Below are 60,948 nucleotides of genomic sequence, written 5' to 3'. Positions count from 1 at the left end.
GAGTGAGTTCTAGTTAATCATACAATATCATGCAATACCTTCTTACATACATACGTACTTAACCTCATAACTTTCTTTCATACACACATAAGTACTCATACCATCATTCTTACTTACATACTTTCTTTCTTACTTACATACTTTCTTTACATTCATAATCATACGTTTTAAAGAGCCTTTCGCCCTATAACCTCACAGATATTATAAGGGTCTGGTCCCTAGTTTTCGAATATTAGAAGGGTTCGATTCCCTAACATCACAGATATTATAAGGGTCTGGTCCCTATCATCACAGATATTATAAGGGTCTGGTCCCTAACATCACAGATATTATAAGGGTCAGGTCCCTATCATCACAGATATTATAAGGGTCTGGTCCCTAACATCACAGATATTATAAGGGTCTGGTCCCTAACATCACAGATATTATAAGGGTCTGGTCCCTAACATCACAGATATTATAAGGGTCTGGTCCCTAACATCACAGATATTATAAGGGTCTGGTCCTTAACATCACAGATATTATAAGGGTCTGGTCCCTTGGTTTTCGAATATTAGTAGGGTTCGATTCCCTCTTCATTACCATACAACCATACATCCTACCTCGAGTATTATTAGGGCTCGGTACCCTTTTCGTAACCATACAACCATACAACCGTCATTTCCTTCTTTTATTAACTTTATTACGTTCATATACATAAACATACATATCATACTTACCATATTTATAACGTTACAACCTGACAGTACGTACAATATCCGAAGATCGTTCACGTACCATCAAGCAATCATTCATACATATCACACATATCACATACCATTCATGTACCTATACACACATACTTACATTATAACATAAGAACACTCTAGGCATTCTTTACCTCATTCATTAACAACCATACCCCTTGTCGTTACGTGCAATATCCGAAGATCGTTCACGCCCCGACAAGTATTCATTTGAACATTCATACATCTACGATATATAATATTCGTACCTTTATTTTTAACCTGACAGTACGCGCATTATCCGAAGATCGTTCGCGTACCGACAAACAATCATTCATATCTATCACACATTTCACATATGACATACACTTATCACTTAGGATAAATGTATTAACAACACATCGAGTATGCACACAGCCCCGAAAACATAACAAGGAATGGGGCTAGAAACTCACCTGAATTCTGCTTCTTTCTCTGGTAGCTGTAAATCCCTTCTTTAACTGAGCTCGGCTAACTGTACAAGTTACACGTATCAATACTCGCCTGACCTAATCTGGTGGCCTAGTATTAGCTTACTTTAACTTATCGCTTTATAATTTATTTTCTAATCAAACTTGGCTTTAGGCGAAGTTAACCCTTCGGGCGAACTTAGCTTCAGGCGAAGTTAAACCTTAGGCGAACTTGGCTTCAGGCGAAGTTAAACCTTAGGCGAACTTGGCTTCAGGCGAAGTTAAACCTCAGGCGAACTTGGCTTTTAGGCGAAGTTAAACCTCAGGCGAACTTGGCTTCAGGCGAAGTTAAACCTTAGGCGAACTTGGCTTCAGGCGAAGTTAAACCTTAGGCGAACTTGGCTTTTAGGCGAAGTTACCATTTAGGCGAAGTTGCCATCAGGCGAACTTGGCTTCAGGCGAACTTATCAGGCGAACTTGGCTTGCAGGCGAAGTTCATCAGGCGAACTTAGCTTGCAGGCGAAGTTCATCGCTTGAAGGCGAAGTTGCCCAGATGAAGGCGAAGTTGTCGCGCTGCAGATCTGTTTGCCCATAACTCCTTCGTTTCTTAGCCAAATAACTCGATTTTGGTACCCACGGAATCGTATGGTCGGCGCCTACAAATCCCAACCATCAAATCGGCCTAAAATCGACGTTTTAGGGGTCCGATTTGGGCAGTTTGGGTTTCGGGTCCGGTTAACCCATCCAATCCTAACCATTTTCAGTAATATTAGCTTTGGAGGATATGTTCTTACCTTACCAACGCAGATCTATCAACAAAACCTCGGGTCTCGGCTCCGAATCTTGATCGGTTAGAATGTGTGTGTTTTGAGGGTGTAAGGAGTGTGTGTTAGGGAGTTTGGTGAGAAAATGAGATATTTTGGGATTTTGGGGGTATTTATATCCCTGAAATCCCATTCTCATTTAACCTATCTTAATTAACCCAAGTCCATAACCCACTTCCATTACCCGACATTAGCCCGACCCATACCAACTCCTATTCTTTTATTTATTCCCTGATAACCCGAGTAAACTTCCCATCTATTAATAAGTAATGTAATTAATATTACCTTTGAAATTTCGGGATGTTACATTTCCTTCTTTGGATTCCTTGCTTTATAAACTCATGACTTGCATACTTAGTTTAACTTAGCAATTTTCCAAGTGTTCTAGAATAAGTTAACCTCTTGAACGTGGTTGATGATGGGTTAAAGTTTCGCTTCCTCTTTCGTGATTGTGCGGGTAGAACCGTCACTTGCACTTGGTAGGATGGCTAAACTTTAACCTTTATCTGACCTGCGTGCAGGTTTTCCTCATTTCTAAGTATTTAGGATAAGTTAACCTTTGAACGTGGTTGATAGTGGGTTAAAGTTTCGCTTCCTCCTTCGTGATTGTGCGGATAGAACCGTCACTTGCACTTGGTAGGATGGCTAAACTTTACCCATACCTGACCTGCGTGTAGGGTTTCCTTTTTTCCTTGTAATTTTTTTTTTTTTTTTTTTTTTTTTTTTTTTTAGGATAACCTTTGAACGTGGTAAATGATAGTTTAAAGTTTTGCTTCCTTATTTGTGATTGTGCGGATAAGACCGTCACTTGCACTTACAAGGGTGGCTAAACTTTACTTACATCATACCTGCGTTTAGGTTTCCCTTATTTTTAACGTTGTGTTTATACGGGTTTTGCCGCCTTCCACACGTAACGACTTACTTCTCCCCCTTTATGTGGTAAACACCGGCACCAGTGGGGAGTTCATAAGAATAAAGGTAAACACATTATGAAAGGAGAATCATTTCCATTAGAAGTGGCTCTTGGCCTTTTCTTTACAAGTTTTGGAATTGATCTACATATAACATTTGCGTAATTGAGCTCCATTCCATGTTCTTGGGATGGGAGTGCCATCGAGCCTTTCGAGCCGGTATGCGCCCTTTCCCAGAACTTGTTTGATAACATATGGCCCTTCCCAGACTGGGGCCAACTTTCCTGGGCGTTCTTGGTTCGAAGCCTCGTTGTTACGCAGTATGTAGTCTCCTTCCTTGAAGTTGCAGAGTTTTACCCGCGTGTTGTAGTACTTTTGCATTTGTCGTTTGTAATTCTCTTCACGCACTGCGGCTAAGTCTCTGCGTTCCTCGGTTAGCATAAGATTCAACCGTCTTTCCGCATCATTGTCTTCTGGCTGACTCAAGACCCTTGGTGAGGGTAGACCAATTTCGACCGGAACCATGGCTTCCGTGCCATAAGTGAGGCTGAACGGGGTTTCCCCCGTACTGGCCTTCTTCAGCGTTCTGTTTGCCCAAAGGACGTGCGGAAGCTCGTCCACCCAGCCGGATCTGTGTTTCAAAAGTCTTTTCTTGATGCCTTCGACGATGCTCTTGTTTGCTCTTTCCACCTCACCATTACCTTGCGGGTGTGCCACTGAGGTAAAGGTGTGGGTGATTTGAAGTTCTTTCAGCCACTGTTGTAGCTTCTTGTCAGCAAAGTTGGTGCCGTTATCGCTCACCAAATTCTGTGGTAGTCCAAAACGACAAATTATAAATTCCCAAATAAATTTTTTGATATGCTTTGCGGTTGTTTGGGCTAAAGGTTTTGCTTCTATCCACTTGGTGAAGTAGTCGATGGCTACCACTAGGAACTGAACATTTCCTGCTGCTGTAGGAAATGGGCCTGTCACATCGATGGCCCACTTCTGAAATGGCCACGAAGAAGTGACTGGAACCAGTTCGTTTTTTGGGCGATGCGTGTTAGGTGCGTAAAGCTGGCAAGACCTGCATTTTCTGATGTATGCCAGTGCATCCGTATGCATCCCCGGCCAAAAGTATCCCGCGTTGTTTAGCTTGGCTACAACAGCGCGGGGGCCTGCGTGTACCCCACAGATGCCTTCGTGTACTTCCCTTAGGAGGTAGCCGGCATCTTGGTTGTCCACGCATCTCAAGAGTGGGCCAAGAAAGTTACGTCTGTAAAGGATGTCATTGACGAGTTGATAATTCAGTGCTTTACAGCGTAGTTTTCTTGCCTGTGTTTTTGACTCTGGTAGTATTCCTGCTGCAAGGTAATTTATTATTGGTGTCATCCATGTTTCTGTATTCTGGATGACACAAATTTCCTTGTGCGGGACTGATGGTGCTTCGAGGAGTTCAATGCGGATGTCCTTTCCCAAGTGGGTGAAGGCTAGTGATGCAAGCTTGCTTAACGCATCCGCAGATTTGTTTTCGCTGCGCTTGACGTGTATGACTTTACAATCACTAAAATCACGCATAAGGGTTTTTGCCTGGGCGAGGTACAGGGCCATGGTGTCATTCACAGCCGTGTATGTTCCATTTATTTGGTTGGCCACCAGCATGGAATCCACGTGGGCTTCTAAGTTTTTCACTCCCATCTTACGCGCAATTCTCAAACCGGCCAAGAATGCTTCATATTCGGCTTCGTTATTCGTACTTGGAAAGTCCAGCCGAATAGCGTAAGTATATTCTTGGCCTGCTGGGTTGGTTAATTTTAACCCTGCGCCTGAACCCTCGTTACTGGCTGCTCCATCAGTGTAGAGTCGCCAGACATCATTGATGTCCTGTGCTGGGGAGGGTTGAGCCTCCTCCTGGCACTCTTTTTCCCGCGAAACGGGGACTTCTGCAATAAAATCGGCCAAGACCTGGCCTTTTATGGCTGGTCTTGGCTTGTACTTAATTGCATATTCTCCCAATTCAATTGCCCATTTGGCTAGACGTCCCGATAATTCGGGTTTGCCTAGAACATTTGAGAGTTTGAAGTTGGTGAGAATGGTGATTGGGTGGCCCTGGAAATATCGTCTTAACCTGCGTGAAGCGTGTATAAGTGCTAAGACCAATTTTTCGAGGGTAGAGTACCGGGTTTCTACGTCTGTTAGTACACGGCTAACATAATATATTGGCATCTGGATGCCCTTTCGTTCTACTAGCAAGACTGCCCCGGTTGCTCTATCTGTTGCGGAAAGGTATAGGATTAACTCCTCTCCCGCTTGTGGTGCTGTAAGCGTTGGAAGTTCGATCAGGCGTGACCGAATCTCCTGAAAAGCTGCTTCCGCTTCTGGTGTCCAGCGGAAGTGCGTTTTCTTCAGGCAGTTTCTCAGTGTTGACACGAAAGGAAACGACTTATCCGCATGGTTTGCCAAGAAGCGATTAAGTGCGACTAGTCGCCCATTCAGTGTCTGAGCCTGTTTGATGGTGGTAGGTGATTCCATTTTAACAATGGCTTCGACCTTTTCAGGGTTCGCTCTAAAGCCATCTTTAGTAACAATGACTCCCAAGAACTTCCCTTCTTCCATCCCAAATGAACACTTGCTCGGGTTGAGCTTCATGTTTATCTTTCGGAGCGTGTTGAAAGTTTCTTCAATGTCTTTCAACATCGCCTCAGGCTCGAGGCTTTTGATGACCAAATCATCCATATAGACTTCCAAGTTTCTCCCGATTTGGGCATGAAACTCTTTGTCCATTAGTCGTTGGTACGTGGACCCTGCATTCTTAAGTCCGAATGGCATCATTTTATAACAAAATGTACCATCGGGCGTCCGAAATGCGGTTTTGTCCTGGTCATCAATGGCCATGTGGATTTGGTGGTACCCCTTATACGCATCCAAGAAGCATTTAAGGCGAAATGGCGCCAACGAATCCACTTTGAGATCAATTTCTGGTAACGGATAACAATCTTTGGGGCATGCTTTGTTCAAATCTTTGAAATCTATGCACATGCGCCATTGTTTGTCATTCTTCGGTACCATTACGGGATTTGCAACCCATGTTTGATATCTACTAACGCGTACGATGCCTGCGTCAAGGAGTTCCTTGACTTGGGTTCTACACGCGTTAGTTTGTTCAGGCCCCATTACCCTGCGCTTTTGTACGATTGGCGTAACAGCCGGATCGCATTTGAGCTTATGCTCCGCCTTACTTCGGGGTACACCAGTCATGTCAGCTGGTGTCCACGCAAAGATGTCAGCGTTTTTCTGCAGTAAGCGCTTGAGTAAGGTGCGGGTGGGATCAACAATTGTTGGTCCAATGGTAACGGCCTGGTCGGGGTATTTGCCATTGAAGGCCCATTTTTCTGGTTCAGTGACGGTTGGTTTAGCCTTCTTCGGTTTGGGTTTAGATGAGACAGATGCAATGCATACCTGGGGAATGCCAGAGATCATTGCTACACCCTCAGCTGTTGGCCATCCCATCATGCCGTGGACTGAAGATACCACGGCGTTGAATCTTGCCATCCCATCTCTTCCGAATAGGATGTCGTATGTGTGGTGTGGCTTTTTCATCACGACAAAATCCACGTCTTCTGTGCGTGAATGATTCCCATCAGTAAGAGTAACGGGGAAAGATAGGATACCCAGGGGTGTTTCTGTACTGCCATCAAACCCTTCCATTGAAGCGTAGACCGTTTCCAAGCGTTCCTTGTCTTCATCATCCAGCTTATCAAAGAACTGCCTGTACATCACTGTCGACGAAGCGCCGTTGTCAGCAAGAGTGCGGGAGGTGATGTAGTGCCCCAGCTGGCTTCTGATGACGATGGGGCCTTCTTTGCTGGGGCCTCCTGGCACTCGCGGGAAGTGCACCTCAGCTTCCTTCCACGCGCATGGTTCTATCACCCGTCTTTTTCTTCCTCTGACCTTGCCATGAACCATGTTGATGCTGATGTCGACGGGCTTTCGTCCGTTACCTCTGTACCGGTTGTCATTCCTTCCTCCCTTCCTGATCGATGCCACGAGATGTGCAAGCCTTCCATCCTTAACAAATGTTTCAATAATATCCTTCAAGGATGTGCACTCTTCAGTACCATGACCCTTTGTCCCGTGGAAATCACAGGATTTGCTTTGATCCGCATTAGGTTTCTGCCGGATCGATGGGGCTTTGGGCCATGGCAATTTTTCCGTGGCAAATATCTCCGTGACGCTCTTTGTGAGTGGCGTCCACCGGTGTTTTCGATTTGAAGGGTGTGTGTTGTCCCTTCCGCCAACAAGAGGGCGAGAGCTGGATGAGGTGTCAAAGTTTACCCTTGACTGCCAAATACCTAGCCTCCTCTTTTTGTTCTGCCGGGCGATCCGGACATTGTTCTCTCTTGTCCTCTGCGTGTAGAGGTGCGTACTCTGGGGAAGGTCCCTTCCCAGTTGCTTTTCCGTCTCGGCAAAGCGCTTTGCCGCCGTCATGATGGCATCCCATGTGGATGGCATGCCATCCTTACCCGTCAACGTGCGGATAAGTTCTGGGTATTCGGCGCCTTGGATGAAGGCGGCGCGAACCAGATCCTCACTTATGTTGCCGAGACTAAGCTTTTTAGAGTTGAAGCGAGTGATGAAGTCTAGTAAAGATTCATCCTCCTCTCTTACGCAGTTGAGGATCGTCCACTGCTCCTCAGTGTACTTCCTCTGTTGGCTGAAGTGCTGGCTGAACTTGTTCTGAAAGTCCGCCCAGTCATATATGTGGTGGATCGGTAAACGATCGAACCATGCCCTGGCTGCTCCGACCAGAGTCATCTGGAACATGTAGCACCACGTGGGTTCCGTCCAGTTGCTGACGGTAGCCCCCGCAATGAACCTGTTCAGATGGTCGTCTGGGTCGGATAGACCATCATAAGTGCCAATGTTTGACATTTGTTTGGCACTTCTCGGGGCGATTGCCTCCGCAATGTCTCTTGCGAATTTTGACATTCCTGCATTTGTGGCAGTTGGTCTAAAGGTTTTGGAGAAGTCACGCGGGTTTCTCTCCGCGATTGGTTTAAAAGCTTCCCCAAAATTCCTTTTTGGTTGGATGTCCGTGTCCTTACGCTTCCCTTTCGCCTTATGGCGAGGGTTCGCGTCGGTATCAGACTCCAACTCGTCTTCTGAGTACTCGCAGTCACTGCTCATATTGAGGTGTTGGCGAGTACTGGTGAATTCGTCAGCCTGTTGAGCTGAACGCAAGCGTTCATCCAATTCGGCTTGGAATTCTCTTTGCCGTGCTTCGGCCCACGCCTTCACTTGATCTAGTGTTTGGCGAGGGACCTTCGTTCGTTTTTCCAGTTGGGTATCGGTGAACCCCAATGGAATATTTACTCCACTTGCCCCGGCTTGGGTAGTCGGGGTAGTGTTCGTAAGGATTGTATAACCGCCGGTGTTCCCCCCAGTTGCTGGGGTGGTTACCGGGGTTTCTTGGTCAGTTACAGGCCTTTGGACCGGAGTAACGTTAACCATTTCTTCAGAAATTGTGAAAACTAAAATAGTTCTAGCTTTTATGCACGGATGGCGCCAATGAAGAAACACTAAGTGACCCGGTACAGATTATAGATAATCTGGGGGTTAAGTAATGTTTCCCACGAATGAGGTCTAGCTGAGAAGGCTGTTCTTCAGGAGACCTGCAAAACAAACACCGTAAGCTCGTCACTGAGAAGGGGGGGGTTCCTCCTTGTGACCACCCTCCGGCGTGAGAATCAGACTAGGTTGCTCTGAATATAAGTGTATATTAAGAGATTGCTAGATAACTGGATAGCAGATGATCTTACCATTCCAAGATGTTGGAGTATTTATAGCCGAAGGTAGGTTTTCTAGAAGGTACAGCCGGCTGAATAGTATTCCTGTTCAACCAACAGTGGACTATGCACAGGCCATACTGGTTGGTGGGTAGGTTACGGCCAACAGTAACAAAGTCGGCTGCACTATTCCACTAACTGTAGATTATGCACGTCCTACTTACTGTGGATTGTACGCAGGCCATGCTGGTTGGTGAATAGGTTACGGCCAACAGTAACACTATTCCACCAACTGTAGGCCGCGCATGCTCCTCAGTAAGGGTTGGTGAGTAGGCAGCGGCTAATAGTGAAACAGTACTAGAGGGTGCTCCTCCTCGTCCTGTTGTCGATGAGCTGTCACCCTGTGATTGGCTCATGGGCTGTTCTGGTCGGATCGTCTGTCCTATCCATACTTTGGTGGGTATGGTACAAGAGATCTTTCAGAATCAGACTGGCTCATTTAGGCGGGATTGTTCCCGCCTTGCTCATCCCTTCATGTGACTACTGAAGTAGCAAATGTCTTGTGCGTGTAGCCCTGCTGTCTGCGGGTAGCCTTTCCTGATGGCTTGTATCCGCAACTGCGGGAACAGGCGGGGTACTTCACCATTGGGAGGCTTTCCCTGCGTGTTCAGCTTGTGTACTGCGCGTAAGATCCTATGAGCATGGTGGGTCCTGCGGGAGCAGATGGCCTTTGCGCAGACGTCCCTGTTCAAGGTGAGTCTTGCGGGACCAACTGGTCTCTGCTGGGACCTACCTCTTCAATGAGTGAATAAACAAATAATGGAAATATTATATTGTTAAAAAATTTATAAGTTATCTAAATTCTTTCATTAATTTAGAACTTAAACATCACTAGCTATTGCATATATATGGAAGGTAAACGGGGAACTAGCCAGTTGTGCCGTCAGCCCCTTTTAAACTGTAAAACCAAGTATTTTAAAAACTATATCGATGGATCTTTGAGTCACAATATTACTATGCATAACTCGTTAGACTTGAATAAGTAGCTCCAGTATTTCAGATATACAATGCTAATGTTACCCTACACAAGGCCTATAAACAACCCACAATTTGTGGGAGTAAAGTGTTACAGGTAGGGAGAAGGGTCGCCTCTATGGTTTTGGAAACAATTAAGATCCCCATTAAAACGTGACCCATGATCCCAAACATTTTTAACTCAAGGTCATTTACACTCTTGATCCTTCTACGCAAGCATGTTATCATATAAAATTTTCATAATGAAACAAACTACTATTCTCTCTTTTTATATTTGATGTTTGTAGATTGTCATCTTATAAGAAAAACAACATATATGTAGACAATATGATCCACAACCCTTCCCAATCCCTAGTTAGCTTGTTGCTTTGTTATCTGTTGAACATATCATTTATAATATAAGAGAAATTGATTAAATTTTGAAAATATGATTTAAGGTATTAATTATTTATCTGGAACGTAATAACATAACTATGAAAAATCATCATAATTTTATTTATTTATTTGAAATAATTATTACAGACGATCAAAACTTGTAGAGATCTATTATTGAAAGGCATATCAATGAAATTGTCATTCGTAATCTACGGATACTATTCGTTGGTAGAAAATTCGTAGTTAATTTTTCAATGATATTGCCATATGCATGATGGCTCGACAAAATTATCCGTTGGGAAACTTTTTTCGGTTATCCTTTGATAATCATAAATGTTACTGATGTGCCAATGTTTCTTTATCTACACTCGGTTTCGTGGGGAATTTGACTAACCAGTTACCAACATCTAATTCATTAGTGAAAGTCGTTTGACTTATATATAGCGAGTTTAGTAAGCAATTTTAACACATTTGGATTTTATCAATCCAAACTATGATGTATTGACATATTATAAGCCATACTGACAAATTAACTAACACTATTAACTTTCATTTATGTTGTTAAAGGCAATCCCACATCATATATCGACACTTGATTTCTTGACTTCGCTCATAATAATGTTCATTTCGCTCATAATCAATCATGTGAGAGAAATCAAGTGAGAATCGGTATAATCAACCCAATATACAAGTATACAACAAAAATAAAAGTTAATGATGTGACTGGTTACTCTTATGGTATAAACTTTTTTGTGGCCATTAGCCATAATTTGGTTTATTTTTTTTTAACGACCAACTAAGTAACGCCGGGTACTCCGTACGCAGCCCTCATTGGCTAAAGGTAGCCCGAGCCGGCCACTAGTCCGGGCGGACGGAGCCCCTAGCGGTCCACCTATTGAGGAATTTACCGGATAAAACCCGATCCCCACGCCCGCCAAACGACACGACAGCAAAGAGCCGGTAAAACCGGGTGAGATCAGAACTCGAAACCGAAACCGGGCAAGCCAGGGTCATCCCTCATATCTCTCATATAAATTGGTGATAATGAGGTTTGAACCCCTTACCTCTCACTAGTAAAGTGGATACTCTACCATAAAACCACATCCAATTTATCATAATTTGGTTTATTAAAAAACCACTTTTGTGAATAGACGAATTTATCATTTACAAACATTAAAATGATATAAAGAAGTAAAAGAACTATTCAAAAGCCAATTAGTGCTATGATATTATTTTATAACATAACCTTCTTTTGGGTTGTGACCTGCCAACATTCCCTATACAAACACTACACCACTCCTTTCTTCCACTCAAAGCTTCTATCTTTCTCCAAGATAACAACTTATATATACCGGAATGGCCTATCCCACGGTAGCTCCGGCTAACTTTACCACCGTGGAATGCCATAAACAAGTCCGTTCATGGCGGCTTCTCCGGTCCATCTTGGAACTACTCATCCAAGCTTGCACCTGCACCCTTGTTGAAAAAACATATTATAACCAAAACCACCATCCAAAATCATCATCTATTATCTATCCCACCACCGCCACCAATATCACCGGCACCATCTTCGGCTCACGCACCGGCAAAGTCAACTTATGTATCCAAACAAACCCTAAATCACAAACACCAATACTCCTCCTTGAACTCACCATCTCCACCTCATTTTTAGCCCGTGAAATGAAAAATGGCAACCTAAGAATCGCCCTCGAGTGCTCAAACGAACTCGAATCCTCTAGTGAAAAATCTTTATTATCCATGCCTTTATGGACCATGCATTGTAACGGAAGAAAAGTAGGGTATGCATTCAAGAGACAGCCAACATCAACCGATATCAACGTTTTAAAACATATGGAAACAGTGCATGCTGGTGCGGGTATTGTGGAAGCGAAAGATGTTAAACGAGGGGATGATATTATGTACCTAAGGGGAAACTTCAATCGGGTTACTTGTAAATCCATGAATCGATCAGAAACGTTCCATTTGATCGACCCAGATGGTAATATCGGTCAAGAACTTAGTATATTCTTTTTCAGACCAAATTAATTTGGTTTTTTTGTTGTTTTTGTTGATCATATTTCCCCTTTGAGTGATACCTAGGGTTGGTTTCTTTTTGAGTTGTGCTAGATTTTAGTAGCATGACTTTATTTGTATAACATTCACCTTTTGAATATTGTTTGAAACCTTGTTTCCCAAACAATCTAAGTTTTTATCTAAGACCATGCATAATGGGGGCATTATAAGGGCAGATAGACGCTACACCACCCCTCGAGGAAATTGTGGACGTGTGAGATGGCATTGCCATCTCTACAATAACGTTCATATATTCCTGAAGTCGTAATGATTAAAAAGGCATTATTTATTACACATCTTTTTTTGTTAAAAAAAAGTGATGATGATGTGACAGGAAACGCCCTTTAATGGACATTAACCATTATGCATGACCTTATTGATATCGTGATGATAACGTGTTTGTGATTTCTTGATGTGGAAGTAATTTAAGTATGATGTTGAAATTCATAAGGATTTGATTTAGCATGAGACAAATTATGTAATATATAAAGTATGAATGTGATATAAAATTGATGTGGTGGGTGCATGCATGAGTTGTTGTGGATTCGCCATGTCGTGTCTCTACAAGACCAAATAACTTTATGTTTTATGTTGTGTAGTGAAACGCATAAAAATTTATGCACCCCACGTATCTTTATTTGGTTGTAAGTTGGTTTAGTGTTTCCTTTTGCTTTACACTTTGTTTTCGTCTTTTTCGTTTCTTAAAATGATCTTTTTGTTAATTATATGGTTATGTGCTAGGCTGGAAAGTTAAGGTTATGTCTAAAGGTGTCTAATTATGTTGATTAGGGTATAATTAATACAAGGTTAATTATGCTACATATATCTAAAGGCTTTGAATGGCTTCCAAGTTCGCTCTTGTAAAAGATGATCCTTTGTAGGGCTGTTTTCGAGAATTTAAATACCTCGGCCGAACCAAAATAAAAAGGCCCGTAGGCCTTAACGAATAATTTTTATTCGCTAATGTATATTGATAAAACTGTTATCGACCGATTTATTATAAGCAGAAACCACTCTGAACACGTAATTATCTTATAAAATATTGCAAATAACCTTATTTTTAACACAAAAAACATATATATGTAATATGTATAAAAAAATTTGTGCCCCAAACTTATGTGCCCCGACTGAAAGTGCGGCTCGCGCACCCTTCGGGGCTTCCTTGACTTTCCTTTAGATGACTAAATTATGTTAAAAGTAATCTGAAGAGATATCTAGAAACACAAGTGGCTAGCGACTTAAAAGGGTATACCACCAAAAACTAAAAAACAAATATTAAATTTTTATATATATGGAAATGCTTACATACAAAATGTTAAAATAGGTTGTATGATTAATTGTATATGGGTTGTGTGTTTAATAACATATAGGTTGTCTAGCTATTTTTATAGTTGTGAAATTGTTTATTTATATTGTGTAATTATTATCCCTAGTTAGCTGTGTATGTTACGTAATTATTTGAATTTGTGTGTAAGTATTTGTTCTCTTACGTGATTAAACTACTTCATTCGTAATTACAATTGAAGGACTTTTCTATGCTTCGCACATTGAACTCCTTGGTACTACTACAAAGTCTAGATTGTAAAGAGCATAAGAAACAATCTTGCGATGGCATGTGCCGCTAATAGAAGGGCATTTAAGTGCTTTTTCTTATCCTTTTCAAATTACCTTACTTTTATTAATTAAATAGCATTTTCATATGATATTATTTTTTTAAACAGTTACGGAGTACATCATAAAATTGAACATTTTTAATCAATAATTTGGTTTTTGTTTAAAAGTTTTCTTTTTTTCAAATTTTGTGTTGTTTTTCTTATACTTGGGCTAAATTATCCATTTCAATCTTATGGGCTTAACAATTCTGTGGGCTTTAGTTATATTACATCAGCTACATCAACACAAAACTAGAGGTGGCAAATGGGTTGGCTAATATTGGGGTTACATCAACCATGTGAGCTCGAAGGTTTCAAGGTGGATGCTCCGCCCACACTTAATTATACCCGTAGCCGATATCCTTGACTAAGAGGTAGACCCTAGAATCTTAAAAATATATGTATGTAACATTCATAAAAAATTATAACACAGATTTGTTGTTCTAGTGTTAAGTGTAGGTTCACAAAATGTTTTTTTTACCCTGGGAGTGGGGTGGGGAGTGATGGTGTCCAATTGTTTGTCTGTTTGTTTTCTTTTTCATTTTTGTTGTGTTGAATAAACAGCTTAAATGAGAGAAAACTTGAATTCAACCTCGAATAAACATCACGATATCGATCATCAACTAGATATACTCCATATCGTGAATTAAAAACCAAAAATATCCAAACTTAGAACCAAATGAGCTTCTTGATACGAACCGCGTTCTTTAATCAAATGATCCAAAGAAAAAGAAAATAGAAAAGATCCATATTATAATATTTTCATTCATAACTATTCTCAGCAAACGTTTGGCTTTTATAGCCTTAAGAGAACATGATAGGTATAAGTGACCATGCACCCACTAGTACATGACTTAAACTAATAATAAAGCAAACAAACTAGAAAAGGGAAAACGTGGGGTGGGGTGGGGTGGGGTGATTAAGCATGCATCAGGTACATATCACTTCAGTTCCAATCACAAACCTTGCCAAAGTTCTCAAATTATAAGACATAATACTTGCTAGGCATCATCTTGTACAAGAATTCTTAATCAACAAATCATCAAGAATTCAAGACTCACAGTTTAGTCTCAATTTCAATCCTCATACTCAATAAGATTGATTAAGAGGACGACTCTTGCTTGTAAAACTACTCGCCTTCCGTAGGGGTAGCGCAAACGAAGAAGTCTTCGTTACTTTACTCAAATCGCGAATGCTAGAGTTCGACCCTTTGCGCTTATGTTCACTTTTTCGCATGCTACTCGGTTTCTTCGACCCTACTAATTGACCATTCGAAATCGATCTCCTCATTGCTACCAACTCTTCACCTTGTGCACTGCTGCTACTTGTTTCATCTACAACACTAGAAGTTTTCACCATTTCTCCACTATTATCAACTTCAATCACATGATGATCATGATCATGATCATCAATAGTTTCGGCATCATTAACCGGTATCGTTTCAGTTTCGGATTCCTCACGTGTACTTGATGCAATCATATTCGGTTGATCATTCGTGTTGTTAAATATTGGAGCTCGGCATAATGGACAGTTCTTATGAGACCGGAGCCAAGTATCGATGCACGGGACATGAAAGGCATGGCTGCACTTAGGTAAAAGCCGAAGGCTTTCATCGTCTTCAAACTCACTCAAACAAACCGAACAATCAGTGTCTTCGATCAACTTTTCGTCTCGTTTATACTTGAAAAGTTGTATGGATTCGATTTGTGATTGGTCAAGGCCTATTGTGTTGATCAACCAAATCGAGTGAAGAGTAATCGGACCAAGTTCCTCGTTAAGTAAATCTTCACGGGTTTCATAGTTTGTGTTCGCGTTGTTTGGTCGACGCCTTAGGTATCTTGTGGCACATATGAGGTAACAAACGAAACAGAAAGAAACAGCAAGACCACCAAACAAAATGACTAGAACTGGTGAGTATGACTCGTTGACGGTTGGGCGTGTCGCTGGTGGTGGTGTTGGTGGAGGAGACGGCACCCGTTGTGGTACTGGTGGTGCTGGTGGTGCTGGTGGTAGTGGTGGTAGACATGAATCATGACTACAATTGGGAGGTAATTTTCTAGGCAAAGAAACCATGGTGACTAGCTAAGGGGATGAAGGCATGTGACACCACAAGTTGAATGAAGTGATGAATTGTTTAAGTACTGGTTGAGGGAAGACTTGGACAATATCGTGTGAGATGGGTTGCAAAGGTCTTTTTGGAAGTCAAGGCATAGTGACAAGAGTCGTCTCCGTGTTTATGTTGTCATGGCCCATGGTACCATTTTTTTCTATGAGTGTCACTATTTGACGTTGAAAGGATTGGTGTTCACATATTATATAGCTATGAGAGATGGCATAGTGTTGTGTGGTCTCAATTTCTTACACCTAAAACACGACATATCAGTTTTAGGGTTTAATGTTTAACCAGATTGAAAAACACGGCAGTTTGACTAGTAATGTTTTTAACCATATTGATAGGGTCAATGTGAGAGAGAATAAGTAGAGTTACTGCACGAGATATTGTAATGGTTAACCAGATTGATAACAAGTCATTTACGTGTTGACTTGTTTAACCTGCTAAATTTAATTTAATTTTGAGTTGCCGTATGTAACCCGTTTGAATAAATTGATTGGCTAACTGTCAACCCATTTAAATTAGAGTAAAAGTTTGTATATTTTATAAGGTCACTCCATCAGTCTTACAACCCATTTAACCCATTTATTACAACTCATTCTTTATTCGTAAGCTCGTTTAGGAAAATGGGTTGCACGGATCGCGGTTCGAGTTTACTTTTTCAACCCATTAACCTGACACGATTTGTACCTTATGTAAAAGAGAGAGAGAGAGAGAGAGAGAGAGAGAGAATAAATAGATTGTGTAAAGTTAAATCAGAGTGGAAGATAAGGTCGGCTTGAGCTGAATAACGACATGGTATCTTGAAATAGTTCAACCAAGTTAATGTGGTGTAGTAGTAGTATGTTTGGGTTCATCATTAGAGACCCAAGTTCAATTCTCACTTACAATATTTTAGGGGGCATAGGTAGCTCAATGAAAGAAAACTAGATCTTTGTGATCTCCAATTCGATCCTGAGGGCATCCGGGTTTTACCACTAGTGGGCCTTCGAGCGGGTGGATTATCCCCAAAACTGGAGATAACTTGAAGGTGCTTAAGAGCTCCGTACAACTGGGTTGGGCCAACTGGCAGTGGTCTTTATCTATTGGGTCATCCCGTACGAAGTACTCAATCATTCCATGTTAGTTATACTTTGACCATTCAACAAGAGAAAAGAACTGTGTACCAGTTTTAGTCAAAAGACTATAATGAATGAACCAAAAATCAAAAGTGGCATCATGAGCACAATTAAATGATGGCAAGAAAAAGGAACGCTCAGTTTATAAATATCACATAAATCCAAATATCTAAAAATGTTTTTTATTATTAAAATGCAGTAAAAAGGTAATTTAGAATAAGAAAATTCAATTTTAGTAGCACTTTGACCATTTCAACAACAGTAAAAAACTGTGTACCAGTTTTAGTCAGAAGACTATAATAATGCACCAAAATATCAAAAGTGGCATGATGAACACAATTAAATGAAGGCAAGAAAAAGGAATGCTCCTAAGTAATTCTCTTGCCAACATCTCACATTAAACATTATCAAAACCCATCCAACTGTAAAGTATAATAAAAAGGAATCAAAAGTGCAAACAATTAAGTTCAGAGCTTCCTGCAAAGCAGTCAAAACATGGGGCGCACAACCCCCTTTACAGCCTGTCTGGATAATAAATAATATAATGCAGAACAAAAAGTACAAAAATGAAAACATCTAAAGAAATCATTGAACCAATTATATGATTTAACAATTAACCACAAATATTGATTAAAACTTATAAAACCACAACCTAGTCAATTAAGCATGATAAAATTCAGATAGAAGTTCATGAAATCCCTACAGCTAAAGAGTAGATACTCGCAACACACAGCAATTTTTCAATCGAAAAGCAAACAATTACAAACCATAAAACGGTCTTCTGAAATTTGTTACTCGTCGGCCTTGGGTGCTTCTTTAATTTCCTCAGCACTGTCATCCTGCATAACACCAACATCACATTCGATAGTTAATACATAAACAGCAATAACACATAAGGATTAAAAATTCGAAAGTTACCAAATTAAAAAAAACTAACCTGCATGTCTGAAGTCCACAATGTGAGGTTATCGCGAAGAAGCTGCATAATCAAGGTGCTGTCCTTGTAAGAGTCCTCTCCTAGGGTATCCAATTCGGCAATTGCTTCATCAAAAGCCTAACAGATCACAAATCAAACATCAGCCAACTTCAAATATCCATAATAAAAGTCAGTAATCGTGTACATATTAACCATATGCAGCTAATTTCTCACCTGTTTTGCAAGATTGCATGCGCGATCAGGAGAATTCAGGATCTCATAGTAGAACACCGAGAAGTTGAGTGCCAATCCAAGACGGATCGGATGAGTTGGAGCCAGTTCCGCATTTGCAATATCCTGCAACCAAGAGACTATAACTATTACTACCAATTCACACCATTAAACTCATGTGAAGAAAAAAAAACACAAGAAACTGTATCTCATATTCTCATATCAAACTAAAACACCCTTGTTCAGTAATCAAAGCCTCAACACATAAATCAATTACACAAACATAAAACCTAATATTACAACACACAAACTAATCTCGAATTTCATTTCATAATTACAAAAGCCCTAAAACAGTGTCAAAATGTCAATTCACAATAAGCCTACAAACACGAACTCTACTCTCTCAAAATCGATAAATAACTATCAACAAAACTATACAGTCAATATCAGTGCTATGGCGGTCATCGAATATCAGTACCGATAATATCAGCAATATTGACCGACCACCGATTTTCCCAATATCAGTTTTTCAAGTCTTAATTGCCAATTTTCAGTGACGAACGTTTGTGTTTTAAATCTTAATCAGTTCCTACTTGCTACAATTGTTAGTGTTAAATTGCTATAAATATATGAACTAAGCATAACCGATAACTGAATCTAAATGAGAAAATCAGAAAGCCTAACCTGAGCCGCCTTGTAAGCATTCAAAGTATTCTCAGCAGCTTCCTTCCTCTCAGATCCAGTCTTAAACTCAGCCAAATACCTATAATAATCCCCCTTCATCTTCAAATAAAACACCTTCGAGTCACCATTACTCGCAGATCCAATCAGCTTCGAGTCCAGCAGCTTCAGTATCCCATCGCAGATCGACGACAGCTCGGACTCGATCTTAGATCTGTAATCACGGATGGTCGCCACGTGTGCCTCGTTGCCTCTGCTCTCTTCTTTCTGCTCGATTGACGATATGATGCGCCACGAGGCGCGGCGTGCTCCGATGACGTTTTTGTAGGCGACGGAGAGGAGGTTGCGTTCCTCGATGGTGAGTTCCTCGCCGCCGTCTGCGGCGGCGACGACTTTCTCCATGAACTCGACCATTTCCTCGTAGCGTTCGGCTTGTTCGGCGAGTTTGGCCATGTACACATTGTCTTCGCGTGGTGAGGATGCGGCGGCCATTGGTGTGTGTGGAGGTTATCGGTGGAAAGTGCTTGGAAATGGGATTGAAATGGAAAGAGAAAGAGAGATGATATAGTGGGTCTTTGTAAAAGGGGTTTTCTTGCTTTCCAGATCAGTAATTACTCTGATTTTCTTTTGAAATTGAGTTGATTACATGAATAGTCCCTCTGTTTTATTTTTGTGTCACATGTTTTGATATTTTTGTTCTAAGGGGGTATTTAGGGCACTCGAGTAATTTGGCCCAGGTTTCTAGAGTAAGTGGTTGTGAGTGAAGTAGAGAGAGAAAATTTAAAAAGATAAGTAGATTTTGCATGACACGGTTCATCCTTTATTTATTTTAGTTATATTTGAAAGTGGTTGTGAGTAGAAGAGAAAGAAAATACAATGATACATATCTAAAAAGTATTATTTAATTGTATATGAGAAAGAAAATGTAGTGTTTTTTACTCTAATTATAGAGATAGAGATACAGAAGTTGTTGGGAATGCTTTCACATATATCCACTTTGAATTTAATTCATGGCTTGGGTTATCTATGAATGGTAACAAAAATAAAAATGAGAATGATGAGAACCATAATTGATTGTAGTGTGTCAAATGAGGACCAAAAGATGCATGGCATAAAAGGAAAAACACGTATTTTCTCTAGTCACATGTTAACCACGTGTCAAATCCCTCATCATTTTAAAACGTCTATAACTTTTTTGCATGATATTTAAAAAAAAAAATATTCATCATAATAACAAATGTTTTTTATCTTTAATATGAGTATGACTTTATTTTATGAAATAAAAAAATACAATACTGTATCTTTCTATTTATCATTGTGTCTTATGTTCATCTTTATGTCTCTATATTTATCCTTATCCTTATCATTGTGTCTTCCTTTTTTCAAAAGTGATAGAAATCTGAAAATTGTAATAGTGAAATAACATTGTTGTGTAACTTTAATATGTAAATATAATGTTAAAATTACAACCATGTCTAATACATAAAACACAATGATTAATGCATATTACACATTAATATAAACGTAAAACACAATGATAAATACATACTATTACACAATGATCCGAAACGTAAAACACACCGGTATACATAATGCACAATGACCTTAACATAATACACAATGAAAGCTGGTGATAAAAAGGAGGAAATGAATTATGTTGCTGACTTTAATGGCATTTTATTATAACCAGATTTACTTGATACCAAAAAGAAATGAAAATAAACAATGTTACATGTTAAGATGTGTGGAGTACGCACTTGTACAAGACTATTCTCATTCCTAACACCTTTGAACCCAGAGGATTAGAAGGGTGAAGCTCCCTGGTAACCATGGGGTTCCAAGAGGCTTCTGAAATGCGGCGGAATATGTCAGGGCGTAACGTATTGATTGGACAGTAGCTTAAAAGACACTAATTAAAACGACAATAAATATTTAATTTCATTAACATTAAACACGTACACAAATTCAATAATTATAACAATTACATCATATTCTTGTATGTTGAATAATATCATAAGGTCAAACTATTGTCTTCCAACTTGAATAATATCAACTACTTGTACCTTTAATATGTATAAAAATATAGTTTGTTAACACGAATGTTGGTGATAATACATAAGTTTTAGTTTTATATATATATATGGAGATAAATCACAATTCATATGTAAATTATGAGTATTACAATTCTTATGAAAATATAAACAACTAAATAGATGTGGACTCGTTCTTATTGATACGAAATCAAAGTACTTGGGTAAATGTATGATCATACTAGATGAGGATAGATGAGGATGAGATACCAACCACTAAACATAAAATAAACAATTAAGCACATAGAGCATTATCATAGAGCATGCAATAATCACACATAAACATATATCGGATTGTGTTATGAATAGATAAATAAATAAAAATGAGTAATTTAAATAGGGTATACATGTCATCCCCAAAATTTAAAAGATGAAAAAGGGATATGTAAACTCACCTTAATGTGTGGATTAGGTGATGATGAGATAATAAAAAGAATTAGGATGAAGACGGTCAAGCTCCTCGAGGTTCACCGACAAATATTCCTAGTTGTTAATGATAACAAGAATTAAATATAATCATAGCGAAATACAAAGATTTATGACGGGTTTTGAGATTCAATATGGTTGTTAATGTGTAAGTAGTCTTATTATCATGTTCCTACGGTTGTTGCGATTAATAACGTTATTATTATTAATTATCTTTGATAAAAAAGATAAATATTATTTGTTAATAAATAAGTAAAATATTATGTAATATATATAAATTAACGTGGAGGTTTAAAAAGAAGATTTATTATGAACATCTAAAGTGATTTGGTTTATAAAAATAATGTTTATTTAATATTGTATTATATACAGTAGATGTAAAAATTTGGTTCAAAAGGATTTAGATAAAACTATCAAAACCGAGTTTCGTAAGACTTAGAGGTTCGGTTTTAAGAAAAAAAAAATAACGTTTATTACTTGATATTTATAAGTTATATAAAGTATGGTAAAAGAAAAGAAATAATAAAAATAAAATACAAAAACCGGGTCCAGGAGGCTCGAACCCGCGCCTGGACCGGTTTCAGAGTCTTAACTCACACACATCAGCCATCAGGCTGGTGTGTTAACTTGTGATTAAACCATATTGGAAAATAATATATATATATTATGTTCATAAACACAAATTGTGACATTCGTTAAAATCGGGTCCCGTTTGTACTCGTTTGTATTCGTTTATGATCCGTTTATCATGTAAACCGACCCGTTTTGTAAACCGAAACTTATGATATAATCAAAATGATGGTTTTTATGTTACAATATTGTTTTACACTTGTTGGGTCTTGAAAACATCCTTTACGTGCCTTAAAACGCGTTAAAATCACTTAAAACGAACTTCGGGGGCCAAACTGTTTGAAACTTTGTAAAGTATCACTAGACCAAAATGTTCCTTATGTCTCCTTGTTGGTTTTATCGTCCAACAAATCCGAGTTTTAACCCTTAAATCACTTGTTTAACCAAATTTAACTCTTCATATAAATACAAGGTCATCTCTAACATAAACCCTTGCTCATAAACTCTTTCCTCACTAAAATGCAAGAATCATTCAAGGTTATATTCATGTTTATGTCGGGTTTGACTTTCAAAGTCAAACTTATGTAGTTTTTACATTTTAACTAACTTACTAACTCTTATTAATACTTGAAGTATAAGGCACAACATATATATAATATACACCCCTTGTTACCTTTGGTGATTACTTTTTCGGCTCTGGTTGGTTAAGTTTCGGGCCTCGTAAAGCAAGGCTTCATGAAGAACTTCGTGTTCTTGATATATATATATATATATATATATATACTTATAACTTGTTTATACATACTAATCATGTCTAACTCTTGCTCATTTTAGTTTGTACATCATATTTATGAAGTTCCATGGTTATGAGATTGAAGAGACTAGCCTCGGTTTAACCGTAGATAGCTCTCTACCGCAAACCGAACTTTGTTTACTAGTTTTTGCTAAATAATTGTTTAAACATGATTATTGTTAGATTTAAGTTTCTAAAATCATTTTTATAAGTTCTATGGTTATGGGTTTGTAGATTCTAAACTCTATCTTAACCCGAAACTAGTTCCGAACCGTAAACCAAACTGTCGTTTAAAGACTTTATTGTTAACTTTTTAGTTGTAAAACTCAAGTTTTATCATTTATAAATTATTATACAAGTTCTTTGATATTGGGCATGTGGAAACCATCTATGAACTTATTGTGAGATGGAAACTGAACTAAACCGATTTTCACTCGCTTAAGACACACATGTGTGTTTTTAGCTATCAAGACTTGTATATTTCTTTAAAAATACTTTACAAACTGATTTTAATAATTTATTAAAATACTTGGAATGTTGAATCCAACTTGATCTTATAACAAACTTGGACCAATAAAACCGAACACTCTCTTAACGTGCGTTGTTAGTTCTAAACAATAGGACTACATACTTGGTTAAGTGTTATTATATTTTATTGAGTTATCTCATAACATTTATTATTCCGGAAAGTTGACTTTGGGTTTAACCAATTATCAAGACCCGAACCAACAACCCGAACACTCATTAAAGACCCGTTTTAGTATCTTTGTTCCAAAGGGACTTGCATTCTTGCATTTTTACCCACCTTATTACTTAACATAGGTTGAGTAAATATTAAGGTTAGATACTTTAACCCAGTTTCGAGCAAACTTACATTTTTAAAGGATTATTATTATAAGCTTCTTAAATAGTTACATTTTAAACCTTTAACTTTAATTGTTTATATTTCTCAAGCATTTAATTTATTAAAAGACTTCTAAAACAACTTTTCTAATTCAAGGCTTTTATATAATTTTAGGCTTTGCTCGTTAGACCCGTTCTTCCGATTACCCGACTTTTTCCGAAATCAAGTTTCTTACTTATATGTGAGTATTTTCACACATCGTTTTCTATCTTTCGTTTTGGGGTGACATTTCATACTTATTCAACTAAATGTTTTATACTTGAATCTTAACCCACAAACGTTATTGTATACTTTACTTAAATAATTGCTCGATTTTGGTGCATATGGCTATGTGTTTATCGCTTTTGGTTGGTGGAACTATAAAATACTAGTCTATTTGGCAACCCCTTATAGCAATGTGTCGTTAACGTAATGCAATTAACGATAACTATAAAATCCTATACTATTTGGCATCCCCTTATAGCTAAGTGTCGCTAATGTGTTAGCGATATCTATTTATCCAAGTTATTGCTATTATTTATCGTCCCGTATACAAGTTTTGTGGCTTTTTCGTATTATATGCTAGTATGCTCAAACTTATGAATTGCTCACCAACCTTTGTGTTGATAAACTTTATTTTATGAAATGTTACAGGTTTGCATCTAGGTTGACTCGAGCTTGTGAATAAAACGACATCGATACCTTTAGGATATTAGCAAAAATGAACAATATTTGATTTGCTATATTTTGTTATATTTTGTTGTGACTATCTCATGAATATTGTTATGTGACATTTTCGATGCTGTGAAATGAAATGAGTTTGTTAAATATTGTCGCTTTAATTAGTGTCATGCGCTTATGGGCAATCGTTACACCTCAGCATGTTCCGGCGCCTTTGGTCGGGGTGTGACACAAATTAACCATAAACCCTAGAATTTAAATTGGTTCAATTGGTGTTCGTTTGTAGGATTTGAATTGGGGTTACTATTAATCACGTATAAACGAACAATATTCATAAACAGGTTACCTCGTATGTTAACGAATTGAGGGAGAACGACTAACTAGGGCTATCGGCTCAAGCTTGATATTAAATCTGATACAGACGACTTTGTATGATAAAATTGCGTTAGGGCTTTGGTTCTGAGGCTGTAGGAGATGGTGTGGTAAGGTTTAATTGCATTATATGCGTGTATTTATAGTGTAAACGACCTAAGATGGCCGCGGTTTGTTATTATTAAAGTTAGCTGTCAATTCGTTGTTATTTACCATGTATAGTGTGTCGGTAGGATCGGATTTTGGTAAGGATTGATATGGTAATATTAATTTTGCCAATTAGTCCGTAAATTAAGGTCCAAGAAATGGTGTGAGGGGGGGTGTCTGGCTGCCGACGGAAGAGGGAGAAAAGGAAGAAAAGAAAATTTTGTGGTTTATTGCAATATGGTCCTAATCTTTAGTTGTGGATTCAAAAGTGGTATTAAGTTAGTTAGGGGTATTCTTGCATATAATTCATAGTTATTATCAATAATAATTAAATAAATAAATAAACAAAATATATATACTTAAATGAATGCGGGAATTTATTAAGTAACGAACGTTCGAATAATAAATGAGGCAAAAGAAAAAAAAACGGGTCGGGTTTCGGATTTGAAAAGTGACGAATGTTACAGCTTCCCCCTAGACGTGCACAAAAAATCGGTTCCAGACCCGAACCGGTGTACTCGACCCGAAACCGGTTCCAAGTCGTACCCGGTGTACCGAAAACTCAACCCAGTTCTATATATTATTTCAGGAATCGGTTCCTACCTGGTTGCGTTTCAAAACCGGTTCCGGTTCCTACCCAGAATAATCGGTTCCGCCGGGTATTTTATGTTAAATGCAGCTGCAGCTCAAAAACTAGTCGTTAGAACCGGTTCCAACGGTTAGATAGCCGTTGGAATCGGTTTTTGTTGTCCAAAACCTTATATAAATTGATTATTTACTCCTTGTTTCACCACCAAACTCAAAAACAATCTAAAATACTTCTCGTTTTACAAACCCGAGCATCCAAATCAAAAATATTATGGCAAGCACCAAAAAGTCTAACAACAAGGCTAACAAGAACGCTACTCCATCCGTTTTTGTTGACCCGGTTCGTGCTCAAGATGACCCACAAGTTATTGGGGTCCCCGACCATAACCACAACAAAGAAATATGGAAGAATTAGGATTTGGTTATAGTGATCGATGGTGATACTAAGGCTCGTTGAAAACTTTGTGAAACTTTCTTAAAGCACGATTTGAACTCGAATTTAAAAAAGTACATAGACAAGAAATTTTGCAAGGCCTTGAAAGACGTTCGCACAACCGACCAAGTAGAATGACAAAGTTCGTTATTCAACGAAATTTGCCTTTTAACCACTTTGATGACCCGGAGTTGACGTCCTAGATTCGAGAAAGTCTACAACCGCGATACACACATGTAAGTCGTACTACCCTAAGACGTCATTGTATCAAATTGTGGGAGTGTGCAAAAAAAGAGTTAGTCGACTTTTTCAAATTTTAGAATCGATGGTGAGTTTAACTAGCGATGTTTGGTCGGCACTACACGGGTTACCCGAATCATACATTTGTATCACCGCTCATTGGGTTGATCCGGTGTCTTGGCAATTGATGAAACGCACCATCGCTTTTGAAAACTTTATTTACCCGCATACCACCGAAAAATTGTTTGAATTGGTTGATGAGGTTATAACGACTTATAACTTGAAAAATAAAATATTTTCGATGTCGTTTGACAACGCATCAAACAATTCAAAGGAGACCGAAAAATTTATCATAAAATATTCACTACCTTGTTACGGGAATTTTTTTTCATGTTCGATGTGTTGCACATATGATCAATTTGGTTGTTCAACAAGGTCTCGGCAATGAAAACATGGGTCAAGATTTGACTTGCTTTAGACTTATGTTACAAAATGCTTTCAAAAGTGGTAAAAGAAGACATCTTGAATATAAGAACTATTGAAAATCGGTTGAAAGAAAATATTTGGGGCCGAATTGGGACGTTCCAACCCGTTGGAACTCAAATTTTCAGATGCTCAAGTGTGCTTTTGCCCAACGCTAAACTTTACAATGTTTTCATAACAGTCTTTTTGATCGACGTGAGGCCGATATGCTTCCCAAAAGTGTTTGGATCAATGTTGGTTATTTGTTGGAGTATCTTGATGTGTTCAAAACCGCAACAACTAAGTTATCTGGAGTTTATTATCCTACTAGTTGTTGGGTTTTGCAAGAATTGTACAATATGTCTTTGAATTTTAGAGAGTTTGAGGAGAAGAACAAACTCTTCAATGATATTATTGCGGTAATGAAGGAAAAGTTCTTAAAATATAATGAAGACATACCGCCGGTGTTTATTTGTGCCGCCGTTTTAAACCCCTATTGGAATGTTTACAGGGTTGAGACATTGATCGAGGAAATATTTAACAACATGGGTATGCACGAGATCGACCCGTGTCGACAGAAGCGAATGAAAAGTTTAACAAAACCTTCAAGAACTTTATGATCACTATTTTCAACTTTGAAAGTGTTTTAACAAGTTTTACACACTACATAGCTATTTATAGTATGTGTGTAAGGTGTATATAGTTAAAAAAAACCGGTTCCAACGGTCAAAAACGGCTATATAGCCGTTGGAACTGGTTCCTAACGGTCAAAATGTTTAAATTTCAAAAAAAATCGGTTGTACCCGGTTTTTACTTAAAACCCGGGCCTGGTTCTTACCCTACCTGGTTCCACTGGGTTCCCATTTCATTCCAGCGGGTCGGGTCCGGCTCCTACCCGGTTCCTGACTGGAACCGGTTCCATTGTGTACCCGATGACAAAAAAACCCGGTTCCTACCCGGTTCCAGGTTTTAAAAAAACCCGATATTGTGCATCTCTCCCCCCCCTGGTTAAGGATGGCAATGTGACGGAAATTGGTAATCTCAGTCGTATATTCAGTTGTAAAATCATGTTTCATACCTAGTCTAATACCCGATGTATATTTGTCAGGCAATTACCCATCAAGTTTCGAATATCGATTAGTTTATCAAATAGTGTCGATTGTGATTTTCAAGTGCATTTTTTTTCTTTCCATTATGTGTTTTTTTTTTTTGTTTTTTTTTTATCTTTTCGTGTTTTTAAATCTGAAGGTCAACCTAATAGTTTCAACCAAGTATATAAGTTGGTTGTGACTCAATGGTAGAGCACTTACTTTATAAGTGAGAGGTAGGGGGTTCAAACCTCACTATCACCAACTTATATGGGAGATATGAGGGATGACCCTGGCTTGCCAGGGTTCAAGTCCTGATCTCACCCGGTTTTACCGGCTCCTTGTTGTCGTGCCGTTTGGCGGGCGTGGGGGTCGGGTTTTATCCGGTGAATCCCTCAATAGGTGGACCGCTAGGGGCTTCGTCCGTCCGGACTAGTGGCCGGCTCAGGCTACCTTTAATCAATGGGGGTCGCGTACGGAGTATCCGGCGTTACTTAGTTGGCCGTTCAAAAAAAAGTATCAAAATTCTTTCAACTCAAAGGTCCAATCATTGCAAATAACCCGAACTTGCTTTCAAGGAAGAAGTTTTAAGGACACAAAATAGAAAAAAAAAGGTGCTTAGTTATAAAATACGAAGACATAGCAAGAAGTCGAATACAAACATAAAACATATCTGATACAAACTGAAGACACATTGCTAGCATCAAATAATATGTTAATGCACATCATGCTCAGTTGCTCACTTATCGATATCAGACTGGTTTAGTCGACATATAAACTTAAATAATTTTATTATTCGATGCGGTAATTATTACAAGACACCGTTAGGTTGTTAATGTGCACTAACTATGTTCCGTTTCATTATTTAAATCATCAAAATAATCAAACTTGTATTCGTGAAACAAAAAGTTAAACCATGCATATTAATTGACACCATTAATAATGCTTTTATGTTTATATTAAGAGAATAACTTTTTGTTGGTTTGTTTATTCAAAATTTCAAATCATTAAAACAAACATACGTTGTTGATATATAAATTAAGGTTGAAACATTTAGATTAAAATCAACTTACATACAATAGCACCTTAGACCCAAGTTTTATATGGTTTTTGAATCAATTTGATGTGTTGCTAACTTTAATAGCAACGATATTTAAAACTTAAACACGCCAAACACGTTGAATGCGTATCTTTTCAATTGTTGATTGTTCAAAACAAATAGATTAATTTTGTTATTCTTGGTCACGAAAGCATATCATCACGATTTAATTATGCAATACGTACTTCACAAAATATACCTTTGAAATCCGTGGGCTAATGAATTCCAAATGTAGTATAGGTACTTATACAATCGGTAGTTTAGCACAAGTGCATTTACAAAACAGAGTTTCTAGACCGGTTATAGTTTAGTACAAGTGTATTTACGAGATAAAGTTTACTGAACCGGTAAGTACAATTTTTGGATTTACTTTATGTGTTTGAAACTTTGAATATGTGATACGTCATGATATGTAGATTTACTTACTTTAAAATTATATATGATATTCCAAGATGAATTATATGCTTTATCTTGAATTATTATTTTATAATCAATTATTGAAACATGATATAAAATACATGATTCATAAGATAATGAGCTTTAAAACTGAATACATAATTGAATGCTTAATATATGTGCATAAAATATGTTACAATTAGTGGCATTATTGAGTTAACTTTTGATGAGTGTGGTGTTCTTGTTTTTAAACCGTTTGTAACCACTCTACAATTAGACTTCATTATTGAGCTAACTTGTGCCTGAAACTATATAACTCTAACTTAAACTCCAAGTAGATGAGTGTATGATAACTATAAATTATCTTAATTGATCAACTATATGTATTATATCATATCGAGATCTATTATTGGAAATAACTAGCATGTTCAAAGTATTTTTTGTAAACATGTTTACAATGAGAAATATTGTGCTCAAGTAGATAAGTCATGAATGATAAAGTTATTTTAGTTCAAAGGCCCGATCCGTGCAAATAACCCTAACTTGCTTTTAAGGTAGGTGATTATACATGCAAAACAGAGAAAATATGCCTCGTCATGTCTATACAAAAACATCAATAGTATACAAGCATAGAACACTAGTTTGTATCCCCCGTAGTACGGGGGTTTTTTAAAATTTTCATTTCTAACATTGTGAATGTATTTTTTTTTTGGATTTTAGTTGATTTATTGTAAGAAGTTAATAGTATGCTTGAACTTGTTTTGATTACTTTATGTTGGGTTATGTTTACTTTTTAATGAAACGTTGAATGACTTATCTACTTAATTTTTATATTTATTCGTTTATGTTCATTTATTATAATTTGGATATTATTTTGTGAAACTTTTCATTTAAGTTAAATTAAAAGAAAAAAAGAATTGTGTAACTAAATCCATATTGAGAAATTAAATCAGGGTTTGATTACGGGGTTTGTTTTACATTTTACGTTTCTAATATTTATATATTTTTTTGTATTTTAATTTTATTTATTATAAGGAAATGAATAATATATTTAGCGTTTGATGATGAAAGAGTTTCACAAATAAATAAGATGTTATAACCTGTTTAAAAGCCATCTGGGTTTGATGAGATCCGTGACCCGCTTATAATTTTTTTTTACTATATAATTATTTCATAATTATAAATGATATATTTTAAAAAAAATCGGATGTTATTTTTTATTATATCCCTATTTTATAGGATTTTCATATCAAATATTTGGTGCGATTAATTCTTAATATAATAAGATGTTATAATCCGTTTAATGGTTATCTGTAGGGGTGACAATCTTGATCCAAACCCTTTCAAATGAGTCAATTTGAGTTGTTTAAAAATTAAATGAGTTCGTTTGGGTAAAAGGTTTTAACTAAATGGGTTAAAATGAGTCATTTGAAATTATATCATTTTTATTTTCGGGTCAAAATGGATCGGCAAGTTAAAAAAATGGGTCAATGTGGGTTAGTGTCATAAGGACTCATTTTTGTCCGTTTTTTCAGTTTCGTTTTTGTTCGGTTTGAATTCTTTTAGTTTCGTTTTAATTGATTTTTTCGATTTCGATTGATGTGGTTTGGTTTTGGCTTTTGTTTCACTTTCGTCGATTTTTTCAGTTTAGGTTCGATTGTCGGTAGGTTTTTTTTATTTTATGGAACAAGGACAACGTAGAAAACATTTTAGTGAATATACCTTTTTTGTTTATGATTTATATTTTGAGTTATAATTTTTTATTATTATTTTTGAATATTTATTTGAGGGTTTTTGATCTTAATTAGAAAACCCCTAAAAAATAACTATAAATCATAACTTAAAATATAAATGGAAAACAAAAAATCTTAAAAAACTAAAATGTTTCGGCCGTTATTCTCGTTCACAAAAAAAAAATCAAAACCTGGTTCGACCTTAACCTGCTCCTACCCAAACCAAAACAACCTTTTTTTTAATTGACTTGTTCTGACCCAAACTCATTTTGACCCAAATTCGTTTTGACCCATGACTCGTTCGACCCAACCCAACCCAGTTGCCACCTCTAGTTATCTGGGTTTGATGAGACTTATACCCGTGATTCGGATCAAATGCATGAGAAACCACCATTTACAAATAAAGTAATTTGGTTGCTTGAGAGAAAATAGGGAGGTTTCTTTTATATATATTTAAGATATCAGATACAAAATAAAGACATCATAACAGATTAATAGCATGACACTAAATAATAAAATAGTATGTTAAAATGCACCTCATGCTCACTTATCGACATAATGTTTGTTCAGACAACAAATAATCTTATAATGTTTAATTGTTCAATGTCGTAAACATGCTTAATGCAAAACATTGCTGGGTAATATACAGTAAACAGGTTCACTTTTAAATAAATCATCAAAATAATCACCGTTGTATTCATGAAATAACAATTTAAAACATGCTTATTAAAATCAAATGACTTAGCATAAGTGGCTAAGTACTTAACCCTACAAGTATTGATTGTTCAACATATATACAAATAGATTTTTTTTAACAGGAAGAAAATTATATTATAGACATCCGAAATTAGTTAGAAAAGACCTAATCGAAATTAGTTAGAAAAGACCTAATCATCATCATCATCATCGTACTCAGTACATCCCACCAATAGCAAAACTACGATAGGTTCTGAGGAGGGTAAGATGTAGACAGCCTTACCTCTACCCTTTAGGAATAAAAAGGAGTTACATATATAAAAGTGAATTTCTTATCCACTCGATCATGCCAATATTAATCTTACTATTCCTATTACGGATCCAAAGATAAGAATAATAAATAATCGTCTCTAAAAAAGGTTTTTTCATGGATCTTTGGCTCGAAATACAACTTCATTCCTGGAATTCCATAACACCCACCATGTCGTTGAGAAGATGCCTTCCACCACCGATTTTTTTAAGACCCCCAACTTTGAACTATCTAACCACTCTAAAAGGGGTTGCCATGTGGTATGGACCTGTAAAATAGATCTCTAACCACTTGAAAAATGATATCCAGGTAGAATGAGCTACCACAAAAGGCAAACAGATGGTCAACGGTCTCTTTCTCTAGTGAGCAAAATAGGCACATAAGAGACAGGATATCAAAACCTCTATTGATAGATTATCTCTCGTCGGAAGCCGATTCAAATACATACGCCAAAAGAAAATATTAACATTTTTGAACACCCCTTTACACCACCTTGTTTTCAAATGACTAGTTGGGAGCATAACTTTGTCAATGTATTTCATGACGTCTTTGACTTTAAAACTATCTTGAAAATCAAAATCTCACAACCATTCATCCGTTTTATCTTACAATTGAATACCTTCTAAAAAAGAGTAAAGTGAATTAAATTGTGTCTCTTCCCTACCACATCTCAGACATCTCCTCCAGTTCCAAACCCAATTCATATCAAAACAACGATCGGTAATCAAACAATCTTTATCAACTTCTAGAGCCACAGGGCAAGGGAATAGGAAGCAATGGTAGAATTCCCCAACCAAGTGTCCAACCAAAATCTTGTAGCGTTACCGTTATCCACTTTTCCTTGAATCACCGACAGAGGAATTAATGATTTGTCATTAAGTTTGTTGACACACTTCACTACTCGATTCCATATACCATTTCCTTTCCCCACTTTATGACGATCAAAGTTCAAAGACATCTTATACTTCTTAATTCTTGGTTCCTATCATTTAAAAAACAATTCAGCAGCCTCACAATTCACAAAATATGTATTTTTCAGTTGGCGGGCTAAAGAAATCCGGTTATATTATTTTTAGCCACACCATTTGTGGGCTAATGAAATCCAGTTATATTATATTCAGTCACGCCATTTGTGGGCTAAAGAAATCCAATTGTAATATAAACACTTGGTGGATCTAAAACAGGTTGCGACTCGGTTCCATCAGTTTTGATGGAATTTAATAATTTTTAAAATTATATAGACTATAAAAAGATTTTATAATTACTTTAATTTAATATTTCGGCCGGTTCTAACCCAAAACCGTGGAAACTACATTTTTAAACCATAAACAGCAAAACAATCCGGTTTTCTATTAAATCGGTCAAACCAGAAATTTTAGCTCGCCTTAGATAGTTTGGACGGTTACAATGGATTTGAAACCCCTAGTTTAAGATACCTTTATAAATTTCAGAAGTCAGAACCAGACATGGTTGTAAAAATCTGTCCAGGCGTTGATTAATCGTTTGTGGGTACCCTACCGACTACTTGACGATTAATTGCTATTTGGTCAAAATTGTTAAAATTGAAAATTTTATTTTTAGAATTTGGTATATATATGTATATTTGAAAAATTACATATAAACTCTAATCCAATTAGTCCCTAACAATCATGATTAATCGCTACTTCCTAGTCGCCCGCTCAATCAGCACCTAAAGACCAGGTATTAGTTAGAAACGGATTCCGACTTTAATTATCAAACAGAGGCTGTCTCATGATAGCACAAAATTTTGAACGCTTCATTGTTGAAGAGGTAGGTCCCAGCAGAGACCAGTTGGTCCCGCAAGACTCACCTTGAACAGGGACGTCTGCGCAAAGGCCATCTGCTCCCGCAGGACCCACCATGCTCATAGGATCTTACGCGCAGTACACAAGCTGAACACGCAGGGAAAGCCTCCCAATGGTGAAGTACCCCGCCTGTTCCCGCAGTTGCGGATACAAGCCATCAGGGAAGGCTACCCGCAGACAGCAGGGCTACACGCACAAGACACTAGCTACTTCAGTAGTCACATGAAGGAATGAGCAAGGCGGGAACAATCCCGCCTAAATGAGCCAGTCTGATTCTGAAAGATCTTTTGTACCATGCCTACCAAGGTATGGACAGGACAGACGATCTGACCAGAACAGCCCATGAGCCAATCACAGGGTGACAGCTCATCGACAACAGGGCGAGGAGGAGCACCCTCTAGTACTGTTTGTCACTATTAGCCGCTGCCTACTCACCAACCCTTACTGAGGAGCATGCGCGGCCTACAGTTGGTGGAATAGTGTTACTGTTGGCCGTAACCTATTCACCAACCAGCATGGCCTGCGTACAATCCACAGTAAGTGGGACGTGCATAATCTACAGTTGGTGGAATAGTGCAGCCGACTTTGTTACTGTTGGCCGTAACCTACCCACCAACCAGTATGGCCTGTGCATAATCCACTGTTGGTTGAACATGAATACTATTCAGCCGGCTGTACCTTCTTGGAAACCTACCTTCGGCTATAAATACTCCAATATCTTGGAATGGTAAGATCATCTGCTATCCAGTTATCTAGCAATCTCTTAATATACACTTATATTCAGAGCAACCTAGTCTGATTCTCACGCCGGAGGGTGGTCACAAGGAGGAACTCCCCCCTTCTCAGTGACGAGCTTACGGTGTTTGTTTTGCAGGTCTCCTGAAGAACAGCCTTCTCAGTTAGACCTCATCCGTGGGAAACATTACTTAACCCCCAGATTATCTATAATCTGTACCGGGTCACCTAGTGTTTCTTCAATTGTCATTTCGGAAATGCCGTAGGGATAAATGGATATGTGTTACAACCATAAGTTGTTTTAAAAAAATATAATTGGATAAAGATAGCAACATTAATAAAAATCATTCAAGAAATCAAGATGGATAAAGATTGCAACATTTGAATTAACACATGAATATGAACGTCAAATTAACATATAAGAATGTTAGAAAGATTACCAACATAAACTTGATAATCAAACCAACCGTTGGTGCTTGACTCTAACCATTCTCGGTTAGTCAAATCAATCAAACATTGTTTGTATTTATTTTGTTCGTTCGTTTATGCTCGTGAGTTGTTCACGAACAAGTTCATTTCTTTAATAAATGAACATGAACAAGACATGTAGGCGTTCGTGAACCTTTCATTTGTCAATTAAACGCTTGACAGACAAACATGAACAATGCTTGACAGACAAACATGAACAATGCCTTGTTTGATTTGGTTTATTTACAGCCATGGCTACGAGATGTATATCATTTTTTTTATGATCGGACTAGACTGGCCGGTTAGGCCGAAAGTACTAGACACTATCTATTCGGTTAAGCACTTCGGAGTCTTTTATTTGGGCATGCCAATTAGATCCTTGGATAATTAAGAACCAATAACTTATTAAAAAATAAATCTCTCTCATGACTGGTGAATGTTAATTCACTTGTTTGCATATATCCGTAAGATTGATTGCACTCACCTTGGAACGATTCAAAAGACAATGGATCATGGATGTGCTGTTATTCACACTACTATGTCTTTCTTCTAAACAAATGATTGAAACCTTTTTTTTTACTATAATATTATTAAATGCTCTACCTACTACATTCCAAGTTAAACGTGTTTAAAAACAGTACACGTAAAATAATACTCCCTCCGTCCCATTTTAAGTGTCATAATTTGAATTTTCAATTCTTTCTTGTTTAACTTTGACCGACAATATTTTTGTTTGTGTTATATAATACTTGATGAAAATTATATCAATGTAAAATACATTTAAAACCCAATCCATTCATATATTTTATATCAAGTATTATATAACACAAATAAAAATATTGTCGGTCAAAGTTAAACAATAAAGACTTGAAAAATCAAATTAGGACACTTAAAATGGGACGGAGGGAGTATTGATTTGGAAAATTTCACAACATGTCTATTTTCACTACTTGGTTTGATCCAATGGAATCAAACATTATCCAAATGTTCATCTACTATACCGTTTACATATAAATGTGTCCTCTCAAATATAATGTTGTCCTCGTATAAGTTGTTCTCTCTAAGTCATCACCTTAGACGGATTAAAAAATCTTCGTTAGAAAGATACAAAATGGATCGGGTAAAAAAAACGAGTTGAGTCAAATATAAAGTAGCATCGTCCCATTTCTACATCAACCACTGTTTTCCACCGCCAAACACCATCTTTGTTTTTTTTCCTCTTCGGTGACGGAACCAGACGTTTGAGAGGGGGGGGGGGGGGTCAAACTGTAATTCTTATATACACAAGTGTGTATTAAAAATTTAAGTATGTAACAATAGGATAGACATTTTTAGCATTTGATTTTTGTTTCAAGATACTGTTTAGTGACCTTATGTTATAAAAATACATCTCAATGTAAATTTAAAGGCAAATTGGATTTTAATAATCCAAATATTTTTTTTTGCAATTGCCGATATTAATCTCACTTCAGCAAATAGTTGTCTCAATTCCCAACTTTCACTATATTGTTTTCATTGGAAACCCGTTAAAAAAAACTTAACCCCGCCAAGTTTTTTTCGAATTTCAAACTAATGTTTTATGGCCTTTGATCGGAAGGAGAATATAAATCGATTGATATAATACTTAACTTGAGACGATGCTCCATATGGTTTGATTTTTGTTATTTGAAAGTTTAAACACCCGAATTGAAGCACCGTTTTGTCGTTTTGACTTTTGAGCACCGTTTTGTCGTCATGCCACAACTAGATATCGGCTTTGCATGACATTTGGCCGATCGGAGAGTCAACGGACAGTGGACACTGACTAATTGTTGGCTCATCATTATATGGTAGTGCAAAACTGCAAACAAGGCACTCTGACAGTTATAAAGTCGAAGTGTCGAACAATCATATATAAATACTGAATCTGTCTCTACTCTCTTATATAAAGCCGTCCTCTCAGTTATAATGTCTACCTCTCGTATATAAAAAAGTTGACCTTTCATCTACAAATTGTACACAAGACACTTAAAATCTTAAAAAGATCATTATTATATTTGATTATTTTAACACTTTAACGATGATTACCATAAACAAAAACACATAATGAGTAATTAACTCTTTAAATCAATAAAAACTAATCAACCAAGTTAGAGTATTAAAATAATATAACTCGTAAATATTCACGTTTTCCTACTTTATGCCACATCAAAACTGATTGACCACGTCATCTAAATAATATCATTAGTTTAATGATCAATGATCAGGACGAATAACTTTCACAATTTCATTAATTTAATATCGCGTAACTATTAATCTTCAATTAATATCATCGAGAATCTGGATAAAACTAAATTGATAACGCAAATCCACTATAAATTCCAAAAGTAATAAAAAATATAAAAAATAAAGCATAAGTAATGCGTGATATATATCTTGTTGGTCCAAACACGGTGTCTATAAACTATGACTAACGTGGCACGTGTAAACCGTACGTGCTCTGTCCTACCTTCATCCTCCATCAATCATGTTTCTACACCAAGTCTACAAAACCCTCTAATATAAAGCTACCGATCTATCACACTTTCGGATAACGAATCAGAAGCTTTGTAAACTGTATAATTATATTATTATTGATAGTACCAATGTCATCCATGGTGAAGTTTACTTCAAGTGATAACAGTAGCAGTAGTCATGACGGCGGTTGTGAACAGCTTGAGTTTGTTAACACAACCACCTCGCCGTCCGCTGATGCCGCCGGTAGTCTCAATCTCTCACCGGACACGTTTCTGGAAGCCGCTATTGCTCTCAAAGAGCAGGTATAAAATAAAACTCGTTTAGTTATCGAGTCTGAACTCGAGCATTGCATAAAAGCTCGTTTAAGCTTGTCGACCCTATTAAAATTTTTACTTGTAATGTAAATTTACCTGTTTTTTTTTTCAAAATTTTTATGAAAACTTTTATATGTATTAAGTCTGCGTTTTCGTCGAAGCTCCACCACTGGTTGGGAGCAAGTTAGTGGTGATTCGTGTTGTTTATAATATTTGCGAATGATTAATTAATCAGGTGGTGGAAGCCACGTGGACGGAAGGAGGTGGGGAAATTGTAGACCCAACGGTTTACACAGGTCTGCTAGGGACTGCGTTCACCTGCCTGCGGTTGTATGAAGTTACCGATAGTCACCGGGATTTGCAATTGGCTGCTGATATTGTTCACGCTTGTGCTACTTCCCTCACTAATACATCCATTAGGTAATCTGTCTGTCTTCACCTAATGATTGTTAACTAGTATTTTTGGGAAGCTTCTAGCACCATTAAGAAAGAAAACAAAATTATTGTTGTTATTATTAACTAGATTTTCAACCGGCGAGTAAAACCTCAATGTTGAAACTCGGGTGTTGGTAAAACCCGAGCGTTACGTCAGTGAGTTGATGCGAATTCAGTTAGTATCGTTTACGTTCTTTACGATATAGACAGCATTGGTAAAACCTTAGTGTCCAAAAAATATATATTCGTCAAATTAATATATAAAAAAATAAACTATTTAAAGTGACGTTTATTTGGTCAGTAAACCCGGGTGGTAAAATCCAAGCATTGTCACTCCGGGCATTGAGGCGGTAACTGGACACGAATTCGGTCGGTTTCGGCTATGTACGTTACGGTACTAGAGCCAAAAAGGAAAAAATATATATAAAAATTGAGTTGGCCAGTGGGGTGGTGTAGGTCGGTAAACTCGGGCGCTGGTAAAACCGAGCATTGTTGATCCCGGACGTTAAGTCTTTGCGAATTGGGTCGGTTTTCGTCATTGTAACAGAACAAAAACAAAAAAAGAATTGTGTAGACAAGTATGGTGCCGCCAAGTGGCCCAACGGCGACTTAGCAGCACCAAACTTGTAAATTATATATATTAGATAATTTTTTTTAAAAAAAAAACAGGTATATGACATTCTTGTGTGGAAGAGGAGGCATATATGCTTTAGGTGCAGTGATCTCGAATCTTTGTGGAGATCGTCAAAAGCGTGATTTCTATCTTGCCGAATTTATGGAGGTATATACATTCTTTTATTTCATATGGTCTAAAGTTGTTCCAGAGCATCTTAAATTGTTATCAAAGATTAACAACAAAACTAGACTAGAAAACGATTAATATGTTAAGTGAACTTTTTTTAAAACTTACTTCTGAAGGCACTATCGTTGTTTGAATGTCATCTATGACTTTTATCAGCCAAGGCTTAGTGAACGCGTTTATGTGTTCACGTACATACACTTATGCACACATGACTAAATTGCTATGGGTCTATTTAATGACATGATTGATAACGATATATAGCAACGTGTGTTATAATTCAAGTGGGAAGAAAGGATATTTTGTACACACAATTATTGATTGTGGTCCAGAAGTTGTATTACTATCAAATATGCGCCTGCAGCTTTCCAACAATATCTTTGTGAGATTCCTTAACCAAGACTAGTAGCGGGACCATTCATTAAATCATAACACGATAGAAGGTTGCGAATAGATTTCATGATTATTAAAACGGTCCAAAATCGTTACATAGACAAATCGGTTGTTGACAAGAAACATGTCCGGTTAATAAAACACGGTTTAAGTGTATTGGCTCTCAATTAGATGAAACATATTGCGTGTTAATATTTTGTATTTTGTTTAAATTGATCATCTCCAGCTTGCACAAGAGAAAGCCCTACCTGCAGGACCCGAGGAAGGCGGTTTTGGAATGTCGTATGATCTTCTACACGGCCGTGCAGGTTTCTTATGGTGTGCTCTATTCATAAACAAACATATCGGCCAGGAAACAATACCATCTGACATCCTTGAACCGGTAGTCAAAGCAGTGATGGATGGAGGAAGGGCAGGTGCAACTGACCACACCATGTGTCCGTTAATGTACCGATGGCACGGGACCAGATACTGGGGTGCAGCCCATGGGCTCGCTGGCATATTACACGTGCTGCTTCATTTCCCATTATCTGAAGAAGATGCAGAGGATGTGAAAAGGACTTTAAAATACATGATGAGCAAGAGGTTTCCACATACTGGTAATTACCCGTGTAGTGAAGGCAATGGGAGGGACAATTTGGTGATGTGGTTGCACGGTGCGGGTGGGATGGCTATAACCCTGTGCAAGGCTTCTGAGGTGTTTCAGCATGATCGGGAGTTGCGTGATGCAGCGATTGAAGCAGGGGAAGTGGTGTGGAAGAGTGGGTTGGTGGAGAAAGCCGGGCTTGCGGATGGTGCTTCTGGGAATGCATATGTTTTTCTTGCACTGTATCGTTTAACGGGAGATGTTATTTATGTGGAACGAGCCAAGGCGTTTGGCGGGTTCTTGTATGCTAATGCTAGGAAGCTTATATCTAACACTACTTCTAGTGGACTTGACCATGGGTTTTCACTTTTTCAAGGACTAGCTGGAGCTGCTTGTCTTTGGTCTGATTTGGTTAGACCAGAGGACTCCAGGTTTCCTGGTTTTGAAATCTAAGACTTTATGTAATTGGTTTTTATGTAATGATACTTTTAAGTGGTTGGTGAGTGATGGTTAGACACTTAGAAATCCCTCCCCTGAAGTGGTTTATATGTAACGATACCGTTTTCTAATAATCAAGTTTCACAATCTAAACTAGGGGTGTTCACGGTCCAGTTTTGACGGATTTTAGATCAAACCGTGAGGCAAACCGTTAGACGTTAGTAACGATTTTTGATTGTCGAAAACCGAAACCTAACTATTGAAATTTAAAACCAACCCTTACTAATGGATTTTAACAAGAGTTTAAAATAGATTTTAACAATTAGTTGTCAGCATCACTACAATATAAATGAAGAAACACTAACCGGACCCCGGACAGATTACTGGTAACCTGGGGGTTGGATAGCTGTTTCCCACGAGGGGTTAGACCCTTGGAAGATGGTTCTTCTGATAACCTGCAAAACAGACACCGTGAGCTCGTCACTGAGAAGGGGGGGGGTTCCTCCTTGTGACCACCCTCCGGCGTGAGAATCAGACTAGATTGCTCTTTAAATATAAAAGTATATTAAGAGATTGCTAGAGCAGATATCAGGTATATTCTGATGATATAAGATAATGTAATGTTGAGATGATCATACCATTTGGGGTATTTATAGCCGAAGGTAGGTTTCCAAGGAGGTATGGCCGGCTGCAACAGTATTCCTGTTCCACCAACAGTGGCCTACGCACGTGCCCTGCTGGTAGTTGGTGGGTAGGCAGCGGCTGATAGTGACCAGGCCTGCTGTGTACTATTCCCTTTCCACCAACTGCCGGCTACGCACGTGGTATGACAGTAGTTGGTGAGTAGGCAGCGGCTAATAGTGATACAGTACAGGAGCATGCTGCTCGCCATACTGTATCAGTGAGCTGTCGTATCTCTGATCAGATCTTTCGCCCATACCTCGTCAGGTACAGTAAAAGATCCTTCAGTATACGGACTGGCTTATTTGGGCGGGAGTATTCCCCCTCCCGCCTCTGTGCGGGATTGCTCCCGGCTTGGCTCATTCCTTCAGGTGACACTGAATGATCGAGAGCTAAGTGCCTTGTGCGTGTAGCCATGCTGCGCGGGTGGCCTTCCCTAATGGCTTGTATCCGAGGCTGCGGGGACAGGCGGAGTCCTTCACCATTGGGAGGCATTTCCTGCGGGACCAGCTTGCGTACTGCGCGTAAGGACGTCACGTCTCTGAGCATGGTTGGTCCTGCGGATCCAGTTGGTCTCTGCGCAGACGTCCCTGTTTAAGGTGAGTCTTGCGGGTCCAACTGGGCTCTGCTGGGACCTACCTCTTCAAGTCCCCCCAGTCCAATGTTCTTCTCATGAGTGCTTAATAAAGTGAGGTGAACTTTTGGACTTGAGCAAAGGGTTTTGAAAAGGGTTTTGTAAGGTTTTCCATGGGGATTCTTTCCGCGGAAGTCCTTGTCACTTGCAGAAATGCCCGAGTTTCCTGCTTGGTCTTTGGGTATGATGCGGGTAGGACTGTAACCTCCTCGCAAGTCAGGAGCATTGAGTCCCAGTTGTATGGATTTTCCATGAGGTTTTGGTAGTTTTGAACATAGTGATCAATTATGTTAAGACCACCAATTCCATCCTGGAGCTTCAAACAACGTAGTTCTCGACGTTCCCGCTATGCGGGGATGTTATTTCCGTTTCCGCAAGCATTGCCCAGAAGATCCTTCTTGGTTTCAATTCCCAGCGGAGCGCTAGGTATGTGAAGGGTTTTGCCTTAACACTGTACCTGCGCTCGTCTTACGGTTACTTTACTTCCAAGGTATTCCTGGCGTCAATTCCCTGCGGGTGCTAGGTATGTGAAGGGTTTTGCCTGAACACTGTACCCGCAGCCGTCTTATAGTTACTTGGTTGCTGAGGTACTTGGCTTCAATTCTCTGCGGGTGCTCGGTATGTGAAGGGTTTTGCCTTTACACTGTACCCGCATCCGTCTTACGGTTACTTGTTTGCCAAGGTTTATTTGGCTTCAATTCCCTGCGGGTGCTAGGTATGTGAAGGGTTTTGCCTTTACACTGTACCCGCAGCCGTCTTACGGTTACTTGTTTGCCAAGGGGTAAAGGGGTATTTTCCCGCTTACTTTTTAATATTTTCGAATTTTGAATTTTGAAATTCGAAGAGTTGGTGAAAAGATCAGAACAGTCCAAACCTCTGAAACGTCGTGCGACGGTTTCTTCTGACTGTGTCAGGACGTGCAGGAAGTTATGGTGACGTGACAGAACATGGTCATTCCAGTCGCTTTTTCAGGCGCGTGGGCGCGATTTTTCGGGCGCGTGGCCGCGAAATTACTGGCACACGTCCTTTCAACAGCTGTTGCCAGCTTGCTTTTTGCCACGTGTCATAGTTTCATTGCACATTCGATTTCTCTCTCCTCCGCATTAAATTCACCGCATTAATTGCGATTACTATATAAAGGGGGAGAGGGTTATTTGCAATTCACACTTTTCACTCTTCTCTTCATCTTTAAGGCGATTTCCGGCGAATACTCCTTTATTCAATCGAGCATTCTCTCGAAATCGTTCTCTTCTTCCTCTGCAAGATGTCTTCTCGTGATGCTGAAGCTATAGCTGACGACAGGGGTACTGCTGGCGAGTGCCAGTGTGCTCTGCCCGGCGATCAGTACCGGTATGTTGTCAGGAAGTTCATGCTCGATCATCTCGAGCCTGAGTTTCCTGAATTCCACCAGACCGTGTACGATGCCCCCAGAGGCAAGATCGGGGTTTATGCTGCATTTTTTGTCTATGGGAATCTTAGATTCCCATTGACAAAATTTGTTTACCGTGTCCTTGAGAGGCACGGTGTTCATTTGACCGAGCTGCACCCCATGGCGATCGCCAAGATTCGCCATTTTGAGTGGGTGTGCCGGATTTTGGGCATCGAGCCCCATGTGGACCGCCTGATGACCTTCTATACTTGGAGGTGCATCCAGGGGTGGTACACCCTGACGACCCGTATTAAGGGTCTGAAGATTTGCGACACCGAGCGCAGTCTTCGCGCGTGGAAGCAGGAATTCTTCTACATTTCTGCCCGCGCCATCCCCCTTGCCATGAAGTTTAAAAATGGCCAAGCGATACCGAGCCTTCACGCCCCCAATTACCAGGAGGCGGAATGGTTTTCGAAGATATCCCGGATCCAATCTCCGGTTTACCGGTTTGCGGAGTCCGGGATGGTCATGTTAGGGATGAGCCGGGTGTGGAAGGATGCGTCTCAGGTTCCCATCCTTCTCGAATACGGTTTGAACTCTATTCCCTATGGTATGTCTTGTCTTTCTTTTTGATACGAGTTTGTCTTCTAACTGTTTCTTTTCTTTCAGAGGGAAATGATTTAGAGTCGCTTCTGTACCCGCGGGAAATCGACGGTCCCGCGCGGATGGGTACTCGTGCTCTGGACGAGGGCGAGTTGCCCATCCTGGAGCAAACGGCGGATCGGTTTGTGGAGGTCTATCCGCTGGGCCACGAGATCCTGAGCCACCGGCGGCCAGGTAAGGCGATATTCTTTCCTCAATCCCTCAATGCTGTACCCGCTGCTGGAATTCCTGACCTGTCTTCTTCTGAGGAATCCTCAGATGCTCCTCCGTTGGTGCGGAAGAAGAGGGTTGCCGGCGGGAAAGGGAAGGAGAAGGCCTCCACAGCTGATCCGGTGGTTCTATCTGACTCCGAGTCAGATAATGAAGAGGTGGCGGGGAACCCCGGTGGTAAGAAGACCACTGTTCCGGAGGCTACGACTGTTACCTCTGGAGAACCAGCGACGACGACGGTGACCGGTACCAAGAGGCCGGCTCCATCGGGTTCCTCCCCGCCCGTCCGTACATTCAGGGTCAAGAAAACCCGTAAGTACAATCATAATTTGTCTTTGTAAATTTATCACTTCATAAATTTAACACTTTCTTTGTGCAGGCGTGGATGTTGACGCATTCCGGGGTGAAGCGCAGAGGGGTACCCTTCCGCCAATGACGATAGGCTTGGTCAGCCTACCTGAGGCGTCGACCCAGGTGCCTGCGCCTGCTTCCGCTGGTTCAGTTGCTCCCTCTGAGCAGACTGTTCCAGCCGAGATGACGTCACCGCCGGCCGTGAGTGCGATATTTACAGCATCCTTCACGGAGCCGGCGGTTACTGCTGCTGCTGACGAGGCGGCGACCGCGGCGGCGACCACAACGGCGACCACGGCGGCTGCCACCATGCCCGCGCCACCGGCACCGACGGCCGGACCATCAGGTACGCGCAGGGCTTCCCGCCGATCTTTGCCACCTTCCCGTCTGCCTGACCTGTTGGATGGATTTCCTTTAGGTTCAGGTGATGGGTTTGGCGGCTATCGGCCTGTCATTGACCCTACAGGTGCGTAGGGTTCCTTTCTTTTTCCCTTATGTTTTTTTTTATTATCTTTTCCTTACTGCTTTTGTTTCTTTTGCAGTGTCGGATTCCAATGAAGTGTATGTTCCACGATGGAACATCCGCCGAGGAACAACCCTTCGCACACCTGTGGAGTGCGTGGACTGGGCTCGCCACGCTGCTCCCCCGGGTGCGTTGGGGGAAGCCATGGTTAGCTACCAGGAGGGTAGGCTAACCAATGAGCTTCGGGTTCTCCAGGCCCGGATGCAGCCGCGCGTCGAGCTGCTTTGTCGTGAAAACGACAAGTTGAAAGCAGCTCGCGCCAAGGACGTATCTGAGGCGCGTGCTCTTCGGGAGGAGAACCAACAGCTGGCGGCAGCTGCCGCCGACAAGGAGAAGGCCTTCAAGGCCCTCGAGGTTGAAGTTCAGGCGCGACTCGAGGCCCGTTCCAAGGCTGCCCAAGCTGTGAATGAACAGCTTCGGCTGGCCAGGGAGACTGCGCGAAACGCAACCGAGAGGGCTGCCAAGGCTGAAGCCGTTGCTGAGCCTTTGCGTGTGGAGAATGAGGAGCTCAAGGCCAAATTAGAGGCTCTCCAACGCGCTCATGATGCCTTGGCAATGGAAGATGCCAAGAAACTCCAGGAAATCTTGGACCAGAGGGGGGTGCTTGACCACACCGAGCGGAAGCTTAAGGGCGTCGAAGAGGCTGCCGCAAAGGAAGTTTTACTTGCCAACCTTAACAAGAGCGAAGCCGAACGCGCCCATAACGAAGCTCAAGCTGCCCTCCAATGGCTTCTTCGAGAAGCGTTGCCTCAGGTATGTTTAGCTTTATCTTCACGCTTTTCTTTTGTAAGAAAAGGTTCTAATACTTGTATTTTTTCTTTGTAGGTTGTGCGTCGGGTCTTTTCAGAGACCTCTTACGATGATGCTATGAGCGCAGCCCTCAACGCTTCTCATGAGGATGGGGAAAAGGCCGGCTTCCTGCTTGGTCTAGGGTTTGTTGAGAAAGGCGTCCCGCCTTCCAACTTCCCTTTGTTCGATGTGGATACCGAAGCCATTTATGACCAAGCATTGAACCAATACGCCGCCTTCCCGCATCCAGTGGTGGAAAAGGTGGACGAAGTAGCTGTTGCTGATGATGGGTTAGCTGTCCTCAAAGCGTTCCTCGAACCACCCCGTTCTTCTGACGGAGCGGGTCCAAGTGGAAGCGGCCCTGAAGCTTGATCCCGAAGATCCCTTCCCATTGCTAAGATAGACTTGTATAGTTTTATTCTTTTAGGCGGGTAGTTACCCGGCCATTCTTGTAATATATTATTTGGAATATTAATCTTTTTGCTAAGATTGTTATTTCCTTCTCTGGGTTCCTTGCTTTATAAACTTATGACTTGCATACTTAGTTTAAATTAGCAATTTTCCAAGTGTTTAGAATAAGTTAACCTTTGAACGTGGTTGATAATGGGTTAAAGTTTCGCTTCCTCCTTCGTGATTGTGCGGGTAGAACCGTCACTTGCACTTGGTAGGATGGCTAAACTTTAACCTTCATCTGACCTGCGTGTAGGTTTTCCTTATCTTTCTTCGAAATTTCTAAGGCATTATGATGAGTTAACCTTTGAACGTGGTTGATAATGGATTAAAGTTTCGCTTCCTCTTTCGTGATTGTGCGGATAGGACCGTCACTTGCACTTAGTAGGATGGCTTAACTTTAAACCTATATCTGACCTGCGTGTAGGTTTTCCTCATCTTTTGAGGATAAGTGAACCTTTGAACGTGGTTGATAATAGGTGTGAAGTTTTGCTTCCTCTTTCGTGATTGTGCGGATAGGACCGTCACTTGCACTTAGTAGGATGGCTTAACTTTAAACCTATATCTGACCTGCGTGTAGGTTTTCCTCATCTTTTGAGGATAAGTGAACCTTTGAACGTGGTTGATAATAGGTGTGAAGTTTTGCTTCCTCTTTCGTGATTGTGCTTGTAGAACCGTCACTTGCACTTAGTAGGATGGCAAAACTTTACCCATATCTGACCTGCGTGTAGGTTTTCCTCATCCTTTGAGGATAAGTTTTGAACCGTTCGACGCGCGGTTGTCAATAGGTTATTGTTCAGTTTCCCCATTATGATTCGTGCGGATAGACCTGCACTTTCATTTTTGGGTGCTGAACCTCTCCTTCAACTGACCTGCGTGAAAGGTTTTTTTTTTTTTTTTTTTTTTTTTTTTTTTCACATTATTGGGTTTGTGCGGGTAGAACCGCCTTCCCACGCAACGACTTCACATAATGTGTTGCCATTACCAATGTTCAGAAAAGTATAAATGTAAAATCATCAGCTTCGATGTTCTAAAGAGAATCATTTCCATTAGAAGTGGCTCTTGGCCTTTTCTTTACAAATTGGAATTGATTTACATGCAAACTGTGTAAATGAGCTCCCTTCCATGTTGGGATGGGAGCGCCATCGAGCCGATACGCACCTGGTTCGGGATCTCGTTCTTTACGCAGCATGTAGTCTCAATGTTGAAGCTGGAATTTTTATTCGTTTTCCCCAGCTGGGGTTCTACACGCATCCGCCTGCTCAGCCTTTATTGCGCCACGAGGTGTGCGAGCGTCCCATCTCTGACAAATGCTTCGACCATGTCTTTTACATCTATGCATTCTTCAGTGTTGTGGCCCTTTGTCTTGTGAAAGTCACAGTATTTGCTCCGATCAGCATCGTGACGATGTCGGATTATCGGAGGTTTTGGCCACGGGAGCTCTTCAGTGGCGAATATCTCAGTGACGCTTTTGGTGAGTGGCGTCCATCTGGAGTTTCGGTGCGGCTGTACATTATCCCTTCCGCCCAACCGATGTTGCAAGCCGGATGAGGTGTCAAAGTTTACCCTTGACTGCCAAATGCCTAGCTTTCGTTTTTTATTTAGTCGGGCTGTGAGGACGTTGTCCTCTCTCGTCCTCTGGGTGTAGAGGTTTGTGCTCTGTGGGAGATCTTTACCCAGTTGCTTCTCCGTTTCCGCATAGCGTTTTGCTGCTGTCATGATGCCATCCCATGTGGATGGCATGCCATCTTTACCCGTTAGGGTGCGGATGAGCTCTGGGTCATGTGCGCCCTGGATGAAGGCAGCGCGAACAAGATCTTCGCTGATATTGCCCAAACTTAGCTTCTTTGAGTTGAAGCGAGTGATGAAGTTTGGCAGAGATTCATCTTCCTCTCGTATGCATTTGAGGATTGTCCATTGCTCCTCGTTATACTTCCGTTGTTGGCTGAAGTGTTGGCTAAACTTCTGTTGGAAGTCTGCCCAGTCGTAGATGTGGTTGACCGGTAGACGATCAAACCAAGCTCTAGCAGCCCCAACAAGCGTCATTTGGAACATGTAGCACCACGTGGGTTCCGTCCAATTGCTGACGGTTGCCCCCGCTATGAACCTGTTCAAATGATCGTCTGGATCAGATAAACCGTCATATGTGCCTATGTTAGGCATTTGTTTGGCACTCTTTGGGGCGATTGCTTCCGCAATGTCCCTTGCAAACTTGGACGTTCCTGCATTTGCAACGTTTGGTCTGAACGTTTTGGAGAAGTCTCGTGGACTTCCACCTGTGCTTTTTGGTTTGAAGGCTTGTCCAAAATGCCTTTTCGGTTGGGATTCCGTTTCCTTACGCTTCCCTTTTGCCCTATGGCGAGGGTTCGCGTCGGAGTCGGATTCCTCCGAGTCATCCTCCCAGTATTCGAATTCGTCGGCCTGTTGCACGGAACGCAAGCGTTCGTCCAACTCAGCCTGGAATTCCTTTTGTCGTGCCTCCGCCCATGCCTTAACTTCATCGAGAGTCTGGCGGGGGAGTCTTCGTTTCTCAAACTGGGTATCGGTGGATCCCAGTAGGCGATCATTTACTGCACTTGCCCCAGCTTTGGTAAGTGGGGTAGTGTTCGTAAAATTTACTTCACTTACCCCGGCTTCGGTAGCCGGGGTAGTGTTCGTAAAAACTGTGTTGCCGGTATTCCCCCCAGTAGCTGGGGTTGTGGTTACCGGAATTTCTCTAACCATCTTTGTAAAAGTTTGAAAAAACTGGAGAAAATTGTAGTTCTAGCTTTATGCACGGATGGCGCCAATGAAGAAACACTAACCGGACCCCGGACAGATTACTGGTAACCTGGGGGTTGGATAGCTGTTTCCCACGAGGGGTTAGACCCTTGGAAGATGGTTCTTCTGATAACCTGCAAAACAGACACCGTGAGCTCGTCACTGAGAAGGGGGGGGGTTCCTCCTTGTGACCACCCTCCGGCGTGAGAATCAGACTAGATTGCTCTTTAAATATAAAAGTATATTAAGAGATTGCTAGAGCAGATATCAGGTATATTCTGATGATATAAGATAATGTAATGTTGAGATGATCATACCATTTGGGGTATTTATAGCCGAAGGTAGGTTTCCAAGGAGGTATGGCCGGCTGCAACAGTATTCCTGTTCCACCAACAGTGGCCTACGCACGTGCCCTGCTGGTAGTTGGTGGGTAGGCAGCGGCTGATAGTGACCAGGCCTGCTGTGTACTATTCCCTTTCCACCAACTGCCGGCTACGCACGTGGTATGACAGTAGTTGGTGAGTAGGCAGCGGCTAATAGTGATACAGTACAGGAGCATGCTGCTCGCCATACTGTATCAGTGAGCTGTCGTATCTCTGATCAGATCTTTCGCCCATACCTCGTCAGGTACAGTAAAAGATCATTCAGTATACGGACTGGCTTATTTGGGCGGGAGTATTCCCCCTCCCGCCTCTGTGCGGGATTGCTCCCGGCTTGGCTCATTCCTTCAGGTGACACTGAATGATCGAGAGCTAAGTGCCTTGTGCGTGTAGCCATGCTGCGCGGGTGGCCTTCCCTAATGGCTTGTATCCGAGGCTGCGGGGACAGGCGGAGTCCTTCACCATTGGGAGGCATTTCCTGCGGGACCAGCTTGCGTACTGCGCGTAAGGACGTCACGTCTCTGAGCATGGTTGGTCCTGCGGATCCAGTTGGTCTCTGCGCAGACGTCCCTGTTTAAGGTGAGTCTTGCGGGTCCAACTGGGCTCTGCTGGGACCTACCTCTTCAATAAAGTAAGAATGTAAGCCTGATCATGGAAGGTGCTGTGAAGATGAATACATAAACCTTTAACCTCATAGTATTGTCTTTAGTCTTTAGATTCTACGCATAACAGTATAACACACAGTTTAATATAAAGCCCATTTATAAATTAATATCTAAGTACAGATACAAATAACTAATTAAGCAGACCATAGAAACAAATAATATATATCTTGTCCAAATCTTAAGGTCCGGTCGGTTTTATACGACAGCTCGGCAAAAACCGTAAACCAAACAGCTTACCACGGTTTGAAATTTTTGAAACCGACCAATCGCAGGTATAGAAAGAAAACCAATCATGAAACCAACCCGATGACTGGTTTGGGCGTTTCACTGTTTTAAACCGAACCATGAACAACCCAAACCTGAACTATGGGTGTTCAAAGTTCAAACACCAAACTGTCTAAACTAAGTCTAATTCAGCTGATTTGAGATTCATACAATTTGGTTTAGGTTTAACGATTATATCTGATTTAAAACGTGGAACTGCCATTTAACCTTTGTTATTTATATATTCAAATTACGGTTCAAAACGTCGAAGACAAACAGGAAAACAGCAAGGCCGACTGATCCAAACACAACTGGTTTAGTCAATCATTTTTTAAACCAAAAAACCATAATTAGCGGTTCAGCCTATAATATATGTCAAAACAGTCATGTTTGTCTAAAAACAGGACGACAATGAACAGGTCGGTAACAAAGATCAGAATCCTAAAAAGGGTTGCAACCATGACCAAGATCAGTGACAAGTATAACTGTATAAGGAATCAAAATTTATAGGAACAATTTCACTAAAACATATGATCATATCTTCAAATCCCAAGTATAAATTGACTATAAGACAGATCATTTTGCTTGTTCTTTGCCTTGTTCTTTCGCCTGTTCTTTATCTTTACCTTGTTCATTTGCCTGTTCTTTACCTTGTCCTTTACTTTTCTCTTTCGTATGCTCTTTACCTTGTCCTTTACTTTTCTCTTTCGTATGCTCTTTACCTTCTTTGCCTTTTTCTTTCGCCTGTTCTTTACCTTCTTTGCCTTTTTCTTTCGCCTGTTCTTTACCTTCTTTACCTTTTTCTTTCGCCTGTTCTTTACCTTTTTCTTTTGCGTCTTTTTCTTTTTCTTTTTCTTTGTCAGGCTCTTTGCCTTGTTCTTTATCTTGTTCTTTTGCGAGTTCTTTACCTTCCTCCATTGACCCTTCTTTCTTGTTATTAGCATTGTTCTTCCCTACTATAAGCTCTCCGATCTTCCTAAACAACTTCTTCCGGTTATAAAGCCCATACATATACGACCCTTTATCGTCACCATCTTCACCATGATGATGATGTTGGTGTTGATGATGAGTACTGATACCTCCATGCACACTAGTCTCCACTTCTTCCAACTGACCCAAATCACTCGATTCACCAAAACCCGTTGCAGACCTGCGATGTTGCACCTTTGCAGACTTTGGCGTTTGTGGTTCCGACTTTGGTGACGCGCTGGTATCGAAAATCGACCCTTTAAGCGCTTCTGCTTTCTCGGGATCAGCATCATCTACGTGAATTTCCGCCATATTATCATCTTCATGATAAAATATCATATCTTCTTCGTCTTTGTTAAACGCTTTAAACTCGTCAAACTCAAAATTAAACATTTGTCGTGGCGTCATCCTTCCATCTAAATGATCTTCATAAAGATCAGAATCCGGGGAGTTGAAGACCTCGGTATGCTCTTCATAAAACTTATTAGCTTCGGCTTTTGCAGCGAGTAATCTTTTGAACTCCTTCACGTTTTCACGAGCTGCAACTTCGTTTATTCTTAACCGCTCGTTTTCTTTCGTGAGAAAGAGTACGGATTCTTCTTTTTCAGCTAACAAGTCTTTGAGTTCGGAATTCTCGGCCCGTGCAATGTTTGCAGCTTCTTTGGCAACCGATGACTCGTTTAGGGCTTGTTTGAGAATATCCCTTAACTTGAAACCTTCTTCTCGAGAAATTCGTGTGGTGTTCTCTGCTGCATATAAAGCTTCATTTAATCTATGGTTTTCGTGTTTGAGTGACGCAATCTCTTCATCGGCTTTCTTTATACAAGTTATGAATCCCATTTCTTTCGAGGTCCATGCAAGAACATGTTCTTCAGACTCCACTCTTAACCGTTCATATGTCTCCGTTTTCACCTCAAGTTCTTCATGTAACCGTTCGATTTCCTTCTTCAAATGATTTACTTGCTCTTCTGATAACTTTACTTTCTCATTTGCTGCACTGGATTCCATTGCTACCTCACTTAAAGCTGATACCAAATCATCCATGGCTTTCTTGCATCTCTCCTCACCTTCATTTGCCACTTTCACTTGGTTTCTCAGCCTTGTGACTTCATCTTTTAAGGCTTTGATGGTTAAAGATGAAGAATCCATGTTGTTACTGAGCCCGTTTCTACCGCCTTGTTGGAGATTATTGAGTTTTTCTTGGAGGGTCATGACATCAAGCTTTGATTCTTCTAGGTCCATTTTAGTTTGCTCGATCTGTCGTGTTTGAAACATTAATGATTCCAGCATTTGCGACTCCGATTGCTTCGTCTTCTCCAGTTCATCTTCCAGTTCACTAATTCGTTTCTTGACTATCTCAAATGAAGCATCCTTTTCTGCTAATCTAGCCTTCGTGTTCCTCAATTCCTCTTCTAGATTACTCATTTGTTTTTGCATCATTGCAGCTTTCACTATCCGATTCTACACAACAAAATCAAAAACCATACTGATAATGTGATATGTGCAATCTGCTAGTTAAAGGGAGGGGTGTAAACGAATTAAGCAGCTTGCGAGCTACTCGGGATCGGATCCATAAAAAGCTCGAAACGAGCCAAGCCTGAGCCTCAAACAAAGCTCATTTACCTATCGAACCCAAGCTTGAGCCTTGCATGGGAAGCTCGTTTAGGCTCTTCGAGCCTTAAAAGCCTAGTGTATTTTTAAGTTTGACCTTTTGGGCTTCTTCTATGTATTAACCTCACACCTGAGACCGAGCCAGGCTTTAGCACATTTAAGGCACTACACGAGCTCCAACTGAGTTTACGCTCGTTTAAAGTTTTCCTCAAAATTATATAAATAATTAAGAACATATAAAAGTTAACTAATAAACAACAAACGAGCCGAGCCGAGCTGAGATCTAGCCGCATCTAGGCTTGTTTAAGGTTTTCTTCAAAATTATATAAATTATTAAAAACTTATAAAAGTTAATTAATAAACAACAAACAATCCAAGCCGAGGTTTAGCACATTTAAGGTACTACATGAGCTCCAGCCGTGGTTAGGCTCGTTTAAGATTTTCCTCAAAATTATAAAAATAATTGAAAACATATAAAAGTGAATTAATAAACAACAAACATGCCGAGTCCGAGCTCAAGAATAAGCTAGGCTCGTTTACATCCCTAGTATAGTGATTTTGTCATTAAGGTTTGCTAGTTTATTGTATTATTTTCTAAGTAAGCGTGTTTATACAATTTGACAAAGATTAAAAGAAATTCGCCGTTCAAAAAATAATAATTGAAGAAATTAGACGAGAAATAAATACCTCAGATAAACTAACCGAATGGCGATCGACGGAAACTAAGGCTTCTTTATCGATTTGTGAGGCAAGCGCATCGCCTCTACAAATCCTGGATCCAGAAATGCTTCTAACTAGAAATGATGAATGCTTCTTTTGTCCGAATTCCAAATACCCGGCGGCTCTAGAAACCGAAATAGAAATAAACAAGAGTTTGTGATTAATCGGAATTGAAACAAGGAAATTCGCATGTAACGTAACGTATGAGTTTGATCGGATTATATAATATTATGAAAGAAAGAATCAACGAAGTAGATAGATAGATAGATAGATAGATAGATACAGAAAGAAAGAATGAAGAGATTAGTACCTGGATTTGGACCGTAACATTTTGCTTTGCGGCTGTCAAAATTCAGCAATTTCTGGAAGATGAGAAAAAAACGGGATCAAGAACGTTGAAATTATTATTATTATTATTATTATTATTATTATTATTATTATTATTATTATTATTATTATTATTAATATTCCAGACTAGAGGGAGGGTTTGAAGGAGTCCGGGGTTGGCGGGTGCAATCTTTGAAGCGTTATTTATATAGTAAATGGATTTGAGGGGAAGTGGACAAACAGGGAAAGAAAAGATCAAGTAAAACGTTACATGGACAAATTAATTACCCCTTTTTATTTTATATAAAGGAAAAAGAAAATTGGTTTTAAATAATTACTACACTCTATTAGCAAATAACAATCTCAACTTAATACTTGGCCGGTGACGGCCCCAACTAAAAGTTTATTTGTTTTCAACGATCCACAACTAACGGTATGCTAACTCCGTTAGTTTTTTGCTTATGTGGCACGCATAGCTGTCAAAAATTGATTATATGATTGCTTACGTGGCACATGGTATCATTTTAAATTATTTATAAATATATTAAAAGCATATCTAATCACAACTTCATCTCCTCTACACCAGTTCCAACACACAACCACCACCATCTCCATCTTCTACCCACCACCACCATTACTTAATTTTCCGGGCCATTAGCTGATTAAATTGACTCCTCCTACCACCACTGTCATCACCGTGGAGACCAGACTTGGGGCGGAACCGTAGGTGCTCTCTCTCTCTCTTAAGATCTTCAATCAATCACCGTATTTATGAATTTGTGTCACCGGAACATCGAGTTGCATGTTTCAGTCATCAATCTGAGATCTATATTAGGTTTTGTAAATCCGGAAAGCTTCGGTTACTTGTAGTATTTACGTGAAATGCGAACGTATAGGCTTCAATATTCTGAAACACTTCATCTTTTCCGATGAACCGGTAGCAGACACGTTTTGGGTTTAAGAAACTAAACATGATGTAAGGTTAATCCAATTTTTGGGCTTACTTAAATGGTTAAATTCAATATAATTTTAAGCAGAAAATGTGCTTTATAGTGAAGGTGGTGATGGTGGCTAGCCGGATAGTCGGAGATGAAGTTGTGGTGACGAAAGGGGCTGACGGGAGGCTGGGTTGGATTAAATAAAATTTTAATATATTATATATAATAGAAAAAGACAAATGCCACGTAATTTGCCACATAAGTAAATATTTGACAACTATGCGTGCCACGTAAGCTGAAGACTAACGGAGTTAACATTCCGTTAGTCGCGGACCATTAGAAACATATAAATCTTTAGTTGAGACCACCATCTGCCAGTAGGTTATAGTTGAGATTATTTAAAAATTAATTTTCCTAAAAAATCATGTTCTTTTATTTTAAATCTTAGCTTGTTTTTAAACCATAATACTTAGATCCTTTCAATAGTAAAGCTATGATGGGGTTTGAGAAGGGTAAGATTTATACAGACTTGCCTCTATCTCGTAAAAATATAAAGACTGATTCCGAAGCAACCCACGACTCGATAGTAGTATTGTATCAAGCCTTGGGCATAAGGTACCTAGCACTCAACCATTGGAACACCGGCCTATTGGTGCATGCACCCTTATATTTCGGCTATCAAAGCCATCACATGATGCATGATTAACATTCTGTCACTTTTAATGTTATCTTCACGTAATTAGTAAAATAACTTCAAAATTAGTTCAATTTCACGTTTGCCCCCAAGAGCTCACACGCGTGCGCGCACACACATATATGCGCACACCGCAAGCAGGGCGTCTCGTTTTTAAACGATGTGTATTTAGTACAAGTTTGAAGGTCTTTACGGGCAATACAATTGCTTTCATTTGGAACAACCAGATACCGAGCAAGGTTGGAATTTTCGCTTGGCAGACGAAAATGAAGAGACTTATGGCTTGTTCTCGCTAGGCGGAATGTGGATTTTGGTTCGGTGTTATGCACGGTTTGTGGTGAAAGAGATGAATCGGGTAAGCATCTTTTTGTGTCATTAGGTTTTGTTCAATCCGTTTGGCAATTGATCTCATAATGGTGCAAGGTACTGAACTTTTTGTGTTTAGCACTCGTGATATTATTAACATGCACAAATACTCTAAGTGTAGGAAACGAATCGGCAAAAGAATTTTACGCTATATGCCTTACCACTATTTGGGTTATTTGGAAGCTACAAATGAGGCGGTGTTCAACGGGTTTACAACTAAATGGTGTGGTGGGAGAAACTAAAGCTTTTGATTTCCTTTGAGTATGGAATAGTTCAAAGATGTACGCATTAACTTGGGAGGCTTGGAGATCTTTTGTTTTTGGATTAGAAGGCTAACATTTGTTTATCTGGTTTGGTTTGTACTTTTTGGCACCGCGTGGCTTAATTGTTGTCCCACCGGGTGATTTAGTTTTGTGGTTCATATGGTTTCTGGTTATTTTTCGAGTATTTTTTCAAAACTTGTTTGGTTGTTAAAAAAATAAATGGATACACCTTTTAAATATTTTAAATATAGTAGTACGTTTTAAATCTATTTAAAAAGTACATAAAATTTGAAAGTTATATTTGTTTTTATACGAATAAAATTGTGTTTATATTTCATTTTTATAGTTGTTCTTTTGTCTATTGAAAAATAGGTTGTTAACTACATAGTTGTTACTAGTAAAATTATAAAAAATGGAATATTTTTATTTAATAGTAGCAAAGTTGTTTCGTGTTTCAAAGTCAATCTATTTTTTTAGTTCTCTTATTCAACTAAAAAGATCTATTAATATGAATTTATTGTTGTGAAAAAAAATATATATAATATTTTCTTAAAAAGTTAAGCAAGCTATATAAAACATATGTGAAATTTGATTACCATTCAGTTGTTTTATTAATTTTTTTTAATTGTCATAATAATAAACTAATATTGAAGTTTAAGTTATTTTAATAAATAAACAAAAAAAATTAGAAATAAATCTGACTATAGGGCATTCTCTCTATATAACAAACCCAAAAGGGGTGAAACATGCATAGCCATTGAGTTGAGTCCTCGAGAAACTATTATCCGAAACCAAAATAAAGGCATGGAGAATGTGAGATGAGACCGATTAGGCCAGAGCATGTTTGCTTGAATAGATTTCTTTATTTATTATTTTTTTTATTATTTTTTAACGACTACACACACTCATCCACACGGCTACACCTACTCCTAGGGGTGTTCTTCGGGTTTTTTTGTCGAGTTTCGGGTTTTCCGGGTCGGGTTTTTCGGGTTTTTATGAGCGGAAATATAACCCGAAAACCAAACCATTCTAGTTTCGGGTTTTACGGTTTTCGGGTTTATTGGGTCGGGTTAGATCAGTTCAGTTTGATTCGGGTTTCAGGTTAACTGAAGGTTGTAAAAGGCCTGAAATGATTTACAAAAAAGGTGAGTTTTTTTGATCATCATAGTGTGCAATCCCACTGAAATAGTATTATTAAACAACACATCGTTTAAAAAACACCTCGTGTATGAACATAGCATTTAACAATAATTATATCGAACAATAAGAAATATTAAGAGCACAAAAGCTCTTATTTTCGAAACTCTTGTTTCAATTGATTTTAATTGAATAGTATACCCAGCACAAAAGCTCTTATTTTAATTGATTCAATTCAACAAGAAATAAACACACTATTAAGTTGGATTTTAGATAAATTGTATTCATTCATATCAAATCAACTAATTTCAATTTAATATTGATAGAGAGTACCTTTTGCAAACTTTTTGATTGGAACTTTGAAGTTGCTTGATGAATAAACAGAGCCGTATGCATATATTATTATTCTCTTTGAATTATATTGTAGGTATAAATGTATTAAAGGTAAAGATCATGCCTAAAAAATTTCGGCATTTCAAATCACTACTTTCTCGGGTTAATCGGGTTAACCCGAATTGAGGAAATCCAATCCAAAAACCATCCCGAACTATTGCAATCGGGTTCGGGTTACGTGGTATCTCGGGTTCGGGTTATGCGGTTTGGATGTGCCTTCAGGTCGGGTCTATTCGGGTCGGGTTCGGTTCTCGGGTTTGGGTGAAAATTGGCAGGCCTACCTACTCCTAAACCACTCCAATAGAAAAGAATAACTACTCTCATGCCAGATTTAAAACTCTGGACTTCACTTAAAAGAGAATGAAATTAAGTTCAAATCTCAATTAATCATCTCAGATTAATCATCAAGGTAAATACAATGACCTGAAATTTTAATTAAGACAAATTTACAAGCCGAGTTTGTCTTCCCACAGACTATCCCCACTCAGATACTAAAGACAAAGAAACCACTGTTAAGATTAGCTTAGCAATTCTCACACACACTACTCGCTAAACCAATTACTATATGTAACATGAGTGTAATACGATCATGACATTACTATTCTTGACATTCTTTATTTTAACAACAAAATTCCATCTACCTTTTACCTTGCACTCGCAAGGATTTGAAATTTTGAGCCGAGAACCTCACATTTGTGAAAGGGGACACCATACCGCTAGTAATAAACTTGATGGTCACTTCACATGCAAACGAGTTTCAGTAGCATGTGGTCTTCGATGGTAAAATATAACCAATGGACATATTCTTTATCATTCAATAGTAACGTGACTTCTGATCAGTATCAACTTTGCTAGTGGCAACTTGTTAGATTTTGTATTATCATTTCAAATACTCGATAAATATTATAATATTTATATAAATAGTAGGCTCACCTCAAGTTTAGTCAAGCCGGTAAAAACCTACAAAAAATATCTTAGACATAGGTTACATATTTTAATTTATGAAATAGAAACACTGCCTAGCGATATTAGCGAACAGGCATTTGTAGTTGCTAGAGCCTAGAAGACGTTGTTTTCATTTGTGTTGACGTTAAATTAAAACTTAAAAGCATCAAATGGGGGTGACTGTGACAAGTTGTGTAATTTAAGGAGTTTATAGTACGTCACATTTTATTTTATATTAACAATAATAATTAATTAGCCATATGCAAGGGGCGTGTGACCGTGTCCAACGGCCGGACCAGCATTGCCTATTTGACTTGGCAAAATGTGACTCAATGTCTCAATCAACACGTCATAACTTGGGCTCGGTCATAAATTTGGGCTTTTGTGTTTCTAGAATTCTAGTTAAGAATTTGATTCTTTCTATTTTCTCTCTTTGGTGTTAATTCGATTGATTAATTCCGCATTATCGTTAACATCTTTTCAATTCTCATAGTAAAATTAATCTGAAACTGAGGTTATCAAGTCGTAACCTAATGACCAGTAAAAGAAGCTAGTATACCAAGTACAATTGAATATGATTATTATTCAACAAAACGTGTCGCAGATAATAAGAAATAATTTTCATCGCTCATATAACATGTGTTTTGTGTCAAGATTACATCATAACATGGACTAAAAATGTTGAGAAAAAACAATCAAAGTGAGGTGCTAAGATACATAGTTTCTAGTAGTTATTAGGGGTAATGATTATTTGATTTAAACCGAAAAAAAAACAATCAAATCAAAACCGTATAAAATCGAACCGAATTACATATTCGGTTCCATTTCTTTTCAGGGGCATAAATGCCATTTCGATCCATACTTAATACACCCACTCTTTGGCGTTGATTATTTAATCTTTAATGAGAAATATAGACATTGTAGTAATCGGCTACATATAAAAAGGCTTGAAGAGGACCACTCCGGCCGGCAATGTCGTATAACAGGCCTGATATGGGCCTCCGTCAGATAAATAAACACAGCAGGCCCAATATAAACATAAAGCCCAGACCCAACCAAAACAAAGAAAACACCCTGCCCAGAGAAGCCCGTGAAATTAGCATAGGAATATAGGATTACACTATGAAGAAGACTCAACTCACTCAAGTACTTTAATTTTATGATAAACATATAGGTCTATTAAGCTTTAACAATTTATGGCCTGGTTGTAGCATTAGCACTTTTATTTGCTAATCCTTTTGTTTAATATTATAAATATGAAAAATTTTTCTTTTTCATATTTTATTGCCCTGGACTTGTGCTTTGTTTTTTCGAATTATATAAAGATTTCATTCCTAGAATTACTTATTCATTGAGAAAATAACCCACGGGAAGGGCGAATGGCTTATTGAAATGATCAACTAGTCAACTGTAGTATGTCATTAATTAACAAAGTATACACCAGAAATGGCATCATCAACATGCAATATTTTCTACGGCCATAAAAGGGAAATTTTTTAATATGTAACGAATCATTAACGAAAAATTCATGAGATTCTACCAATACCCTGTTGTTATATAATGCAAATAGGTTAAATAATACAATAAGCCTTACCCTGTTAACCAAATATGATATAAGTATGATTGGTTTTGTTTGTTATAAACTTTAATCATAAGTGTTTAAAAAAAGTTGTTCTAAAAAAGTTTTCTATCATCTTGCTGGAATGGAGACATGAAAGATATAGCCCTAAATGTTAACTTACCCGATCCAACTATTCAATTATGGATACATCGGCCCGTATGGGATTGAAAGATTATGGATCTTGTGATCGTTCAACACCTATTAACTACACGGGTAGGCAGTTAATGCCATAATCTGGTAGTTACTTCACATAATCTGAGACATCGTCACAGACATTTACCACCTCATGTCGTGCTCCGGGTAAGAGTATGATTATTCGCCAATAATGAAAAAAAAATGTTAGAATGTATCATTCAGCTTTTAGTTTCATCATTTCTCTTTCTTATACACAAATAATTATTTTCACGTCCGAGATTGGTCAAATGCACGAATTACTTCTCACTGTGACAAAGCTATCGGTGTATTGTTTTGCAATGTCATGGTCTGCTAGAGTAGTTAAAGTTCCATACGCGTAAACCATCTACCTAGGAACCCCGAGTGGCGAGGATTTCCTTCAACAACACCAACACACAAGTTTCGTATTAATATATATTTCCAGATATGTATACTTTTAAACCACAAATTAGTTATGGTTTAGAGTTTAGGCATCTTAATTCATAAACAATACCCATATATATTATACCATGGTGTACAATACTAAAATGCCGAAATACTTATTAATACGCTATAAAAATATGAAATACAAATCATTAAATCACTTGTTTACACCTGCTCCAACATGCATAACATTAAGGCTTTACACACTGACATTAGAAACTCTCTCTCACAATCTCATTCCAGTCAAAAAAACAAAATGAGTG

The 60,948-nt window shown here is 39.1% G+C and overlaps 4 protein-coding genes across 4 annotated transcripts in view; 2 read left to right on the top strand and 2 right to left on the bottom strand.

Moving 5' to 3' along the window:
• Positions 1-11,435: 11,435 nt before the first annotated feature.
• Positions 11,436-12,380, top strand: LOC143537540 (protein MIZU-KUSSEI 1-like). The gene has a single exon (XM_077031284.1). It carries the CDS (start codon positions 11,441-11,443, stop codon positions 12,128-12,130), a length of 690 nt encoding a protein of 229 aa, XP_076887399.1. The 5' UTR covers positions 11,436-11,440; the 3' UTR covers positions 12,131-12,380.
• Positions 12,381-17,670: 5,290 nt separating this feature from the next.
• Positions 17,671-19,431, bottom strand: LOC143537566 (14-3-3-like protein). The gene is made up of 4 exons (XM_077031312.1): positions 18,872-19,431; positions 18,191-18,313; positions 17,978-18,094; positions 17,671-17,879 (listed from the first exon to the last, which is right to left on the bottom strand). Exons 1-4 carry the CDS (start codon positions 19,358-19,360, stop codon positions 17,832-17,834), a joined length of 777 nt encoding a protein of 258 aa, XP_076887427.1. The 5' UTR covers positions 19,361-19,431; the 3' UTR covers positions 17,671-17,831.
• Positions 19,432-37,462: 18,031 nt separating this feature from the next.
• LOC143537565 (lanC-like protein GCL1) lies at positions 37,463-40,518 on the top strand. The gene is made up of 4 exons (XM_077031311.1): positions 37,463-37,702; positions 37,950-38,134; positions 38,819-38,930; positions 39,568-40,518. The coding sequence occupies exons 1-4, from the start codon at positions 37,529-37,531 to the stop codon at positions 40,378-40,380; spliced, it is 1,284 nt and encodes a 427-aa protein (XP_076887426.1). The 5' UTR covers positions 37,463-37,528; the 3' UTR covers positions 40,381-40,518.
• Positions 40,519-60,852: 20,334 nt separating this feature from the next.
• LOC143537571 (uncharacterized) overlaps positions 60,853-60,948 on the bottom strand; it is a 2,878-nt gene continuing 2,782 nt past the window's right edge. The window contains exon 9 of the mRNA XM_077031315.1: positions 60,853-60,948. This exon is cut by the window's right edge and continues 289 nt beyond it. The gene's annotated coding sequence lies outside the window, so the exon portion shown is untranslated.

This window comes from Bidens hawaiensis, unplaced genomic scaffold (assembly GCF_021521415.1).
Source record: "Bidens hawaiensis isolate Kalapana, Puna unplaced genomic scaffold, B.hawaiensis_p1.1 tig00011228_1, whole genome shotgun sequence".
In the NCBI taxonomy this organism is placed as follows: Eukaryota; Viridiplantae; Streptophyta; class Magnoliopsida; order Asterales; family Asteraceae; genus Bidens; species Bidens hawaiensis.
The sequence above is the reverse complement of the archived record's forward strand: the minus strand, read 5'-3'. Positions and strand labels throughout refer to the sequence as shown.

Coding starts and splice junctions, on each gene's coding strand:
- LOC143537566 (XM_077031312.1), bottom strand. CDS start 19,360: ATGGCCGCCGCATCCTCACCACGCGAAGACAATGTGTACATGGCCAAA. Junction 18,095..18,190: donor CATGCAATCTTGCAAAACAG/GTGAGAAATTAG, acceptor GTGATCTGTTAG/GCTTTTGATGAAGCAATTGC. Junction 17,880..17,977: donor TGTGGACTTCAGACATGCAG/GTTAGTTTTTTT, acceptor GGTGTTATGCAG/GATGACAGTGCTGAGGAAAT.
- LOC143537540 (XM_077031284.1), top strand. CDS start 11,441: ATGGCCTATCCCACGGTAGCTCCGGCTAACTTTACCACCGTGGAATGC.
- LOC143537565 (XM_077031311.1), top strand. CDS start 37,529: ATGTCATCCATGGTGAAGTTTACTTCAAGTGATAACAGTAGCAGTAGT. Junction 38,135..38,818: donor CTCACTAATACATCCATTAG/GTAATCTGTCTG, acceptor AAAAAAAAACAG/GTATATGACATTCTTGTGTG. Junction 38,931..39,567: donor ATCTTGCCGAATTTATGGAG/GTATATACATTC, acceptor GATCATCTCCAG/CTTGCACAAGAGAAAGCCCT.